This window comes from Oncorhynchus masou, chromosome 10 (genome assembly GCF_036934945.1).
Source record: "Oncorhynchus masou masou isolate Uvic2021 chromosome 10, UVic_Omas_1.1, whole genome shotgun sequence".
In the NCBI taxonomy this organism is placed as follows: domain Eukaryota; kingdom Metazoa; phylum Chordata; class Actinopteri; order Salmoniformes; family Salmonidae; genus Oncorhynchus; species Oncorhynchus masou.
Window position 1 is genome coordinate 8,799,526 of NC_088221.1, and position 72,089 is coordinate 8,871,614.

Below are 72,089 nucleotides of genomic sequence, written 5' to 3' on the forward strand. Positions count from 1 at the left end.
CGGTGTGTTTGGGATCATTGTCATGCTGAAAGACCCAGCCACGTTTCATCTTCAATGCCTTCCTGATGGAAGGAGGTTTTCACTCCTTCCATCACGATACATGGCCCCATTCATTCTTTCCTTTACACGGATCAGTCGTCCTGGTCCCTTTGCAGAAAAACAGCTCTAAAGCATGATGGTTCCACCCCCATGCTTCACAGTAGGTATGGATGCAACTCAACATTCTTTGTCCACAAAACACGATGAGTTGAGTTTTTACCAAAACGTTCTATTTTGGTTTCATCTGACCATATGACAATCTCCCAATATTCTTCTGGATCATCCAAATGCTCTCTAGCAAACTTCAGACGGGCCTGGACATGTACTGGCTTAAGCAGGGGGACACGTCTAGCACTGCAGGATTTGAGTCCCTGGCGGCGTAGTGTGTTACTGACGGTAGGCTTTGTTACTTTGGTCCCGCTCTCTGTAGGTCATTCACTAGGTCCCCCCGTGTGGTTCTGGGATTTTTACTCACCGTTCTTTTTGATCATTTTGGCCCCACGGGGTGAGATCTTGTGTGGAGCCCCAGATCGAGGGAGATTATCAGTGGACTTTTATGTCTTCCATTTCCTAATAATTGCTCCCACAGTTGATTTCTTCAAACCAAGCTGCTTACCTATTGCAGATTCAGTCTTCCCAGCCTGGTGCAGGTCTACAATTTTGTTTCTGGTGACCTTTGACAGCTCTTTGGTCTTGGCCATGGTGGAGTTTGGAGTGTGACTGTTGGAGGTTGTGGACAGGTGTCTTGTAACAAGTTCAAACAGGTGCCATTAATACAGATAACGAGTGGAGGACAGAGGAGCCTCTTAAAGAAGAAGTTACAGGTCTGTGAGAGCCAGAAATCTTGCTTGTTTGTAGGTGACCAAATACTTATTTTCCACCATAATTTGCAAATAAATCCATAACAAATCCTACAATGTGATTTTCTGGATTTTTTTTCAAATTTTGTCTGTCATAGTTGAAGTGTACCTATGATGAAAATTACAGGCCTCTCTCATCTTTTTAAGTGGGAGAACTTGCACAATTGGTGGCTGGCTAAATACTTTTTTGCCCCACTGTATATAAAGTATATTAAAACACCTAACTACCTCACACCTCAAAATGAACAGAGAGGAGTATGGCTCTGTATTATTAATCATGCTAATGCTGTAGAGGGAACCTGGGCCCTGGCTTCCATTGGTTTTACCCTGATTAAAACAGGAGGCCCATAACAATGCTTTATGGAAAACAATGACTGCGGGTTGCTGCAGTCCAAAGCAAAAAGAAGAATGCCTCCCTTGCTCCATCCATTCATCTCTCAATATGACTCATGCTGGTCCTCAAGGCATTTTACAGCTGAGTGGCAATAAGGAACAGATTCTTATTTCCAGGTCATTTCATAGTCACAGCCTGAAGGCGAAAGGGATGTCAGGAGCGAGAGAAGGAAATAAATAAAGAGTGGATAAAAGTTGTTTGTAAGTTTACGACCATCTTGCTAGACGCTTCTGATATGCCAACTATGAAGCTAAAGGCATAAAACACACCTTTTGTCTGTTTAAAGCTTTGACTTCCAGAAGTGCTCTGGTAGGTATGATACATCTCAACTATAAAGCTTTAGGACTAATTGAACATGCCAACAGAAAAATTAGCAAACACTGCTCAATGCTAAGCTACTAACACTGTGGACTGTTCCATGATGCAGAAAATTAGACTATGTTACCTGTTGCATGACTGGAGCTGACCATCTGCCTCGACCATATTGATGTGTTTCGTCTCTATTATTTACTCCTTCATATCTGACTAGACAAGATTGATATTCTCAAAAATCTACCCACAAAGGAAAAGACTTGAATCATATCTACGAAAAACACAGCAGGTATACAGGACTCTCCGTTAAACGAGAACATTAACATATAAGTGTATGTGTCGCCTTTAATAACAAGTAATACTTTTTTTCTCAAAAAGGTAGGGGTCAAGATTATTAACACCCCATATGTCAATACTTTTCAATTCCTTACAATGGCCCTGATAACGGCCCTGAGCGTTTTTCTCAAATGAGTTGGAGAACACATTGGGAGGGATTTTAGACCATTCCTCCATACAGAATCCTTCCAGATCCATGATATCCTTTGTCTGCGCTTATGGACTGCCCTCTTCAATTCAAACCACAGGTTTTCAGTGGGTTTCAAGTCCGGATACTGAGAGGGTCAATTATCAACTTCTTTGTGGATTTTGATTTGTGCTTGGAGTTATTGTTTTGCTGGAATAACCAGTTATTCTGAAACCAAGTTTCAGCTTCCTGGCAGAGGTAGGGTTGCAAAGGAAGGTTACAGTATATTACTGGACATTGTATACATTTATAAGTAAACTACGAGAATGTTGGTAACTTTCAATGAATTATATGGCATTTTATTAGAGGACATCTAGTGACCTTTTTAGGTACTTCAGAATTTCACTGGTGTCTGTAATTATCTCTGGCCCTCTGTGTGACCTTATCACATGTACAATATATATAATACCAGTCAAAAGTTTGGACACACCTACTCATTCAAGGGTTTTTCTTTATTTGTTTTACTATTTTTACTATTTTTACTATTTTCTACATTGTAGAATAAGACATCAAAAGTATGAAATAACACATATGGAATCATGTAGTAACCCGAAAATTGTTAAACAAATGTTATATTTGAGATTCTTCAAAGTAGCCACCCTTTTCCTTGACAGTCCATCATTACTCCATCAACGACAGTCCATCATTACTTTAAGAAATGAAGGTCAGTCAATCCGGGTTAATTTTTTTATTGAATTTATTTTGCCTTTATTTAACCAGGAAGGGCTCATTGAGATTTTAAATATATTTTTCAAGAGTTTCCTGGCCAAGATAGAGAGCACCAAGTCATTACACAATTACAATTATTCTTATTTATCTTGTTCTTTTGCACCCCAGTATCTCTACTTGCACATCATCATCTGCACATCTATCACTCCAGTATTTATTTTGCCTCTATGGCCTATTTATTGCTTTACCTCCCTACTCTCCTACATTTGCACACACTGTACATAGATTTGTTCTATTGTGTTATTGACTATACGTTTGTTTATGTGCAACTTTGTGTTGTTGTTTTTGTCGCACTCGTTTGCTTTATCTTGGCTAGGTCGCAGTTGTAAATGAGAACTTATTCTCAACTGGCCTACCTGGTTAAATAAAGGTTAAATAAAATAAATAAAAATAAACAGACAGACAACATGAAAAACTATACAAGTAATCTAGTAAAAACCATAGAAATCACAGGGAGCATAACGAAATACGTAAACAACCAATTAAAAACATTGTCCGGTCAAGGAATCAGCCTCAAAATCCTTCATCAATGATTTAAAAACATCAATCGGGACAAGTTCTTCCAGTTTAAAACTATTTTGTAAGGCTTCCAAGCTGATGGCACAGAGTACATAAAAGCCCTTTTACCAAATTCAGTTTGGACATTTGAAACAGTTAGCAGGATAAAGTCCTGCGAACAAAGACAATACCCACCACATTTGTGAAGAATAAAAATGCCCAAATAAAAGGGTAATAAACCAAATATGGCTTTGTAAATAAAATGATATCAGTGACTGAGCCTACGAGTGAGCCAACCCTGGTATATAAAGTGCAGTGGTGCGTAAGAGTTTTGCAGTTTAAAATAAATCTCAATGATCCATGGTAAAAGGTGTCAATTGATCTCAAACACTGAGCGGAAACGTTCATATATAAAATATCACCATAGTCTACAATAGGTATAAATGTACCTAATACTAGCCTCCTTTTGGCTTCAAAAGAAAAACGGGCCTTATTTTTCAAAAACAGACCTCAAGTGCAGTTGCAAGAACCATTAAGTTCAATGATGAAACTAGCTCTCATGAGGACCACCACAAGAAAGGAAGACCCAGAGTTACTTCTGCCTCTAGAGGATAAGTTCATTAGAGTCACCAGCTTTAGAAATCGCTGCCCAAATAAATGCTTCACAGAGTTCAGGTAACAGACACATCTCAACATCAACTGTTCAGAGGAGACGGCGTGAATCATGCCTTCATGGTCAAATTGCTGCAAAGAAACCACTACTAAAGGGTGTGCAAAGCTGTCATCAAGGCAAAGGGTGCTTTAGAGAATCTCAAATATGAAATAAGTTTTGATTTGTTGAACACTTTTTTTATGTGTTATTTCATAGTTTTGATGTCTTCTCTATTATTCTACAATGTAGAAAATAGTAAAAAATAAAGAAAAACCCTTGAATGAGTAGGTGTGTCCAAACTTTTTACTGGTACTGTAAATCGAAACACAATAATGTTGTAGTAAAGACCCCAGCCAACTAATATCTACACATTTAGGAAATTTGGGGAAAATTATTTGCCTAAGAAACGTTGCCATGATAGTCCGTTACCAAAAACCCACATATCTTTAAAAATATCTGAAAGTGACTAGGCAACAAGATAGATAATAATTGTACTGTACTGTACATATCTACTTCCCTGTACTATACTCTACTCTAAGATTTGGTCTTGTGGTCTTGTTTGGGGGCTGAACTCATTAAAATAATTGCCAATGTGTTGAACAATACTCAAATACGCAAAAGAAGGATATTGCATATTTCTACCTTAGTGTACCTATTCAGGATACATCACCATGAAGAGAATGACATTCATATCCATAATTATGAATTTCTGTATAATACAGATCAGGGACCCATGATGCAATTCCATTATCTTAATTCTGTTACCGGATGTAAATCCACTTTGCCTACTGTAGTTCAATAACCAAAATAAATGTTTTCTAACTTAAGATGTCATGTCATCGCCGACACCTCATTCTTTCTGCAGACATCTTTGAATCCTAATTCAGAGCAGATATATAACAGAGTTTTTGGAAAATGTGGTTGCATAAAAAACTGAGGGAGATTTTATCGTAATTCTGTTAGCAAATTTGCATCTGCACAGTTCTTCCAGTACATGTGTTTTTGTGACATTTTCTGTGTAAATTGTTCAAGATAGTCCTTGTACATAGTTGGTATGGTTTGTTAAACTTTGAAATCATTGGGTTGTTGTTTAGCATACATTTAAATGGAAAAATCTGAGTCAACGTTTAATTTTATTACCGTGGAATTGCCCTCTACTATAAAAATAATAATATTGAAGCCACCAACTGAGAGAATCAAACCAACCACTCTGTCTGTCTATGCCTCAAAGCACTTACAGCTTTCACCACTCCACATCTCTATTCGACCAGTGTGAGATAATACACAGAAAGAGAATGTTCACATCAGGGCACGTGTCAAAGGCTAAAGGCGGCAAAACAAAATTTATATTCGTTTCAGATAAGCAAGCTGCCTGTGACTGACAAAAAATATTTAAAGCAATTAACCTTGTGTCCTGGCTGTGATTTGTGGGCAACTTAACAAGGTGGCACACTGCTTTTAATTACTCTCCAAAGTCACAGTTGGCTCGAGATTAAAAGTTATTTTGGAGGTAAAGTGGCACAGTGACAGGGGCGTGACTCGCCCTTTCAGAGATAATTGACAACGGTAATCACCACAGCCAGGTTTTTTTCAGTGAGCTCGTCGAATAACCACTTACAGATACATTTTGACTACTCTCACCATCTGAGCTCTTATATAGGCCTTGCCTATACAGTACACTGAGTGTACAAAACATTAAGAACACCTGGTCTTTCAATGACAGACTGACCAGGTGAAAGCTATGATCCCTTATTGATGTCACTTGTTAAATCCACTTCAATCAGTGTAGATGAAGGGAAGGCAAGACAAAATATTTCAGCAACTCAATATTAGGAAGGTGTTCTTAAAGTTTTGTACACTCAGTGTATACTGTAGGTTCACTACAATCATCTCAAAGGCATTTAACCATATTGGACCAGTAGTAAGCAAGTTTGCCTACGAGATGGGAGAACTGCATTCGAAACCTGCATGCAGCATTACGCTTTTACCATTCACTACAATATTGTCATGTCAGCTTGATTAACTTTAGTTGAAATCCTAGCAGAGAAATATACTATGATACACAAAGCTAAAACATATTTAAATGTGTAAGTCTCCTGTAGAAGGATGTCGCTTTGAGTTATAAAAAAAAAATCAACGCAAGCACAAAGTTGGCCCTAAACTCAATAACACTCGATAACACGGAGGAAAATGGTGCAATGCATCTCTGAATGTATTGCTGCTGCACTTCCTGTCTCTCAATATTATGCAGTTATGAATTTTAAAGTAGCTGAGAGTGATATGATAATTCTATGATGCTGAGGTGAGCGAGGAAAAGCCAGGTGAAGTAGATTGATTAAAATAAGCCGGAGGCAACGGCACCCATTTTTTTTGACCCATGGCCATCATTTGCACTGAGGGTCTGTGTAGTGGTTCTTGTAATATTCCAGTTGCTTAATATTGCTTAGTTGCACTTAAGCTGTAAATCCAATTGAATTTCAGCAAAACTTGTTGGATTCAGTATCTTTCTAATTAGCAATGCATAATTTGATTGTTTTGTACTTTGATTCATGGGGAAGAAAGGTACAGATTAAGGCTATTGTAGGCCTATGTGCCACCCATTTAAAATTAAACATTACTATATACTGTTATCAACTAATATACAGTACATAGGGATGTATATATGCCTACATTTTAGTAAAGTAGGCCTAGGAAAAGGCACTAATAAAGACCTACTGATAACATTCACACAAATACATAAGCCTACACATGCATAGACAATTTATATTTTTTCAATTGAAGTTTATTATAGAGAGTTTATTATATCTATTATATCTTCTGGTTAAAAACAGTCGAGATTGACTAATGTACTATGTTAGTTTATAGGAGCAGAGTAAAGCAAGTCCCTCAACCGCTCAACACAAAACACAGTGATACAGCACAAAAAAAGCATTCTGAATGATTGATCAGTTTACAACGTAAGAGACAAGGATCAACATCTTTGCACAAGGCAAATTGACACGCAAAAAAGTCCAACAAATTCTAGTAAAGAATACAAACTTGGAAGATTATTTTTCCCATGCATGAGCTTGACAGAGTATATACAGTAAATGATTTAGCAAGAGAATACTAATGGAGAATACTAATGGAGAACTGTTTTGCTCCGGTGCTGTAAATCAAATATACTGAAAACACAACACACTCTAGGGGGAATATATGGTCATGACTTTGCAAATATGGCCTATGACTTTGTGTGTGTGTGTGTGTGTGTGTGTGTGTGTGTGTGTGTGTGTGTGTGTGTGTGTGTGTGTGTGTGTGTGTGTGTGTGTGTGTGTGTGTGTGTGTGTGTGTGTGTGTGTGTGTGTGTGTGTGTGTGTGTGTGTGTGTGTGTATTTTTACAGTTTTCTTGCTATTTAAGAGTTAGGCAAACATTAACCCCATTAACCATTTACAACATATAGCCAGGTAAAGAAACAATGGGACATAAACAGTGCTCTTCCATGCATTAATTTCAAGGTATGGAACTATACGACTGAACTACAGTATCACTGTAAAAACTTGCTGAAAAGTGGCATAAAATACTTTTCTAATTTGGTTAAGTGGCGTTTTGCATATTCTCCAACAAACGTCACACATAGCTGTGATTTGCCTGCTGTTCTCTCTCAAGTGGGGGACATTAGTCTGATTGAGTATCTGTCGTAATCTGAATGAGAACAACTGTTCATCTCTGATCTCCACTTGAGAGAATAGTGGTGCTTTTCGAACAATCTCAGAATTCATCAGCCCTAACAAACACTGAGGTTTTGTTCAAAGATTAGATTTCCTGTGAAGATGATCAGACAGCAATTAATGCAACATACTATTAGGCAACAATAATTGTGTATACTACTGTAATTTAATTTTTACTCATAAAATACCATTCTCTTAAAAGTGAAGCAGTACAATTAGACCTGCTAGATTAATCCAAAGTAAACATGCCCAATCTAAGACGACTCCAAAATAAATATTTTACCAGGACTACACCGAACTCATTGACAAAGTTAGTTTTGTCAAAGAAGCATGACGAATGTACAGATCATCACTTAAAATAGGTTCCAGGTCATTTCTCCCCCCATGTCCATCCAACATACTCGTCAGGAGTATGAGTCCAAGAATTTGCCAGAGAGTCAGAGGGGCGATTTGCTTAAGGGACGAGGCTGGAGGCAAAGGCAGTGACCTACGGTAAGAGAGGAAGAAGACAAAGGGGCATCATAAAACCGAGGTACCATGCAGGGGAAGAGCAGATTCACTGGCCTCCTCATCACAGCTACAGTATCTGTGGACTGGCCTCTGGTCTGGTGAGAGAGCTCTTCAACGTCAACACCCTGATGAACTGCACAGCTAGTCATAAATTCTACAGCGAGAGCACTGCACTGGCTTCCATCGAAGATGTAGCAGGTTTGGATGGATATTTGGATTTGTAATTCATAGTTAGCTGCTATGACTTTTAAGGCAATAGCAGATTGAGAGAATATTCTTAATCATCCTTTTCATTATTTGCTAAGTATATATTAAAATGTATAACAATCAGTTTGACTGTTAAAACAAGAAATGTATCATTATGTAAATACATTTGTATGAAATAGATGATAGATATAGTTTAGTATAAATGATGCTATCAGGGATATCATTATTAATACCTAGGGATGCAAAAGGGATGACAAGTTTGGTAATTTATAATTTCATATTTATTTTATGTATTCATATTTTTTTCATGAACTTTATATTTGTGTCCATGTTGTCCATGTGTTTCTTATACATAGACCATGTGGTTCAGGAGAAAAAAGGCTAAATAATGAAAACAATGTCTTAATTCTTTCCGATATATTTGCCTATTAACTTATGATTGGTTTATTATACTTAGAAATTAAATTAAATTAATTAAAGCTGGTGTCAATTTTATATTGTCACCCTTGTCTGTGTAGTAACTTACTGATAAGCAATATTATGTCTACTAACACCGATAATATACTGAAGAAAAATATAAACACAACATGTAAAGTGTTGGTCCCATTTTTTCAAGAGCTGAAATAAAAGATCCCTAGAAATTACCCATATGCCAACAAAAAAAATTCTCTCAAATGTTGTGCATACATCCATCAACCTGACAGGTGTGGCATATAAAGAAGCTGATTAAACAGCATGATCATTAAAGAGGTGCACTTTTTGCTGGGGACAGTAAAAAGCCACTCTAAAATGTGCAGTTTTGTCCCACAACACATTGCCACAGATGTCTCAAGTTTTGAGGGAGCATGCAATTGGCATGCTGACTGCAGGAATGTCCACCAAAGCTGTTGCCAGAGAATTTAATGGTCATTTCTTTACCATAAGACGCCTCCAACATTGTTTTATAGAATTTGGCAGTACGTCCAACTGGCCTCAAAACCGCAGACCATCAATGCCCAGGATCTCCTGCGGGATCATCTGAGACCAGCCATCCGCACAGCTGATGAAACTGGGTTTGCACAATCAAAGAATTTCTTCACAAACTGTCAGAAACTGTCTCATGGAAGCCCATCTGCGTGCTCGTAGTCCTCACCAGGGTCTTGACCTGATTGCAGTTCGGCGTTGTAACCGACTTCAGTGAGCAAATGCTCACATTCGATGGCCACTGGCATGCTGGAGAAGTGTGCTCTTCACGGATGAATCCCGGTTTCAACTATACTGGGCAGATGGCAGACAGCGTGTATGGTGTTGTGTGGGCGAGCGGTTTGCTGATGTCAAAGTTGTGAACAGAGTGCCCTATGGTGGTGGTGGTGGGGTTATGGTAAGGGCAGGCATAAGCAATGGACAACGAACACAATTAGATTTTATTGATGGCAATGTGAATGCACAGAGATGTTTCAGCATGAAAATGCATGGCCCCATGTTGCAAGGATCCGTACACAATTCCTGGAATCTGAAAATGTCCCAGTTCTTCCATGGCCTGCATACTCACCAAACATGTTCCAATTCCAATTCCAATTCCTGCCAATATCCAGCAACTTCGCACAGCCTTTGACGAGGAGTGGGACAACATTCCACGGGCCACAATCAACAGCTTGATCAACTCTACGCATTGGAGATGTTATCCGCTGCATGAGGCAAATGCTGGTCACACCAGATACGGACTGGTTTTCTGATCTCTACGTCTCTCCTTTTTTAAGGTATCTGTGACCAACAGATGCATATCTGTATTCACAGTCATGGGAAATCCATACATTAGGGCCTGATGAATTTATATCAATTGACTGATTTCCTTATATGAACTGTAACTAATTTTTTGATCAGTGTCGTAAGATACTCGTAAGAAAGCCCCATCCTGTTTCAAAAGGTCGTTATCAATAAAAAAGTCACAATAGCATTCAATTTGGCTGCTGGGGGGCAAGGAGACCACCAACTCCATTAAAACCATTGACAACGATGTGCCATTTTCAAGGAATGGTTAAATAAATCGCATAACTATTTGGTTTTAATATTATCACCTCTTGAAGAGAATAGTCAGAAGTACACATTCCCAATTGAAAAATAAAAAATAAAAATAGAATAATAATAATAAAATAAACTATTATATATTGCATAATGCATGTGATATGTGCACATATGAGTGAGCTTGGGGGAAGCTGCTAATACATTTATATTTTTTGCTGAATTAGCTGCACAAGTTTAGGATAAGGTTTCAAAAGAGGATGCAACTCTTAAAACCAATGTGCTACTGTACATCAATGTGTCTGTCTTGTGTTAACACAGTAAAAGCACAAGTGTTTGATACGACAGCATCTTGTTACTGGTAAAGTGGCTAGAAATGGTAGCATTGCACCCTCTACTTAAATCAGCAGGCTGGTTGCATTAGTTATTCTCTCACATTAGCCTAGTTCGTGAGAAACACTGTTGTAGACTGGCTGAGGAATTCTTCCTTCCCCAACTTACTGGGAGGCTGATAAATTACTGAAGCTACTGGCTAAATTGCAGTCAAGCTAATGGAACATTATGTACTCAAGCCCTTTCTAATGAAAAGAGGGAGCAGATGGTACAAATCCTGACAGGATAAATCATCCCACACAATTAAGACTAGATGAGACAATGAGGGTTTTATGAACACCCCATAGCAAATTTAGATGGAAGCCCAGACTAGAATTTTACCCAAGACCAGCAACCATCAACCAGGGACTGTTTTTACAGTTTTTCCCAAAATGGCACTTACTCCATGACACTGTTTATTTATTTTGACCATAGACTGGTACATAAGCTAACTACATTCTGAGTGGAATACAAACTCAAGGATGCTGTTTCAATACTAGCTGCTGAATACAACCACACCACTCTGAAAACAAATGCACAGTGAGACCTGTCACTTGTCAAGAGGCAGCAGACCAGCTCGGCACTGAAATCTATACCTTGCAATCAGTTGAAACACAGCTCTTCAGGCACCACTCAATGAGCTGTTAAACCTTCAAGTAGTGATCACTGGGCTAGTAGTGGAATGGAAGCCGAGATGGCACCACCAATTGTGGAGATTGCTGTCGCCTGAAAGGGCTGTGATGGGATTTAGGAATGGAGAAGCCTTAAGATAAACAGGTACAAGGTAACAAAAGAGAATACTAATTTCTAATGTGAATACAATGATGATTTAGCATGGCTGGTTTACAAGCTTACACAATATGGTTAGCTTGGATGCTACTGTAAGCATAGGCTACATTTGATTTCTTAGAATATTGGACATCCTGCAAACAAATCAATATTAATATTTCCACTCTGAATGGGTCGAATAGGTGGTTGAGAAGAGTAGAGAGCAGTTATGAGGAGATATGAGGTTAACAATTCTCCATCTACATTATCAAGTGCCAAATTGAAGTAAATCTGCCCATTTTCATTTAGATTACACAGCAAGTACCCCCATAGAGAACTACTGAACCTGTAATTTCATACTTTATGTTCACATTGGCTTCCGATTCCCTTCGCCATGCGGTAATATTTGCTGTTGGGATAAACTATTGCCTGGAAACCCTGTAACCAATTTAGAGCAAACAGTTTACACTTAAGTACATGCTGATTTGACTGCACGTAGCCGCACATGTTAATCCTATAGACATTGTTAACCTCTAAGGGATCGGTGTCCTTTAAAATGGTATAAAGTCTTTTTCCACATTTTGTTACAAAGCAAAAACAAGTTTTTAGAATTTTTTGCAAATGGATTAAACCCTAAAAAACTGAAATACCTTATTTACAGAAGTATTCAGACCCTTTGCTATGAGACTCGAAATTGAGCTCAGGTGCATCCTGCTTCCATTGATCATCATTGTTATGTTTCTACAACTTGATTGGAGTCCACCTGTGGTAAATTCAATTGATGGACATGATTTGGAAAGGCTCACACCTGCCTATATAAGGTCTCACAGTTGACAGTGCATGTCAGGACAAAAACCAAGCCATGAGGTCGAAGGAGCAAAGTACATAGAAATCCTTTATGAAAACTTGCTCCAGAGCACTCAGGACCTCAGACTGAGGCAAAGGTTTCAACAGGACAACAACCCTAAGCACACAGACAAGACAATGCAGGACTGGCTTTGGGACAAATCTCAATGTCCTGAAGTGGCCCAGCCAGATCCCAGACTTGAACGTCACAAAATGTGGAAAAAGTTTAGGGGTCTGAATCATTTCCAAATGCACTATATTTATTTCCACATGTAAAATCAATATAACATGACCAAAACAAAGAATGTTCTTTGTGTGAGTTCCCTTGAGATTATCTGTGGACGGTAATGGCACAGACCACCCCAAACAGAAGACGTGTGGGAAATCAATCATTTGAATGGTCATAACATTTCAAAATGGTTTGTTTCAACATGTGTCTTGTGGAGTCAATCAGAGGTTATGGCCCAGAGTGGTGTTTCCACTGTTAGGTAAACAAAGGTGAAGTCAGACAGACATATCTCAACAACTCCAGTTGGAATGCAATGGTGTACACCCCCTTTGTAACACAAACATGCACATGCGCACACATTGTGGCCACCAGCTGGCTTAACAAAATGTATCAACATCCATTCCAAATTGCAATCGGCAGCTGGCTTAACAAAATGTATCAACATCCATTCCAAATTGCAATCGGTAACATTTTAGATATTTTGGGTAGAGTATATACTGTAAGTGTTAACATACCTAGAAAAAGTATGGTTTGCTTCTTGGCGGCTTTGACCCGGGCACTCTCGTGTTTTGGTGTGCCCTCTGCTCCGTTGACCCCTCCTCCCATGGGCCTCATGGTTTTCTGAAGGACCAGGATCATGCCCCGACACATGACACCAACGCTGACCAGCACCACCATGTACACGATGAACGCCACAAAGATACTGGCCCTGTACACCCCCCACCTCTCCCTCAGGTTGGTGCAGAATGTCAGGTTCTGGACTGGCCCAACGTCTGGCTCTATGACGTGGCCCTCCATTCCCGTGGTGAACAGCAGCGGGATAGCCACGAACACAGACGTGACCCAGGCGAGAGCAATGAGGCCCCCTGTTCGCTCTCCTGCCAGGGCCTTAAAGCGGAATGGGTGGCAAATGGCCATGTAGCGTTCAAAGCTGAGTGTCGCCACGTTCAAGATAGTGGCATAACTGCAGGCTTCGAACAGGAAATTGTAGATCTTGCAGGAAGCGTCACCCGAGGTGGAGGTGAAGGGGAACCATGTGGCGCTGTAGACCTCCACGGGCATGCCTATGAGGAGGACCAGAAGGTCGGAGCACGCCAGGCTCACCAGGTGGTCCGTCACGTACTTCTGCATGTAGCCATTATGCTGCAGCACCTGCATCACCTGGATGGTGACTCCATTACCCACAATGCCTGTGAGCAGGATGAGGCTGTACAGGACGGTGAGGAAGATTTTAATGGCATAGTTGGGCTCCAGATCTTTCCAGTCTTTCTCCTTAGAAATCTCGGCCTCCCCCTCATTCATAGTAACGGATTTATCTGTTAAGAGTTTCGATTTCCAAATATATACTTTTTTTAAAAAGCTTTTCAGATCAGCAGGGCAGAGTCTTTGTAATGAATTCCAAGAGGAAATCCAATCCAAATAGCCAGGGAGAAATGTATTTTTCAGAGATAAAATAATAGATTTCAGACAACTTCGTCTAAAACTGTGATTGATTTAAAAGTAAATTATCCCAGGTTTGTTGCGACACAATACATTTCTCACCATGGACCAATTGGTTGCCCAGATAAACTATATCACAGAAGAATATTAGGATCATATTAGCCATACCAGAAAGTTTCTTCCTCGTTTCAGGTTTTCAGAGAAACACCCCTGTGAATAAGCTCTCAAAGTGGCAGGACTTGAGTTTTGTAGGCAGCCATAGGTCGTCCGTGCAGTTCTTCTTCCAGAATGTGGATTTACATGGCTTGGACCATGCTTCAAGCTGCACTCTGACAGCAGGCACTGATCTCCTCCCTCCTACTAGTTAAACATTAAACTTCAGAGCAGGGGAGATAGATCACAGCCTTGTTCTGTTACCACTACTCAAGTCTAGTATGGTTCTACTTCAAGGTAAAGGGTGATTGTGTGTAGGCGGGACCAAGAGTTTCTACACATCTCTTTAGTCATACAGAGTTGTTCCTTACCCGAACATTATCACCTCCCATTTGGGTGAATACGCCTTAGCCTATATGTAGAGGAGACTACGGGCCAGAACAACTCAACTAAGGTCATGTTATTATTCTTAGGCTTATTTACATACATTTAAACTATACTGAAAAAAATATATAAATGCAACATCCAACAACTTCAAAGATATTACTGAGTTACAGTCCATATGAGTAAATCAGTCAAATGAAATAAATTCATTAGGCTCTAATCTATGGATTTCACATGACTGGGGGAAAAAAATGGGCCTCAGGATCTCTTCAAGGTACACTACATGACCAAAAGTATGTGGCCACCTGCTTGTTGAACATCTCATTCCAAAATCATTGGAATTAATATTGAGGCCCCCCCCCCCCCTCTTTACTGATTTAACAGCCTCCACTCTTCTGGGAAGGCTTTCTCAACAGTTTTTACCCCCAAGCCATAAGAGTCCTGAACAGGTAATCAAATGGCTACCCGGACTATTTGCATTGTGTGCCCCCCCAACCCCTTTTTTTTACACTGCTGCTACTCTCTGTTTATCATATATGCATAGTCACATTAACTATACATTCATGTACATACTACCACAATCAGCCTGACTAACCGGTGTCTGTAGCCTCGCTACTGTATATAGCCTGTCTTTTTACTGTTGTTTTATTTCTTTACCTACTCTTCACCTAATACCTTTTTTTGCATTATTGGTTAGAGCCTGTAAGTAAGCATTTCACTGTATGAGCTACACCTGTTGTATTCAGCGCACGTGGATGGATTAGATTGGATTTCATCGGTTTTTTGTTAACAGTAATATTAAAATGCCTAAGTTCTTGATTAATACCATATAATTTTATTTTATTTATTTAGTTAGGGGAAATCAGAGACTAGGGTCTCATTATCAAAGGTGCCCAAGCTGAGCAATACAACTGTAAAATGATGAAATAAAATAAAACAAAAGTTACAACTTTCAACATTATTTTTTATTTAACTAGGCAAGTCAGTTAAGAACAAATTCTTATTTACAATGACGGCCTAGGAACAATGGGTTAACTGCCTTGTTCAGGGATTCGTTCTTGCAACCTTTCGGTTACTGGCCCAACACTCTAACCACTAGGCTACCTGCCACCCCAAATTACAACCACAATTTCTTAATTCAGTCAAAACATATGCACCTCTCATTCAACACATTTAATACTAGTCTCAAATTGCCCTGGCAGCAACAAGGAATCAAGATGCAAGGAGTTCTGCAGGCTATTCCAAGATGAGTCGTCTTCCTCATGAAGGGAATGATGACGCAATCATTGCGAGACAGAGGGAATGTTGGTCCTCAACTCGTGGCTCAGATACTTCTTTCAGGGTAAATGGGGTTAGCCCTGAGTTCTGAAGGATTCGTTGCCATATAAAAATGTCTAAAAGGTAAACCACTTTCGTGTCACCAGCTATCCCGAGTTAAAGTCAGTTGACCAAAGTTAGCTCGCTTTGACTCTTCTATCGTGTACAACACTCGTCCTGAGTTGAGCCTTGGGTCTTTTGTAGGCCGCCCTGTGTCCAATAACAGATACAGAACACCTCACACACAAAATTGAAAAGTGTGAACCAACACACACAACACAAAACTGTGGCTAACAAATCCTAAGCAACCTGCCATGTCGTGAGTACATGTTGTTTGAAGCACAGTAGACCAATACAACTACAGTAATTTAGCAGGTGTCAAAGCTGCTGGAAAACCTTCCTAGTGCATATGTGAATTTCAGGATGTGATGCTCATTTGAATTTCTTAGCTTTTCCATCTTTTGACCAGTCAACATTTTTTGTGATATTATTTAAATAGGTTTATATTTTAAGATCACAATAGTAAATGATATGGCAAAAATAAGTATGTTCATTTAGGGAGAAGGTGGGGATACCAGGACAAAAATCACTATTAAGACATCATTCTTACAAAAAAATAGCACTGGCATCATGCCTACATTGAAAAGACAATCATGGCAGAGACAAGAATGAAAATACATCTTCACATAGTTTTAATAGTGCAGCATAACATTGAAAAGGGACTTACGGAACAAAGACAAAAGAAAGCTTCACATTCACCCATTTATTATTATTATTCTTTTTTTACATTGTTTTTGTGCATGATACCAAGAATAAATAGAACATCGCTCAGAGATGCACAAAAACGATATAACATTCAAAATGGGTGAATCTTCACATCAAAAGAGCTTGTGATGACACAGTAAACTATGATAATCACACTTTTATAAATCAGCATACATCTTTTAAAAAGAGATCCATTAATAAAGGAAGGGACATTATCAAAACAAAATCTGATTGGACAAAGGAAAATTAAGTAAAAGTACCTGAGAAAAAAAAACAACTTTACACGATATATGCACATTCCATAAGCACCATTGATTGCTTTTTTGAAAACACACACATTTTAAAAACATGAGTTTTGAAAAAATTACAAACAATGCACTTATGTATCTGGCACCCTGCCCATCGATAAGAAACTCCATAAATGGATGATATAATCATTTGTTTCATATCTACATTTTAGCTTACCAATTATCATAGGATGTACAGTTCCAGAGTTCCTGTTTTTGCAAATATAAATAGACTACAGGAACCCCATGAATTAATAAACAACCAAATACATCTCACAGCTGATTTCCTTTGTGCATTAATCACAGCTGATAGTGACAAAAGCTATTGGCTAAGGTATACATTTTTTTTGACAATGTGAAAGTAAAAACTGAGTTAGACAAAGTTAAAGATGGCTCAAGGGGCTGAACTTTTTTTTTTTTTTTTTTTTTTTTTTTTTTTTTTAACAGTTTTACAGGGCAAGTAATTACTTCCTGCAATTATCACCAGTCAAAATGTGTCCTATCCATACCGAGCACTGGGAAAACACTCCATAAAGTTCTGTACACAGGTTGACAGTTGATGGAAAAATATTGATAACATGCTCCTTGTCATGGTGTACATCAAGGGTTACAGAGACAAAAAAAAACTAAAAATATATGCTTTTACTCATCAAATTAAATCAGCAGCAGAATAAGAGTGAGTGGGTGATTGATTTGCATTGTAGGTGGTGATCAAACAAAATGTGTCTAAAATACAATTGTTGGACATACAAACATTATCATGGCATAAATTTTACCATTAAACATAATTGTTGAAAGATAATCAAATTAGATAAAGTCTCCATTCATGGCTCCTAATGCCCACTGAGGAGTGGTAGAAATGATAAAACAGAACATTATTAGGTAATGGTCTCTATTAAGACTAAGGGAACTTAATTGGATGGTAAATAGTGCTTTTGTTAAACATACTGCAAAATCTATTTACTTGGTCTGTCTTAAATCCATGCCACCTTTTTTAGTGTCATAACGTGTTAAGATTTACAAAAACAAGTGGAGTAAAACATCTGAGAACATCTAAGCTATTATTTGTATAGAAGGGTCATTATGTGAAATAGAAACTAAAGTAATAATTTATTTGCATTTCATGGCGTAGTACAGTATTTACACCGGTTTGGAGATGGCATCTGATTTCAGTTGAAAAGGCAGCAGCATTATAACTTTTGTATTGCAGCTTAGTTTAGTTGAGGGGTTAGTCTTAGTTCACATTAGAACGCATACAAACGTCTTCATCACAGATTTCCTTCATGATCCAGCATTGCCTGGCTGCCAGGGGCCAGAGATAGAGGGATATAGAGTATGAGGGAGAAATCAAAGGCTGTAGTCAACAGCTGTGCTCAGCTCTCTTCTAATCTCAAACTTCAGATACTGCTTGTTCACAGTGATTCTGAGCAGGCACTGCACAAATGGACCTGTATTAAAAAAAGTGTCCTAGAGTAGCATTGCTGATGTAGTGCAGGTCATCTGTATCCATATAATCATAGTCATTATGATCTAAAAGGCTAAACAATTCCTATATCAATACTCCTACTCTGAGACCATTTATGAATATGGACAGATCTGTAAATCGGATTCGTAAATCACCTAAACAGCCTGATAATGAAGTACATGACCAACTTTTTCCACCCATACTATTTCTAGATTAACAGGTCTGATTGTGCTTGCTCCAAACCCACACCTGTGAACAAGCAGTGAGGCTATAGAAAACCAACAAGAGGATACATCTACATTAGCCAACCAACAAGAGGATACATCTATATTAGCCAATCAGAGCACTTTTCCCCTCACAACAAAAACAATACCTTTGCTTTTCTCCTTATGGTCTGACTGAAGCCTCTGTCTCATTATTTAAACCTGTACCATTTCAAGTGGCCACATGACAGTATGAGCCATTGATAAAAGGCTGGCACTTTCAGTACCATAAAGTCCTTCTTTTTACACAACGTAATCCGACATAACAAAACACACGAGTCGCGTCAACGTTGTACAAAGGAAAAAGAGTTCATCTTGTAGAGATGGATCGGTCATCTCCACACTGCAGAGAATATATAGGTTGAATGAGAGGCACTGGGGTAAGGTCTCTGTTTGGTCGTTTTGAGATTGTCACTTCACCTTCCGCGCGCTGCTCTGCGCTGTATTCACCATCTGGTGAGAGAAAGACACACATTTGAGGAGTATACCTAGTTTTCTCTATTGGAGACCAATATAAACAGACTCACCCATGCACCGCACATTTTTCTGTAATGGACTTTACTCTGTTATAAAATGGGCGAGATGAGAGACAGCCATTTCGTGTGTCCGTTATTGACTCAAATGATCACATTTTTCATCTTGCCGGTGGTTGGGCTGTTTGATGTCCCAAGAAGGGTACAAATGGATGTACTCCTACATTTTGATCATAATCATAAGTCATAATTTTTGCTATGGAAACCACTGAGAGCCTTCAGCTGGTTTCTTTGATAAAAACCTAGCTACATCATTATCAGCATAAATCCAGCAGAATACTAGGAGGGTACTTATCAGACAAATCCTGGATAAGCCTGGAACCTCAGAATAGGACAGGAATAATATCCTTGGGTAGCTCTAATACAGCATTCACCAATGGCACATCTATGAGACACCATGTCTTCATTTACAATGTATCGAAAACCAATAACAGGGAAAACAAATAATATATTTTTTTTCATGGTAAAATCCAGATTACTTGGAGTGGGTGGGCGATGGTCTAATCTAAAATATTTACATTATGAACATCCTCTACGTCATGTCCTACCTCTCTCACTCGACACTATGTATAAACATTTAATAAAGTAGGCCTAGATAAATGCATAACAGATGCTCAAAGACAAACAAGTTGTGATTATAAGAAGCGAGTTAATCCAGTGTTTTCCTGATGATGTGGCAAATAGCATTGGACAAAAATAGATCATGTTTGTGTCTCTTATGCAGCTATTCATCAATACTGTAAATTGACAATTCTCTGTATACTACTTGATTGGAAACACTAGTTTGTAAATAACAGTTCTAAATAAAAATAAAAAACATTCATTATTATTTCACAGGTAACCTTAGATTGTAACAGGACGTAAAAAAACAGGAAGTTGGATGTCTCCTTACCTTGTGATTGGCTGGTGCATCACAAGCAGAAGCTTTCATTGTCATGGGAGACGGTGTGTAAGGGAATAAGGCTTTCACACTGTTCACAGTCTTCTGGCAATCTGACGGAAGAGGATTATCATGATCATAATCACTATCTGAATGGGAACAACTAGCATTCAGTTTAAAATTGAGGGCCATCACAATAATGCAAATAAATTAACGTCATAAAGGCAAACCAATTGAAATACAACGATCTCCACAAGCCTAAAAGTAACTAACGCTATCCATTGTCCTTGATTCAATGTCAGGGAAGAGACTTTTTAACAAAGATTTGGATAATATAAGAGTGATTCTGTGTGTGTGCGTACATGCATGTGTGTGTTTACAATTATTGTGAAAGTAAAACCTTGCAAAGCATCGTCCAAGTTAACAGCATAATACAAAGAGTAGCAAGTGGTTTCCCTGTACCTTTGAATCCGGTGTTTCGAGCGGCATATAAAGGCAAACACTCTTCGTAGCGCCACCATAACAGGGTCCCAGTTGTTGTAGTGACATAACAGAGTGGCGATGAAGAAGGAGAGGAATACGGGAACTGCTCCAGCGAAAAACAGCCAGGAGAAACGCACCTGGGGACAGAAACATAGCAGTGATAGCTGCTTAAATAGCACATTTATAGATGGAAGGGCCAGTTACCTAACAATGGGTCAGAAACATTATCCAATACTTGCAATGAACTTACGCTTTTAAGAAAAGCTACAGGTATAGCAATCCCAACCATCTCAGGACTGATTCATAGAAGAGTAGTGCATTGTCTTGACATCAACTTTTTAAACTATTGCCACACAAAAATATATGCTAATTTGAAACTTAGCATATACAGACAAAGCTCTCTCATCACATTGCTAGGTGATACCCTGTCACAAAACAGAATTACGCTAAGTGGCATGTGACATAGCATCCATCACAACCCAGTCCCACTATTTGACCAATTAACCATTTTTACACAACACCTTTGGTAGACCAGTCATGCTAAAGAGTGTGACGGCAACATGTGTGTCCGACAATAATAGTGCCCCCTCTTACCTTCTGCATGCATATGTCTGCTATGATGGAGAGTGGGATAGTGAGGCTGAGGGCCAGTGTGCCTATTAGGGAGGAGGTGAGAAAGCAGCCCCTATGGAAAGAAGTAACAGACAACATTATAAAGAACACAAGCAATTCAATCAAATGCTAGCCTTAAGCAATAAATCAAATGTTTATCACTCGGGCACAACTCTGCATAACATCCTATAGCAGTCTTCAACCTTTTCTTGGCCAGGGACCCCTTCCCAGGCACACCGGCGAACCACATACATTAGCAAAATTAAAACATTCCCGCATCTTGTCTTATCAGGTGTAATGAGAAGAGGGGCGGCAGGGTAGCCTAGTGGTTAGAGCGTTGGACTAGTAACTGGAAGGTTGCAAGTTCAACCCCCGAGCTGACAAGGTACAAATCTGTCGTTCTGCCCCTGAACAGGCAGTTAACCCGCAGTTCCTAGGCCGTCATTGAAAATAGGAATTTGTTCTTAACTGACTTGCCTAGTTAAATTAAGGTAAAAAAAAATACAAATATGGTAGATAATTTTGACCTCCAGTCCCCACATTATAATCAAAACTCTAACAGCCTATTTGCAAGAAAGGTAACTCCAAACACATTTTCGCTAAGAGCAGCTGTTTAGCTGGTTAAACAAAGCCCATGTGAAATATTCCAGTGAGTGTAATAGGCTCCAATTGCTCTCTTGTAGGCCGCAGACCCCCGGTTGAATACCCCTGCCCTATAGACATGGGGCCGAATCTTAACTCGAGATCTGTCCGGGTAACTCGAATTTTCGTGAATATCTCCCATTGAAATCATGATTTACATGCAAGGCCAATTTATGCACATAAATATCAAGTTTGGATTAAAGAAACAGGTTTTTGAACAGTGTGTGTTTCCACACAGTGTGAATATCAGAGCAGACAAGGTGTAGTACACATAATATGTGGCTGTTCAATCCATCCATCAACCGACACGCACCATAGCCAGAGGAACTCGGAGAGCACGGTACCGATGAGGCCGTTGATGAGGATGTAGATCCACACTAGCTTGCTGGGCAGCTCAAAGGCCTCAAAGCCTGTGTAGTGAAGCACAAGGAACCCTGGCCACAGGAGGAGCAGGTTGAACAAACCCACAAACCCTAAGAGATACAGATAACAGAAAATAACAACTATATTACTACTTATATATTATTAACATTTAGCACTATTCACAGGTAAAAATGTTACAAGTTACATATTACTAACATTCAATAATATAATTAGGGCTGCCATAGGATTTTTTTTTAAGTATCTAGTTAATCACATGCTTTTCTGTGCGATTAACTCCATCACTCTTTTTTTTTAATTGTTCAAATTTGACCCTAATTAAAGATGTTTCAAAAAAATAAATAAACATCCCATTGAGTTGCATTCGGAAAGTATTCAGACCCCTTGACTTTTTCCATACTTTGTTTGACTATTTAATAAATGTTAGAATTTTTTTATTTATTTTTTATTTCACCTTTATTTAACCAGGTAGGCAAGTTGAGAACAAGTTCTCATTTACAACTGCGACCTGGCCAAGATAAAGCAAAGCAGCTCGACACATATAACAACAGAGTTACACACGGAGTAAAGCAAACATACAGGCAATAATACAGCAGAAAAATAAGTCTATATACAATGTGAGCAAATGAGTTGAGATAAGGGAGGTAAAAGGCAATAAATAGGCCATGGTGGCGAAGTAAATACAATATAGCAATTAAAACACTGGAATGGTAGATTTGACAGTAGATGAGTGTGCAAAGTAGAAATAGAAATACTGAGGTGCAAAGGAGCAAAATAAATACAGTGCCTTGCGAAAGTATTCGGCCCCCTTGAACTGTGCAAACTTTTGTCACATTTCAGGCTTCAAACATAAAGATATAAAACTGTATTTTTTTGTGAAGAATCAACAACAAGTGGGACACAATCATGAAGTGGAACGACATTTATTGGATATTTCAAACTTTTTTAACAAATCAAAAACTGAAAAATTGGGTGTGCAAAATTATTCAGCCCCCTTAAGTTAATACTTTGTAGCGCCACCTTTTGCTGCGATTACAGCTGTAAGTCGCTTGGGGTATGTCTCTATCAGTTTTGCACATCGAGAGACTGAAATTTTTTCCGCATTCCTCCTTGCAAAACAGCTCGAGCTCAGTGAGGTTGGATGGAGAGCATTTGTGAACAGCAGTTTTCAGTTCTTTCCACAGATTCTCGATTGGATTCTGGTCTGGACTTTGACTTGGCCATTCTAACACCTGGATATGTTTATTTTTGAACCATTCCATTGTAGATTTTGCTTTATGTTTTGGATCATTGTCTTGTTGGAAGACAAATCTCCGTCCCAGTCTCAGGTCTTTTGCAGACTCCATCAGGTTTTCTTCCAGAATGGTCCTGTATTTGGCTCCATCCATCTTCCCATCAATTTTAACCATCTTCCCTGTCCCTGCTGAAGAAAAGCAGGCCCAAACCATGATGCTGCCACCACCATGTTTGACAGTGGGTATGGTGTGTTCAGGGTGATGCGCTGTGTTGCTTTTAGGCCAAACATAACGTTTTGCATTGTTGCCAAAAAGTTCCATTTTGGTTTCATCTGACCAGAGCACCTTCTTCCACATGTTTGGTGTGTCTCCCAGGTGGCTTGTGGCAAACTTTAAACAACACTTTTTATGGATATCTTTAAGAAATGGCTTTCTTCTTGCCACTCTTCCATAAAGGACAGATTTGTGCAATATACGACTGATTGTTGTCCTATGGACAGAGTCTCCCACCTCAGCTGTAGATCTCTGCAGTTCATCCAGAGTGATCATGGGCCTCTTGGCTGCATCTCTGATCAGTCTTCTCCTTGTATGAGCTGAAAGTTTAGAGGGACGGCCAGGTCTTGGTAGATTTGCAGTGGTCTGATACTCCTTCCATTTCAATATTATCGCTTGCACAGTGCTCCTTGGGATGTTTAAAGCTTGGGAAATCTTTTTGTATCCAAATCCGGCTTTAAACTTCTTCACAACAGTATCTCGGACCTGCCTGGTGTGTTCCTTGTTCTTCATGATGCTCTCTGTGCTTTTAAACGGACCTCTGAGACTATCACAGTGCAGGTGCATTTATACGGAGACTTGATAACACACAGGTGGATTGTATTTATCATCATTAGTCATTTAGGTCAACATTGGATCATTCAGAGATCCTCACTGAACTTCTGGAGAGAGTTTGCTGCACTGAAAGTAAAGGGGCTGAATAATTTTGCACGACCAATTTTTCAGTTTTTGATTTGTTAAAAAAGTTTGAAATATCCAATAAATGTCGTTCCACTTCATGATTGTGTCCCACTTGTTGTTGATTCTTCACAAAAAAATACAGTTTTATATCTTTATGTTTGAAGCCTGAAATGTGGCAAAAGGTCGCAAAGTTCAAGGGGGCCGAATACTTTCGCAAGGCACTGTAAATGCAGTAGGGGAAGAGGTAGTTGTTTGGGTTATTTATAGATGGGCTATGTACAGGTGCAGTGCTCTGACAGCTGGTGCTTAAAGCTAGTGAGGGAGATAAGTGTTTACAGTTTCAGAGATTTTTGTAGTTCGTTCCAGTCATTGGCAGCAGAAAACTGGAAGGAGAGGCGGCCAAAGCAGGAATTGGCTTTGGGGGTGACAAGTGAGATATACCTGCTGGAACGTGTGCTACGGGTGGGTGCAGCTATGGTGACCAGCGAGCAGAGATAAGGGGGGACTTTACCTAGCAGGGTCTTGTAGATGACCTGAAGCCAGTGGGTTTGGCGACGAGTATGAAGCGAGGGCCAGCCAACGAGAGTGTACAGGTCGCAGTAGTGGGTAGTATATGGAGCTTTGGTGACAAAACAGATGCCACCGTGATAGACCGCATCCAATTTGTTGAGTAGGGTGTTGGAGGCTATTTTGTAAATGACATCGCCAAAGTCGAGGATCGGTAAGATGGTCAGTTTGGCAGCATGAGTGAAGGATGCTTTGTTGGGAAATAGGAAGCCAATCAGAGTGGATCAGAGACTCACCAGCAGCAAGAGTGACATCATTGATAAATACAGAGAAGAGAGTCGGCCCAAGAATTGAACCCTGTGGCACCCCCATAGAGACTGCCAGAGGCCCGGACAACAGGCCCTCAGATTTGACACACTGAACTCTGTTGGAGAAGTAGTTGGTGAACCAGGCGAGGCAATCATTTGAGAAACCAAGGGTGTTGAGTCTGCCGATGAGGATGTGGTGATTGACAGAGTCGAAAGCCTAGGCCAGGTCAATGAATACGGCTGCACAGTATTGTTTCTTATTGATGGCGGTTAATGTATCGTTTAGAACGTTGAGCGTGGCTGAAGTGCACCCATGACCAGCTCTGAAACCAGATTGCTTAGCGGAGAAGGTATGGTGGGATTCGAAATGGTCGATGATCTGTTTGTCAACTTGGCTTTCGAAGACCTTAGAAAGGCATGGTAGGATAGGTATAGGTCTGTAGCAGTTTGGGCCAAGAGTGTCCCCCCCTTTGAAGAGGGGGATGACCGCAGCTGCTTTCCAATCTTTGGGAATCTCAGACGTCACGAGAGGTTCAACAGGCTAAGCTTGATGCCCTCAATCTCACACAAATTATCAGGGGTTGAAACAATTTTGGGGGTTGCAACCATTTCGGCAGATCATTTTTTAGAAAGAAAGGGTCCAGATTGTCTAGCCCGGCTGATTTGTGGGGGTCCAGATTTTTCCGCTCTTTCAGAACATCAGCTGACTGGATTTGGGAGAAGGAGAAGTGGGGAAGGCTTGGGCAAGTTGCTGTGGGGGGGGGGGGGCAGGGCTGTTGACCGGGGTAGGGGTGGCCAGGTGGAAAGCATGGCCAGCCGTAGAAATATGCTTATCGAAACTCTCAATAATAGTGGATTTATCGGTGGTGACAGAGTTTCCTATCATCAGTGCAGTGGGCAGCTGGGAAGAGGTGCTCTTATTCTCCATGGAGTTTACAACGTTCCAGAACGTTTTTGAGTTTGTGTTGCAGGAAGCAAAATTCTGCTTGAAAAAGCTAGCCTTGGCTTTTCTTACTGCCTGTGTATATTGGTTTCTAACGTCCCTAAAAAGTTGCATTTAACGGGGGCAGTTCGATGCTAATGCAGAACGCCACAGGATGTTTTTGTGTTGGTTAAGGGCAGTCAGGTCTGGAGAGAACCAAGGGCTATATCTGTTCCTGGTTCTAAATTTCTTGATGAGGTCAATATCCTTCCAGGATATCCGGGCATGGTCGATTAGAAAGGCCTTCTCGCTGAAGTGTTTCAGGGAGCGTTTGATAGTGATGAGTGGAGGTCATTTGACCACTGACCCATTACGGATGCAGGCAGTGATCGCTGAGATCTTGGTTGAAAACAGCAGAGGTTTATTTAGAGGGCAAGTTGGTTAGGATTATATCTATGAGGGTGCCCGTGTTTACGGCTTTGGGGTTGTACCTGGTAGGTTAGGTGATAATTTGTGTGAGATTGAGAGCATCACAGTTTAGGTCACCTAGCAGCATGACACAATACCCCTTAATGACAAAGCGAAAACAGTTTATTGAAATTTTTGCAAATTTATACAAAATTAAAACATACCTTTTTTAAATAAGTAAATTAGACCATTTGCCATTAGACTCAAAATTGAGCTCAGGTGCATCCTGTTTCCATTGATCATCCTTGATGTTTCTACAACTTGATTGGAGTCCACAAGTGGTACATTCAATTGATTGGATACGATTTGGAAAGGCACACAACTGTCTTTAAAAAGGTCCCACAGTTGACAGTGCCTGTCACAGCATAAATCAAGCCATGAGGTTGAAGGAATTGTCCATAGAACAAGAGAGGATAGTGTCAAAGCACAGAACTGGGGAAGGGTACCAAAAATTCTGCAGAATTGAAGGACAGAGCTCCAGAGTTCCTCTGCTGAGATGGGAGAACCTTCCAGAAGGACAGACAACCATCTTTGCAGCACTCCACCAATCAGGCCTTTATGGCCAGACGGTAGCCACTCCTCAGTAAAAGGCACGACAGGCCACTTGATGTTTGCCAAAACACACCCAAAGGACTTTCAGACCATGAGAAACATGATTTTCTGGTCTGATGAAACCAAGATGAAACTCTTTGGCCTGAATGCCATGTCTGGAGGAAACCTGGCACCATCCCCAAGGTGAAGCATGAGTGGCAGCACCATGCTGTGGGATTGTTTTTCAGCGGCAGGGACAGTCAGGATAGTGGGTAAGATGAACGGAGCAAAGTACCGAGAGATACTTGATGAAAACCTGTTCCAGGGCGCTCAGAACCTCAAAACTGGGGCGAATGTTCACCTTCCAACAGGACAACAACCCTAAGCACACAGTGAAGACAACACAGGAGTGGCTTCGGGACAAGTCTCTGAAGGTCCTTGAGTGGCCCAGCCAGAGCTCAGACTTGAAACCAATCCAACATCTCTGGAGAGACCTGAAAATAGCTGTGCAGCGACTCTCCCCATCCAACCTGACAGAGAATGAGAGAACCTGCAGAGAAGAATGGGAGAAACTCCCCAAACACAAGCTTGTAACGTCATACCCAAGAAGACTTGAGGCTGTAATCGCTGCCAAAGGTGCTTCAACAAAGTACTGAGTAAAGATTCTGAATACTTTTGAAATGTGAAATCAGTTCTTTATTTTTAATACATTTGCAAAAAAAAATTAAAACTGTTTTTTCTTTGTCATTATGGGGTATTGTGTGGAGATTGATAAAAAAAAAAAAAACGTTTTTTTTTTTCATCCATTCTACAATAAGGCTCCAATGTAACAGAATGTGGAAAAAGCATTAGGAACACCTGTTCTTTCCATGACAGGGTGACTCCAGGTGAAAGCTATGATCTCTTATTGATGTCACCTGTTAAATCCACAAAAATCAGTGTAGATGAAGGGGAGGAGACAGGTTAAAGAATGATTTTTAAGCTTTCAGACATGGATTGTGTACGTGTGCCATTCAGAGGGTGAATGGGCATGACAAAATATCGGTTTGTGTGTGTCAAGAACTGCAACACTGCTGGGTTATTCATGCTCAACAGTTTCCTGTGTGTATCAAGAATGGTCCACAACCCAAAGAACAACCAGTCAACTTGACACAACTGTGGGAAGCATTGGAGTCAACATGGGCCAGCATCCCTATGGAATGCTTTCGACACCTTGTAGTCCATGCCCCGACGAATTGAGGCTATTCTGAGGGCAAGTGGGTGCAACTCAATATTAGAAAGGTGTTCCTAATGTTTTGTACACTGTGTCTTTTGATTATAGGGGAAGAAAACACCAAATAAACTCTATTCTAAGACAATAACAACAGATCAGGTCTAAGTTCTTGTAAAATATCATACAACTATTAATAGATCTAGCCTACTTATCCATGTTCTTCAACATGCACTAGTTGCAAGATGATACTACTAGAACTGGGATAATTGGCTTAAATCATTTGACATGAGAACAAGAACAAAAAATGTAGCTAAATGGAATAGATATTCTGATTAAAATCATTGTGGGAAATTTAGAGTTGAAACAAGAGGAATTCAAAAGTTTTGCTGTTATCTAAAGAAATGCCTGGGAATGTGCTGATGGATGAACTTTCTGTACGTTTTCGTTCAAGATTGTTGCTCAAAGCTGCACGCATAGTGGATGTTTAAGCATCACAAGAGAAACTGACAGCTATACAGCAGCTGTTAGTTGCAGAGACCGAGCGCACACAGCAGAGACGGAAGAGGAAGAGAGATATTCCACTCATCACATGTCTGGTTACATTACAGCACGTGAACTAAGCAAACCAGACCCAGCTGCTAATCCAGTGGTGTCTTTCCTTACGTTGCCATGTGCATAATAGCAAAGTTAACCAGTATATTGGGATTGAGAACAGTGAGGAGGAGGAAGAGCAGCACAGGCCAAGAAACAGCTCGACTTAGCCTGTCTAAGAAAATGTAGGAAAACCAAACTTAATTAGGTAGCCTAACTTAATCAATAGCCTAACTGGTAAATATGCCTTGCTTAATGATCATCCATATATCTCTACAAAAATAAGACAGATCTTGCACCTGTTGCCTGTTTGAGTGGTTGTTTAATAGCCTACTGATTCCAAGAGCACCAGGCCTCATGCGACGGTAAAATGTATGATAAAGCAATTTCACAGATTTGGCTGTTTATGCTCTTTGCTATGCTGTAATAAAGGCTTTCATTAGAACAAACTGGTAATACTTATTTATTTAGTGTTATTTACACTGTTCTAAATAGGCAATCTAACATCACCTGTTTGTCACACAATAAAAGCACGCAGCTCTCGCTCTTATACCCTCCTTTTTCTTGATCTCCTTCTTATTGTTATTATTACAATTATTATTATGATCATCATTATAATAATAAGTAATGTTGTTGTCATTAGTAGGTTTTGTATAGTAACCTTGTATAACCACCATCGAGCTGTAGGCGTGTCCTGTTCAGTCTTAGTACCGTAACTTACTTATTTATATATTTCAATACATAGGCTACTGTATCAACCAAATCATCAAATTAAATCGTATTGGTCACATACACATGGTTAGCAGATGTTAATGCGAGTGTAGTGAAATGTTGTGCATCTAGTTCCAACAGTGTTGTAATATCTAACAATTTCCCAACAACTACCTAATACACACAAATCTAAAAGGGGTGTATGTACATGTAAATATATGGATGAGCAATGGCCGAGCGGCATAGGCAAGGTGCAGTAGATTGTATAAAATACAGTATATACATATGATATGAGTAATGTAAGATATGTAAACATTATTAAAGTGGCATTTATTAAAGTGGCCAGTGATTGGGTCTCAATGTAGGCAGCAACCTCTTTGTGTTAGTGATTACTGTTTAGCAGACTGATGGCCTTGAGATCGCTGTTTTTCAGACTTTCGGTCCCAGCTTTGATGCACCTGTACTGACCTCGCCTTCTTGATGGTAGTGGTGTGAACAAGCAGTGGCTCGGGTGGTTGTTGTCCTTGATGATCTTTTTGGCCTTCCTGTGACATCGGGTGGTGTAGGTGTCTTGGAGGGCAGGTAGTTTGACCCCGGTGATGCGTTGTGCAGACCGCACCACCCTCTGGAGAGCTGTTGTGCCTTCTTCACCACACTGTCTGTGTGGGTGGACCATTTCAGTGGAGCATTATGGACAAACTGAAATGGTCCACCCACACAGACAGTGTGGTGAAGAAGGCGCAACAGCTCTCCAGAGGGTGGTGCGGTCTGCACAACGCATCACTGGGGGCAAACTACCTGCCCTCCATGCCGAGAAACTTAAAATCTTTCCAACTTCTCCACTGCTGTCCTTCGATGTGGATAGGCGGGTGCTCCCTCTGCTATTTCCTGAAGTCCATGATCATCTCCTTTGTTTTGTTGACGTTGTTTTGTTGACATTGAGTGAGAGACTGACACACTTCCTGACACCACACTCTGAGTGCCCTCACCTCCTCTCTGTAGGCTGTCTCGTCATTGTTGGTAATTAAGCCCACTACTGTTGTGTCGTCTGCAAACTTGATGACTGAGTTGGAGGAGGGCATGGCCACGCAGTCGTGGGTGAACAGGGAGTACAGGAGAGAGCTGAGCACGCACCCTTGTGGGGCCCCAGTGTTGAGGATCAGCGAAGTGGAAATGTTGTTTCCTACCTTCAACACCTGGGGCGGCTCGTCAGAAAGTCTAGGACCCAATTGCACAGGGAGGGGTTGAGACCAAGGGCCTCCAGATCGATGAGCTTGGAGGGTACTATGATGAATGTTGAATGCTGAGCTGTTGTCAATGAACAGCATTCTTACGTAGGTATTCCTCTTGTCCAGATGGGATAGGGCAGTGTGCAGTGTGATGGCGATTGCATCGTCTGTGGACTTGTTGGGGCGGTACGCAAACTGAAGTGGGTCTAGGGAGGCCAGTAAGGTGGAGGTGATATGATCCTTGACTAGTCTCTCAAAGCACTTCATGATGACAGAAGTGAGTGCTACAGGTGTAGTTAGTTCAGTTATCTTTGCCTTCCTGGGTACAGGAACAAGGGTGGCCATCTTGAAGCATGTGGGAGCAGCAGACTGGGATAAGGAGTAATTGAATATGTCTGTAAACACACCAGCCAGCTGGTCTGCACATGCTCTGAGGATGCGGGCAAGGGCTGCTATCTGGGCCAGAAGCCTTGCGAGGTTTAAAATGTTTACATGTTTTACTCACATCGGCCACGGAGGGTGGGAGCAGTCCTTGTTTGTGAGCCACAACGGTGGCACTGTATTATCCTCAGAGTAGGGCAAAGAAGGTGTTTAGTTTGTCTGGAAGCATGACGTTGGTGTCCGTGACGTGGCTGGTTTTCTTTGTGTAGTCCGTTATTTCCTGTAGAGCCTGCCATTTCCTGCAGACCCTGAATTACGACTCCACTTTGTTCCTACACCGGTATTTTGCTTGTCTGATTGCCTTGCGTAGGGAATAACTACACTGTTTATATTCAGCCATATTTCCAGACCTCTTTCCATGGTTAAATGCGGTGGTTTGCGCTTTCAGTTTTGCGCGAATGCCGCCATCCATCCACGGTTTCTGGTTAGGGTAGGTTAAATAGTCACAGTGGGTACAACATTCCCAATGCACTCAAAGTCAGCGTATAGATCGATGTTGTTATCTGAGGCTGACTGGAACATATCCCAGTCCGCATGATCAAAACAAACTTGAAGCGTGGATTCCGCTTGGTCAGACCAGCATTGAATGGTTCTAGTCACTGGTACAGCCTGTTTGAGTTTCTGCCTATGAGCAAGATGGCGTCGTGGTCAGATTTGCCAAAGGGAGGGTGGGGGAGGGCTGTGTATGCATCGTGGAAGTTAGAGTAGCAGCGATCGAGTGTATTAGACACGCGCGTAGTGCAATCAATAAACTGATCAAATTTAGGTAGCTTTGTTCTCAATTTTGCTTTGTTAAAATCCCCAGCTACAATAAATGCAACCTCAGGATATATGGTTTCCAGTTTAAATAGAGTCCAGTGAAGTTCCTTGGTGTCTGCTTGAGGAGAAATGTAGACCACTGTAACGTAACTGACGATAATTCCCTTGGAAAATAATATGGCATTTGATTGTAAGGAATTCTAGGTCAGGTGAGCAGAAGGACTTGAGTTCCTGTGTTGTTATGATTACACCATGAGTTGTTAATCATGAGGCATTTACCCCCGCCCTTCCTATTCCCAGAGAAGAGTTTCTCTCTGTCGGCACGATGCATGGAGAAGCCCAGTGGCTGAACCGATTCCGACAACATATTCCGAGAGAGCCATGTTTCTGTGAAACAGAGGATGTTACAATCTCTGATGTCTCCCTGGAAGGCAACCCTTGCTCAAATATCATCCACCTTGTTGTCAAGAGACTGGAATATTGGCGAGTAGTATACTCAGGAGAGGTGAGCAATGTGCACGTCTATGGAGCCTGACCAGGAGGCATCTCTGTCTACGGCACCGTTGTTTTGGGGTCGGCTTCTGGGATTAGGTCCATTGTCCTGGGTGGTGGTCCAAACAGAGGATCCACTTCGGGAAAGTCGTATTCATGGTCGTAATGTTGGTAAGTTGACGTCGGTCTTATATCCAATAGTTCTTACCGGCTATATGTAAAAACACTTGTTACCCCAGGAAATCTTAAGAAATAATACATAAAAAAACTAAATACTGCATAGTTTCCTAAGGACTCGAAGCGAGGTGACCATCTCTGTCGGCGCCATCTTGCTCACTCATTCATTCATGCAATCACACAGGATACGAGATTCATGATTTGAAATGTAATCAAGAATTTTAGTTTTAAAATTAAATAACAAAAAGGGAGCTTTGAATAATTAGTCTAAACAAAAAATAAACCACAATTCATGAATGCATGCAACTGTTTTTAGTCTGCTGTAATAAGGCTTTTTTTTTCATCATCATTAGAACAGACTCCGGTACACTAATTTATTTAGTGTTGTTTACACTGTTCCAAAATGTCAGAATAATATTGTAATCGAACAGCAACTGTTTGGCACACATAATACTCAAACAACGCTTGCTCCTGTACCCTCCTTTTTATTAACTACCAGTAGTTTCCACAACTAAGTCAGACGTCTTCCACAGATGACTTCCCCTTACCCCCCTGAGCAACCAGTAAACATTCTCCCATTGAGTTTATTTTTCATGTCCTTCACATCCATTTTGCTTTCACGTTACTGTGTTCGGAGTTTGTTATAACCAATTTATTGATGTGATATGATAAGCTATAGGTCAGGTCCTATTAATCACATAAATGTGATGCTTGCATGCTTCATGGAGAGAGAGCAAGGGTTGAGGGTTTAGGGAAAATGGCGCCGATAGATAGGGAAGCCGTGTTTCTAGCCCCAAGGCAACTTTGCCACATTTTGATTTTTAATGTGTTATTTCTTACATTATTAGACCAGAATTGTTTTGTGTTATTACATACAGCCAGATATCAAAGAGGCGATAACTCACCAGCATTACGACCAGGTATACGACTTTCCCGAATCAGATCCTTTGTCTGCACCCCCCAGGGCAATTGAACTGATTCCAGAGGCTGATCCAAAACTCTGCCGGCAGAGAAGAGGTATTCGGAGTGGACTTCTAGTCCAACTCAGGAGGCATGCACACCACCAACCGCTTCAGAGTATATTGATCGCGAATGTTGAGTCTCTGGATAATAAAGTTGACGAGCTCAGGGCGAAGATTTCCTTCCAGAAAGACATCAAGGATTGTAAAATACTCAGTTTCACAAACACATGACTCCCTTGGGGTATACTGTCTGAGTCCGTACAGCCAGTTTGGTTCTCAGTTCAGTGCGACAGACAGGTATAAATATCTCTCTGGGAAAAAGGGTGGGGGTGTATGTTTCATGATTAACTTCTCATGGTGTGATTGTGATAACATACAGGAACCCTAGAATACATCACAATCAAATGCTGTATTACTTCCCAAGATAATTATCTTTGGTTATATTCACAGCCAAGTATATTCCCCCTGAAGCAGATAACACAACGTCCCTCAAAATAACTTTACCTGACTTTATGCAAACTGGAAACCACATATCCTGAGGCCGCATTTATTGTAGCTGGAGATTTTAACAAAGCAAATGGGGAAATGCTACCGCAGTTCTATCAATACATTGACTGTAGTACTCGCGCTGCTAAAACACGATCACTGCTACTCCAACTTCCGAGATGCCTAAGGCCCTCCCCAGCCCTCCCTGTGGCAAATCTGATCACAACTCCATTTTGCTACTCCCTTCTATAGGCAATAACTCAAACAGGAAGTACCAGTGCTAAGGACTAGTTAACACTGGTCAGATCAATCAGAATCCAAGCTTCAAGATTGTTTTGATCACGCGGACTGATATATGTTCCGGGTAGCCTCCGAGAATAACATCGACGAATACACTAACACGTTGCCTGAGTTTATCAGGAAGTGTATAGGAGATGTTGTACCCACTGTGAATATTAAAACCTAAACTAACCAGAAACCATGGATAGATGGCAGTATTCGCGCAAAACTGAAAGCGCGAACCACCGCATTTAACCATGGCAAAGTGACTGGGAATATGGCCGAATACAAACAGTGTAGTTATTCCCTCTGTAAGGCACTCAAAGCGAAGCGCGAACCACCGCATTTAACCATGGCAAAGTGACTGGGAATATGGCCGAATACAAACAGTGTAGTTATTCCCTCTGTAAGGCACTCAAAGCGTACCCTCTGAAAGGTAAAAAAAACATCAGTATAGTGACAAAGTGGAGTTCAACGGCTCAGACACGAACTACAAAGGAAACCAGCCACGTCACAGACACCGACATCTTGCTCCCGGACAAGCTAAACACCTTCTCCCACTTTGAGGAGAACACAGTGCCCCCAACGCTGCCTGCTATCAAGGACTGTGGGCTCTCCTCCGATGTGAGTAAGACATCTAAGTGCGTTAACCCTCGCAAGGCTACCGGCCCAGATGGCAGCCCTAGCCGCATTCTCAGAGCATGCGCAGACCAGCTGGCTGGAGTGTTTACGGACATACTTGATCTCAACCTATAATGTCCCCACATGCTTCCAGGTGGCCACCATTGGTCCTGCACCCACAAAAGACCAAATTTAACTTGAAATAATTTACTATAGCACTCACTTCTGTCATCATGAAGTACTCTGAAAAACTAGCCACGGATCATATCACCTCTACCTTATCTGACACTCTAGAACCACTTCAATTTGCTTACCATCCCAAAAGATCCACAGACGATGCATAAAGCCAGTCACACTGCATATTGCCCTATCCCATCTGGACAAGAGGAATACCTATGTAAGAATGCTGTTCATTGACCATAGGTCAGCATTCAAATCCATACTACTGTCGTGACTTTACTTTGATTAATCTGATGACTGTCATTTATTTAATCCACTAACTATGTTTAATTGTTACCCAATTTAAATGAATCATGTAACAACTAACTCATTTGGGATTTGGGGCACCACAGAAGAGGTTGTTTAAAGAGTTACCATCTCCCGAATTAAACTTTTCCTATTACAATCGATAAACAGACATCTTATTAATCATTACCTCTTATCATAATTCTGAACAGTCGTAACCTCATTCATCTGTAAAAACCTCAGCCTTACTCATGAATCAGTAGTACACAAATTGGTTGAATTATTTATTTACTAGCTAACTAAATAATAACACAGAATAAACATGCACCTTTTACATGAGACAAAGGTCCATATGACGGCTTGATACAAAAAGATGAAGGGGAGCGGGGTAGAAAAAGGCACACTTATCGTGGATAAATTCTAGAACCATTCTCACATTAATAATATCATTTGCAAATGGACCGCCGCCCATTTGGAATAAGAAATCATGAATGTTTTTGAATTTACGTGCGAGAATCTGTTAGATCGGAACCAGCCCTCTTTATGAAGATTATTGGCATTTCAGCGGCAAGCTGTATGGCACTGATTACCAGAAAGGGGTCTCCCCTTTCCCGTCTTCTACGGTTGTTCACTCTGGAAGATAGCCAGCCATGTCGACAGTTCCCATTGTTGATGAGCATAGTAGGATAGTTTCACTTAGATTCACTTTTCTTGATATGACTTAGGACATCTAATCAGCTGTACCAGCGATTGTCTGAGGTGAGCTTCTTGCCTCTTCCGCCTCATGTTGATAGTCAGGATTTAAACCACTTTAGACGTGGGCTGCAGCTCCCAGTCTTTCCTGGTCTAAAGGAAGGTGAGTTTGAATCTCAACACGAGGTGAAGAAGTAAAGTTCCAATCATTTCAAACACGTAACTCTCCCCTCACGTTTCCTGGTTTTAACGTTAATTTCGTTACCAAGGCTTTTTACGGACTCTGGCCGATGGGGACAGCTCCGTCCGTCTGACACACTCTCCGACCTCACTCAGGGCATGGCTACTTACTTACAGTTAAAGTCGGAGGTTAACATACACTTATGTTGGAGTCATTAAAACGTGTTTTTCAACGACTCCACAAAATTCATGTCAACAAACTATAGTTTATAGTCAGTTAGGACATTTACAAGTCTGGTTCGTCCTTGGGAGCAATTTTCAAATGCCTGAAGGTACCACATTCATCTGTACAAACAATAGTACACAAGTATAAACACCATGAGACCACGCAGCCATCATACCACTCAGGAAGGAGACGCATTCTGTCTCCTAGAGATGAACGTACTTTGGTGTGAAAAGTGCAAATCAATCCCAGAACAACAGCAAAAGTACCTTGTGAAGATGCTGGAGGAAACAGGTACAAAAGTATCTATATCCACAGTAAAACAAGTCCAATATTGACATAACCTGAAAGGCAGCTCAAAAACCGCCATAAAAAAAGCCAGACTATGGTTTGCAACTGCACATGGGGACAAAACTCGTACTTTTCGGAGAAATGTCCTCTGGTCTGATGAAAAAAAATATAACTGTTTGGCCATACTGACCATCAATACGTTTGTAGGAAAAAGGGGGAGGCTTGCAAGCCGAAGAGCACCATCCCAACCGTGAAGCACGGGGGTGGCAGCATCATGTTGTGGGGGTGCTTTGCTGCAGGAGGGACTGGTGCACTTCACAAAATAGATGGCATCATGAGGACGGAAAACTATGTGGATATATTGAAGCAACATCAATACATCAGTCAGGAAGTTAAAGCTGGACGCAAATGGGTCTTCCAAATGGACAATGACCCCAAGCATACTTCCAAAGTTGTGGCAAAATGGCTTAAGGACAACAAAGTCAAGGTATTGGAGAGGCCATCACAAAGCCCTGAACTTAATCCTACAAAACTGAAAAAGTGTGTGAGCAAGGATGCCGACAAACCTGACTCAGTTATACCAGCTCTGTCAGGAGGAAACGCTACCAAATACTAATTGAGTGTATGTAAGCTTCTGACCCACTAGGAATGTGATAATAAAATCTGAAATAAGTCAGTCATTGTCTACTATTAATCAGATATTTCACATTCTTTTTTTTCTTTCTTCTTTAAAAAAATAATTTGAACCCGTTTTCTCCTCAATTTCATGGTATCCAATTGTTAGTAGTTACTATCTTGTCTCATTGCTACATTTCACATTCTTAAAATAGTGATCCTAACTGACCTCAGACAGGGAATTTTTACTAGGAATAAATGTCAGGAACTGTGAAAAACGGAGTTTAAATGTATTTGGCTAAGGTGTATGCAAACTTCTGACTTCAACTTTATGTACAGTTTATAGGAGATATATTCTCTCATACCTCCTAAAATCACATTCCTATCTTAACAAAATACTTTAATTTTTCATATTATATGCACAACGTATTGGTTGGAAATAAGTTAAAGTATTTCATTCATACAGTTTTTAATCACAAAATAAAAAGCAATATTACATTCATTTTCCATAGCTCCCCACTGACCATTCCCCACAATGTTATAAATATTGTTCCAGTATTCACATTTGACCGTGTTAGAGTTTAAGAGGGAAAACTGTCTGTGAAACAAATATATTCCTTTGGTTGATACTGAAGGGGGAGAAAGAGCCCACCTCCTCCTGTGATTTACAACAGAGTGTGAACTGTCAAAAAGGCCCAGTTCCCTCTTCCTATTTTCTGTGAGTGAGAAAAGGTCTGGTTATTGTCAATTGTGATCCTCACAGGACAGTCATGCCAGTACCCTCCAAGCTCATCATTAAGCTTGAGGCCTGGGTCTGAACTCCGCCCTGTGCAACTGGGTTCTGTACTTCCTGACGGGCCACCCCCAGGTGGTGAAGGTAGGAAACAACACCTCCACTTCGCTGATCCTCAACACTGGGGTCCCACAAGGTGCGTCCTCAGCCCCCTACTGTACTCTCTGTGCACCCATGGCTGAGTGGCCACGCATACCTCCAACTCAATCATCAAGTTCGCAGACAACAACAGTGGTAGGCCTGATTACCAACAATGATGAGACAGCCTACAGGGAGGCGGTGAGGGTCCTGGGTGTGTGGTGCCAGGAAAATAACCTTACTCATCTTCAACAAAGCAAAGGAGCTGTTCGTGGACTTCAGGAAACCACCCTATCAAAATCGGCGGGACAGCAGTGGAGAAGGTGGAAGTTCCTCGGCGCATTAAGTACTGCAATGCATCTCCTCCACATGGACTGCACCAGTTTTGCCAGTTCTTGCTGTGAGATTTTACCCCACTCTTCCACCAAGGCACCTGTAAGTTCTCTGACATTTCTGGGGGGGGGGGGCCCTAGACCTCACCGTCCGATCCAACAGGTCCCAGACGTGCTCAATGGGATTGAGATCCCGCTGGCCATGGCAGAACACTGACATTCAAGTCTTGCAGGAAATCATGCAAAGAACGAGCAGTATGGCTAGTGGCATTGTCTGTCAGGATGTTCCTGCAGGAAGGGTACCACATGAGGGAGAAGGATGTCTTCCCTGTAACGCACAGCGTTGAGATTGCCTGCAATGACAACAAGCTCAGTCCGATGATGCTGTGAGAGACCGCCCCAGACCATGACAGACCCTCCACCTCCAAATCGATCCCGCTCCAGAGTACAGGCCTCGGTGTAATGCTCATTCCTTCGACGATAAACGTGAAAGCTGTCAAGGCAAAAGGTGGCTACTATATAAATATATTTAGATTTGTTTAACACTTTTTTGTTTACTACATATTCCATGTGTGTTCTTTCATAGTTGTGACGTCTTCACTATTATTCTACAATGTAGAAAATAGTAAAAATAAAGAAAAACCCTTGAATGAGTAGGTGTGTCCAAACTTCAGATTGGTACTGTACATATAGAAGCAGAGATATTTACTCCAATTTGGAGGTTAGCTGACTCTATAAATTATATTGATAATATTCCATTGCGTGTTGCTTTGGATGACATTGTTAATCATCATGGGCAAACCCGAATATAATTCCTTCAGGACACTAAAATGTGTATCATTAATGGAAGGATATGCCCCTGAAGCGATAACTTTACATCCATATCTGGCAAAGGAAAAGCTGTGGTGGAGTATATACACTGCTCAAAAAAATAAAGGGAACACTTAAACAACACAATGTAACTCCAAGTCAATCACACTTCTGTGAAATCAAACTGTCCACTTAGGAAGCAACACTGATTGACAATAAATTTCACATGCTGTTGTGCAAATGGAATAGACAATAGGTGGAAATTATAGGCAATTAGCAAGACACCCCCAATAAAGGAGTGGTTCTGCAGGTGGTGACCACAGACCACTTCTCAGTTCCTATGCTTCCTGGCTGATGTTTTGGCCAATTTTGAATGCTGGCGGTGCTTTCACTCTAGTGGTAGCATGAGATGGAGTCTACAACCCACACAAGTGGCTCAGGTAGTGCAGCTCACCAGGATGGCACATCAATGCAAGCTGTGGCAAGAAGGTTTGCTGTGTCTGTCAGCGTAGTGTCCAGAGCATGGAGGCGCTACCAGGAGACAGGCCAGTACATCAGGAGACGTGGAGGAGGCCGTAGGAGGGCAACAATCCAGCAGCAGGCCCGCTACCTCCGACTTTGTGCAAGGAGGAGCACTGCCAGAGCCCTGCAAAATGACCTCCAGCAGGCCACAAATGTGCATGTGTCTGCTCAAACGGTCAGAAACAGACTCCATGAGGGTGGTATGAGTTCCCGACGTCCACAGGTGGGGGTTGGGCTTACAGCCCAACATCATGCAGGACGTTTAGCATTTGCCAGAGAACACCAAGATTGGCAAATTCGCCACTGGCGCCCTGTGCTCTTCACAGATGAAAGCAGGTTCACACTTAGCACGTGTGACAGAGTCTGGAGACGCCGTGGAGAACATTCTACTGCTTGCAACATCCTCCAGCATGACCGGTTTGGCGGTGGGTCAGTCATGGTGTGGGGTGGCATTTCTTTGGGGGGCCGCACAGCCCTCCATGTGCTCGCCAGAGGTAGCCTGACTGCCATTAGGTACCGAGATGAGATCCTCAGACCCCTTGTGAGACCATATACTGGTGGGGTTGGCCCTGGGTTCCTCCTAATGCAAGACAATGCTAGACCTCGTGTGGCTGGAGTGTGTCAGCAGTTCCTGCAAGAGGAAGGCATTGATGCTATGGACTGGCCCGCCCATTCCCCAGACCTGAATCCAATTGAGCACATCTGGGACATCATGTCTCGCTCCATCCACCAACGCCACGTTGCACCACAGACTGTCCAGGAGTTGGCAGATGCTTTAGTCCAGGTCTGGGAGGAGATCCCTCAGGAGACCATCCGCCACCTCATCAGGAGCATGCCCAGGTGTTGTAGGGAGGTCATACAGGCACGTGGAGGCCACACACTACTGAGCCTCATTTTGACTTGTTTTAAGGACATTGCATCAAAGTTGGATATGCCTGTAGTGTGGTTTTCCACTTTAATTTTGAGTGACTACAAATCCAGACCTCCATGGGTTGATGAATTTGATTTCCATTGATCATTTTTGTGTGATTTTGTTGTCAGAACATTCAACTACACATTCAACTATGTAAAGATCATTCTCATTTATTATTATTATTTTGTGTTGGCCACAAACTTTATCAACCAGGTATTACTGTGCATTATTTGGGGCAACAGATACATATCCCTACATTTAAGAAAATAAATGTGCCAAATTACTATGTTCTGAAATGTAGAGCTCTGGTGGAACTCATCAAAACTCTGCAAAGATGCCAAGAAACAACATTTGATTTAGATGTGTGGTATGAAACATTTTGTGATATTATATATTCTGAAATGAGGAAAATGATGCGAATAAAGAATACACCCCCAAGTCCAGGAAAGTTTACAAGCCTTATTGGAATGATGAGTTACAGTACCTACGGTCTGTAATGCTCAAGGCTGAGTACTTATTTTTTACAGTGTGAAGATAGGAATACAACAGAACAGCATAAGAAGGAATTCAAGAAAAAACAGCATGTGTTTGATAAAAGACTGTTCCTATTGAAATGGAGATATCAGCGAGGGCAGTTATTGCAGATTCATCGATCCCCATTCTTGTGGAAGAACAAAATGGTTTCGTCAATCCAGAGTATGTATAGATCATATATTCTCGGTCTGTACAATAATCAGAAATAGATTACATGAAGCTAAACTTTTGCATTCTTACTTGATTTCCCAATAGCTTATGATTTTGTAAATAGGGATATTTTAGCCTAGAGTTTGTTAAAGGTAGGGGTTGATGGGAAATTTTATCACGCAATCCAGTCTCTTTACAAAGTACCAATTGCTTGTGTGCATGTAAATTAATATCATACAGATTGGTTTCCCACACCTTCGGGTGTAAAACAAGGAAACACCTTATCACCGACTTTTTTGGCTATGTTTAAACAGTACATACGATAAGTATTCAGACTTCTTTCACATTTTTGTTACGTTACAGCTTTATTATAAAATGGATAAAAAATATATTTATAAAAAAACCTCAATCTACGCACTACCACATACTGACAAAGCAAAAATAGTTTCGAAATTTTTGCCAATTTATAAGAATAAAAAAAATGAAATATTACATTTACATAAGTATTCAGACCCTTTACTCAGTACTTTGTTGAAGCACCTTTGGCAGTGACTACAGCCTCGAGTCTTCTTGGGTATGACGCTACAAGCTTGGCACACATTTATTTGGAGAGTTTCTCCCATTCTTCTCCGCAGATCCTCTCAATCTCTGTCAGGTAGGATGGGGAGCGTCGCTACACAGCTATTTTCAGGTATCTCCAAAGATGTTCGATCGGGTTCAAGTCCAGACATTTTCTTTTGGTACCCTTCCCCAGATTTGTGCCTCGACACAATCGGGGGTTGGAGCTCTACGGACAATTCCTTCGACCTCATGGCTTGGTTTTTCCTGTTACATGCACTATCAACTGTGGGACCTTTTATAGGCAGTTGTTTGCCTTTCCAAATCATGTCCAATTAATTGAATTTACCACAGGTGGAATATCCAATCAAGTTGTAGAGACATCTCAAGGATGATCAATGGAAACAGGACGCATCTGAGCTCAATTTCGAGTCTCAAAGCAAAGGGTCTGAATACTTAGGTATTTCTGTTTTTAATACATTTGGTAGAATTTCCAAAAACTTGTTTTTGCATTGTCATTATGGGGTATTGTGTGTAGATTGCTGAGGATTTTTATTCCTTTAATCCGTTTTAGAATAAGGCTGTAACATCATGGGGTCTGAATACTTTCCGAAGGCACTGTATATACCTATAATCAATTCAGGATCATTACATAGAGTACATAGGAAATAAAAGAGCATCTGAAAATCAGCAGCAGACCAAGCTGCCACAGTTGACTCTAGTAAGAAAGGTCATAGATATAACTATGATCTACATACCAAAGAACATGGGGATGTCCAGCTTGTCTTCCCGGTCCACCTTCCTCTTGATCATGACGATGTAGACTGCGTACAGAGCAGCCCCAGCCAATGACCACAGAGAGCCTGAACACAACACGACTTCATCATCACATTATCTTACGCTAATACATCCCTGTATCATGAGTTACAACTCTCATGGTTACACTCCAAAGGGTTTTCCTGCTAGCAATGCAAGCAAATGTGACATTGTGGCATGGCTTGCACTTTCAGATTAGATTTAATGGTTTAATAATACATTGTTTTATATAGCATATTAATATGACATAAGGACACGTTAAAGTAGTACATCAAGTACAGCACAAGACATGACAAATACAACCAATATGAAGTGAGATAGGAGGGTAAACAGGAGGCAGGAATAAGGAATATGGTGGGGAAAAAAGCCTAACAAAAACAAAACATTTTGAGGAAAGAAGTTTATCATCTGCAGCACTTTTATCTCCCTGGTTACCTATAGTGCCTTTTCCGTCAGGGCTGTCCATGCTGGAGAAACTGACAAGAACCACTCCTCCCATGCTACAGGGAAAGAGACCAGAGAAACAGTGTAACTACAGAGTAGCAACCCAGAGTAACTACAATAATTCAGCTGATGTCAAGGCTTACCTCAGAGCCACAGCTAAGAGCTTGGACAGAGTAAAGCGGTCGCTGCTATTACTGGGAAATATGGCCGCCAGGATGAGGGTGAAGAGACCTGGTGAGGAGGACAATATCAGCGAGACTGTTCACAACACGTCCTGTACTGAGTTCAACCTGTTCAAGGTGAAATTTTTAAATACTTATGCTGTGATTTTCCAACATTGGAACATTTATTTGCAACAATATTATTAAAAAGGTCCATAATGACTGTATTATAAAAAATAAAAAATCATCAGTGTTTTTTCTATTCATTTTAAGATCCTAAATGTACATTTCGCTGAGTAAAATCACATTTAGTATTTGCACTCACCTGAAGTGGAGGACAGAATGTTCACTATGGCAACCTGCGTGTCCGACAGGGCCTCTTGGTAGGAGAGGTTTGCTAGGAACCACTGTGAAGGAGAGAAGTAGGAGAGAGAGAAGTGTCAGCATGACACCTCTGATTTGTACCAAAGATGGTAGTTTACTTACTATTACTCATCGTGTGTGGTCTACCCTCAATTCTGGGTCATTGCTCATGTGGGAAATGAGTTGTGATACAAAGATTTGTTTACAATCCCAAAGTTAGTAAGACAAACGAGTTGAAGATTCTTACATGCATAATGTGTTAATTTATACTCATTTATACTATTCATGAAGGGAGAAGTCCAAAGCCATGACTTGTTGAGCGTACAGAAAACACACTCTGCAGCAAAATTAGTAGTATCACCAGCAATAACTCAATGATAATAACAGAAGGGTTTTGGTTAATTTACCTAGCAAATTGACAGTAATGTCAGTAATGAGAGACATCATCAAAAAGCTCCAAAATGCAGGTACTCCAAAGACTCATTTTAGATATAAATTTGTCCCCCCTCCAACTTAATACGGAAGTTCCAAACTAGTATACAGAATGTCTGAGAGTCTAACAAGTCATATGTCTACACACACTGACAAAAAAAGTTCCCCTCAAACAGATAAAAAAATTAAGTTATTTGAATTAACTTACCACAAAGCAGAAGAAGAAGCTGATCTTGGCCACGTCGGTGACGGTGAGCTTTCCCACTGTGCGGAGCATGGACTCGTGCTCCTTGGCGGCGGGGTAGGACATGCGCGATAGCTTGGCCTCCAGGGCCTGTGTGGACGGGAGCTGGCGCACCTCCATGATGTTGCTGAAGCGCACCCGTTGCTTTTTAGAGGCTGAGAGGTTGGAGGGAAAGGACAGGGGGTAAAGTGGTAGATGGGTCACAGCATGACCAATAGAATGAACCAGACAATGAAAACTTTAAGTAGAAATAAAGCATGCGTTAGATGTCATTGTTTTAGGAACCACAACCATGAAATATTTTTGCACAGTCATTCTCTGAAAAGCATCTCATACCCTATACTGTGCTTTAGGCACAATAGCCTGGGATTGAATAAGGCAGCTTTCGAATTAAAACCACAATTACCACTTTCCTCAAAATGTGACCCATCACGTAAACTCAGTCAAAACAGAGATGCTAGTTCTAGATCCAAACAAAGAGATCTTGCTATTGGATCTGACAATCAATCTCGGTGGTTGTATAGTCGTCTTAAATAAAACTGAAGGACCTCTGCGTTACTCTTGACCCTGATCTCTCCCTTTTTCATCTTCGTAGCACTGCGTAAAAGCTAATCCATGCTTTTGTCACTTCAAGATTAGACTACGTCAATGCTCTACTCATGGCTACCTGGATAAGGCACTAAATAAACCTGTTAGTGCTAAAAATGGCTGCTAGAATGTTAACTAGAAACCAAAAAGCAAGCCATGACCAGACTTTCAAAGCATTTCATGGCTACAGACGTGAGTGCTACAGACGTGTAGTCATTTAGGCTGGTTACCTTAGTGTTCTTGGGCACAGACACTATGGTGGTCTGCTTGAAACATTTTGGTATTACAGAGAGAGGTTGAAAATGTCAGTGAAGACACTTGCCAGTTGGTCAGCACATGCTCGGAGTACACATCCTGGTAATCCGTCTGGCCCTGCGGCCTTGTGAATGTTGACCTGTTTAAAGGTCTTACTTAGATTGGCTGCAGAGAGCATGATAACACAGTCGTCCAGAACAGACGAAGTCCTCAATGCACTTATTGATAAAGCCAGTGATTGATGTGGTGTACTCCTCAATGCCATCGGAAGAATCACAGAACATATTCCAATCTGTACTAGCAAAACAGTCCTGTAGCTTAGTATCTGCTTCATCTGACTACTTTTTTATAGACCGAGTCACTGGTGCTTCCTGCTTTAATTGTTGCTTGTAAGCAGGAATCAGGAGGATAGAATTATGGTCAGATTTGCCAAATGGAGGGCAAAGGAGAGCTTTGTACATGTCTCTGTGTGTGGAGTAAAGGTGGTCTAGAATTGTTTACCTCTGGTTGCACATTTAACATGCTGATAGAAATGAGGTGAAACGGATTTAAGTTTTCCTGCATTAAAGTCCATGACCACTAAGAGCTCCGCCTCTGGATAAGCTTTTTCCTGTTTGCTTATGGTGGTATACAGCTCATTGAGTGTGGTTTTAGTGCCAGCATCGGTCTGTAGTGGTATGTAGACAACTACGAAAAATACAGATGAAAACACTCTAGGTAGAAAGTGTGGTTCGTTCTATTTATTGTCCAGCGATTGAACGTTGGCTAGCAGGACAAAAGGCAAAGGCAGATTAGCCACTCCCCGGCTGATCCTCACAAGGCACCCTGATCTTTGTACGCAAAATCTCAATTTCTTCCTCCAGCGAATGGAGGGGTTCTGGGCCTGGTCGGGTGTCTGTAGTATATCCTTCCCGTCTGACTCATTGAAGAAAAACTGTCTAATCTGAAGTAAGTAATGGTTCTGATGACCAGAAGCTCTTTTAGGTCATAAGAGATGGTAGCAGCAACATTATGTACAAAACAAGTTACGAACAACATGAAAAAACTAACAAAATAGCATGGTTGGTTGGTTAAGAACCGATAAGACTGCAGCCATCCCCTCCAGGGCCATCATAAACATTTCTAGTAGGTCCTATGATTGAGTGCAGTATGGCCCAGGGGTGCGAAGGTGAACGGCAAGGCACTAAAGTGACGAACCACCCTTGCTGTCTTTGCCTGGCCGGCTCCCCTCGGATTCTCTGACCCTATTACAAGAGTCACTGGCTTGCTCGTGCTCTCCCATACTTCCTGTCCTCAGGCTTGTGCGGTGGGGGAGATCTTTGTGGGCTATAGTCGGCCTTGTCTCAGGGTAGTAAGTTAGTGTGTTGATCCCTTTGGTGGTGTGGGGGGCTGTGCTTTGGCAAGTGGTGGGGTTATATCCTGCCGGGAAACCCTGTCCGGGCTTAACTTTGGATGGGGCCAGTGTCCTCCGACCACCCCTGTCTCAGTCCCCAGTACCTATGTTTTAATACTGTCATATCTGGTGTAATTCTCCCGGAGATCCTGAGCCCTAGGACCATTTCTCAGGACAACCTGGCCAGACGACTCCTGGCTGTCCCCAGTCCACCTGGTTGTGCTGCTGATCCAGTTTCTGCTGTTCTACCTGTGGCTATGGAACCCTGACCAGGTCGTGCTACCTTGTCCTAGACCTGCTGTTACGACCCTCCTCTGCTGGTCATTATGTACGTTTGAACATCTTGAAGAACAATCTGGCCTTAATGGCCATGTACTCTTATAATCTCCACCTCAGCACACCCAGAAGAGGACTGACCACCCCTCAGAGCCTGGTTCCTCTCTCGGTTTCATCCTTGGTTCCTGCCTTTCTAGGGAGTTTTTCCTAGCCACTGTGCTTCTACATCTTCATTGCTTGCTCTTTGGGGGTTTTAGGCTCAGTTCATGTATAAGCACTTGGCGACAACTGCTGATGTAAAAAGGTCTTCATAAATAAATGTGATTTGATTGATTGATTGACTTGAATGTGTGAGACCCCTAGAGGTCTTTGCGGGACTGATTTCTTCTTCCTGCAGCTTTTCATACATCACCTGCCCGCTCCCGATGGCTTTTTGTCTGACTCCCACTCCCACCCACACCCACAAAAACAGGTTTCACAGTCCTGCAAATGTTATTTTAGGTGTATCTGACTCAGCTCGCTTGGCAGCTTTGGTCCCAGCAATTTTGGGCCTTATATGCGCAAACATAACTTAAGAAACACAATAATTACCAGAGATTATCGCTCAGCCCATTGTATTAGGCTATCGGTATTAGGCCTAATGGGCTATATCAACCAATAGGCTAAACATAGTACGAAAGAGAGCCAAAGTTGGAGAACGGACATTTGCACTTTCTCTTGAGCTACATTTTGCACATAGCCTACCTTTTAGGAGTGGGATGATTTAGCCTAATCAAGTTTATGAAGTACATGGAAAGATAACCGTCCCGTGCTTCACCACCCATACATAGCCTAGTGCCGATAGGTCTACTCTATTGAATTGAGACCACATGAGCACCTGATCTCGCATGTCCAACTAGGAGAGTGAAGGTAAGCTATTGAACTTGAAGCAGTAAGAATGATGAAAGCGGACACTGACTTTCTCTTGAGCTACGTTTTGTAAATAGCCTACCTGTAGGAGCGGGAATGATTTGCAGGCAGATACAAATAAATGGTAATAGGCTATTTATTGAAAAGGAAAAGGTGCAAAGAATGATGATCCAAATAGGCCTACCACTGTTGCGATAGATTGGCTTACTTAACTTGAAGCAGCAAATGATGAGAGTTTGTGAATAGTGTGACATAGATGTGCTTAAAATAGATAGGTTAACGCATACAAAACGGAAAGACGACAGTTTCCAAATAATCTGCAGGTCTATAAATATGTTAATCCTAAAATTGTCAGTCTGACCACCCGGTCCCGCCTGCAGCATGAAAAATGATGACCGCGCCACAATGATCTCTGTCAGGGCAGCCCTCTAGCGACATACTGTAATCAGCCAATATCGATCAGCAAAGACAGAAATATGAAATCCTGTAATTGTGTCATAGAAAACTAAGCTCCAGTGTCACTCAATGGTCAGACAGAGTTCTTATGAGACAACCTTTCCTTTCACATTGTTTATCGACTCACTCTCCTGAGTCAAATCTGGGAGGGCCATTACATCGAACAGCTCAACAGCCCCCTCTGTTGGTCAACACCGCAAAGTGTATTTTCCATTCTACAACTTCATTATTTGCTAAGGTCTTTACATGTTTCTTCCTAGGAAAACCTATAATTTTTTATGCTTTCTTGAAATGTTATGAAATAAATCAAATACCAAGACAGTTCACAGGATTCCTATTCTCCAAAGTGATAAAAAAAATATATTATTGAAGGGTTTCTTTCAACAACACTCATTATTTCTATCTGGTAAATGTAAGTGCCTTCAGAAAGTGTTTAACCCCAGTACCCTTTCCACATTGGCTTGACGACTTCTAAAGCTTGAATTTAAAATGATTAAATTGAGATTAGTCATATACAATCTACACACAATATCCAATTATGTCAAAGTGGGTTTTTGTTTTGACAAATTTTTACAAAATAATTAAAATGAAAAGATGAAATGTCTTGAGTCAATAAGTATTCAAGCCTAAATAAGTTCAGGAGTAAAAATGTGCTTTAAGGTCCCTCAGTCGCGTAGTGACCAGGGAGGTTTTCCAATTCCTCGCAAAGAAGAGCACCGATTGGTAGACGGGTAAAAAAATATATTAAAAAAGTAACAGACAGTGAATATCCCTTTCAGCATGGTGAAGTTATTAATTGGGCTTTGGATGGTGTATCAATAGACCCAGTCACTAAAGATACAGGTGTCATTCCTAACTCAGTTGCCTGAGAGGAAGGAAACTGCTCAGGGATTTTACGATGTGCCAAAAGTAATTGTAAAACAGTTACACCGCTTAATGGCTATGATAGGACAAAACTGAGGGTGGATCATGAACATTGTAGTTACTCCACAATACTAACCTAAAAGATAGACTGAAAATAAAGAAGTCTACACAGAATAAAAATATTCCAAAAACATACATCCTGTTTGCAACAAGGCAGTAAAGTAATACTGCAAAGAATGTGGCAAAAAAAGTTACTTTTTATCCCGAATACAAACCATTGAAAGACGGATCCAGAATTCTAAATAATGTCACGGGTCTGTGTCGGATCTGATTGTCACGGGTATCGGGTATGTGGAATTTTAACTGACTTGTCCAGAAGGGCCCGTACAGATCCGAACAAGACTGCTGCAGTAGACAGAGATGCTCTTGCTTTTCAAGAGAGTGAAGTGTGGCGCGTGTAGCTTGTTGTTCTTGTTGGCTATTCATAAAGCAGCAATAGGCTACAGTCACAGACAGGTACTACATAATTATATTTGATTATAAATAACCTATGGCAGCTATTAGTCTAGTATAGTGCTAATCGGCTTGGTTGGTTGCTGTCTTGTCTCTTCCTCCCTCCTCCCTGTGTCACTCACTCCCACACCTGCTTGAGTGGCACCTCTCTCCCTCCTCTCGTGCTTTATCAGCTCCTATTCATAAAGTAGATTAAAAAAATAACTTTTCTGCTCCTTCCCTCACTTGGATCAGGTCTGGATCTGACAAGGTACGGGTCTAGTTGTCACCTCTAGTCCAAAGCTCTTAGAGAGACTTACCAAAAAAGACTTACACCTATAATTGCTGCCAAATGTGTTTCTAACATGTATTGACTCTGGGGGCTGAATACTAATCAAGTTATGAGTGTTACTTTTATTTTTCCCCACTTTGACATTTTGTGTATATCGTTGACAAAAAAAAAGACAATTAAATCCATTTTAATCCAGCTTTGTAACAAAAGCAAAAGGGGTTGAATGCTTTCCGAATGCACTGTATCAGTTTGAAAGCTTCATTGACCAGCAGAAAAAGGCAATACATTGCATTATTTATAGATCAGACTGTTGGTTAGTCTTCTAAAGATGTTATTTCTCTATTTTAAAAAAGTTGTAATACTCACTGGAATCTCCAATGGCACAGTTTGTCTGTTCAGTCGGAAGACCCTGAAACTTCACTGGAACATACAAGGGTTCACTCTGAAGAAAGAAATATAGAGTTCAACTAATGCACTCAACTAAAAGCATTACTTATCATCCCATTTATTTTCATTACAGTATATTCAGCCAGCCAACAGTAAAATCAAATTGAGAGTAAGAGAGAATACAAAAAGCAAATCAATTATACTTACTAGGGTATGGTCATTCAAACTGGTGTCATTGATACAGGGGGTAAAGTAGGCCTCGGCATCAGCAAACTGTGGAGAGAGGCGCTATAGGTTAGACTGGGCTGTTTTATCATAGCATATCAACATAGTATCAACGACCACTACTAAGATACTGCACTAAGCAACAATTCATCTTTAGATGGAAACAACAATGTATTGTTGCCCCCCCTGAGACATCAGTGCAAGACGTACAAAGGCTGCGTGTCGTCCCCGGAGACTGCCCGTGCACTGCTGCCTCCATGGCCGCCACAGCAGGAACCCCAACAGATAGAGCACAAACATGGAGGTCTTGGTGAACGTGCTGAAGAAGGGCTTGTTATACTCCTGCCGCTTGAATATGTACTGGGGGGGGAATAGAGAAAATACTCATGACTTACTGTATGAATGGCTGGAACTTAAAACCGATCCAGTGCAGATTTTTCTTTTTAAATAAATAGGGAGAGGTCACTTTGAAACTAATGAGATGTGACTAATCCAAGTACTCAAAACTGCCACCTAGTCCCTACTTGTGTAGTTCTGCAAAGGCTGGACAGATATTATTAGCAACATAGTGAAACCATGACCCCACTGGAAGGCAAGGTGAAGCTACTACCATATTCTTATTCATTCATTTTAAATCTATCGGGTAGGGGTTAGGGGTCAAGCATTGTCTTATAATTGAGCACTAGTCTTAAGCTTTAGCATATTAGCCCAAATAAGGGTTGCCTAACCCAGGCCATCCAGTTCTGCAGAGTTGCTGGTTTTCATGTCTCCCTGTGCACCCTCTGTCTGGAGAGTGCCCCTGACAATCAGTTCCAAGCTAAAATACAAATACAAGAATAAGTAGGCCTGTGGCCTGCGGAAACAGGGGACTACAGGAAGTGCTAGTGTCTTACTGAGGTGAGCTCAGAGGAGACCACCCAGATGATGTCCACCAGCAGGAGGATGACCACCCCCAGGGCCATGCGTCTCCGCTGGGCCACTGTGCTGCCCTGAGACCCCATGCGGTTCATGAGGAACACCCACACCATCTGGACACTGCTTGACAAACACACAAACTCGTTATTGCACAAACACATTTAAAAAAAACTTTTCACAAACTGTAATACCAAAAACCAAAATGTCAGATGTTTTCAGATGTGACACAGATATAGTACCTGGAAATCCTAATACAGGATTCTTCAGCGTTTTGGACGTTCTGACTCTCCTCAGTCAGGCAGGAATCTGAAACTGTGTCAAAGTAGATAATGAGAAAAATTGTGCAACAGTCCTCCTATCTGCTGTGCACAGAGCTCATCACCTGCAATGTCTTATCAATTAATATTGTTACGTAACGCTGAAAGTTGCTGTTGGGGTGAAAATCCATATGGACATCTGGAAACCAGAAAGATGACATAGGCTAGGCCTAATTGTTTGGTGAAAACAGTTCCTAGGACACACACATGTGGCTTTTGTTCAGAGCAACATCAACCAAAGCTACTGTCTTTTTTTGTGACATTACAAACTCAATTTAACACATTTTCACATATATTCAATTGCTCTTTTGAACTGGTTTCCCCACAAATACATACATGGTCCTAAGTGAGGAACGCCCAGACCCCACTCTATCCCTGTCAGGCGGCGTATCACATTTAGAACCTTCGTACACTTTCTCACCAGTCTCTCGATGCGTTCTGCCCAGGTTGGCCTAGTGTCAAAGTACACCTCTAGGAACCCGATCGTCTCCACCCTCAGGCGTACATTCAGTCTGATAAAGAACACTGTCTGGGTTATCTATAGAAAACCTGATTCTCCACTTCAACGATTGCTTCCTGTACCTTCCTGACAGCGTATGGTACATGTATTCCCTTCTAACCATAAGGCCCCATCATCTTCAAATGAAGACCTTTCGACACCTAACGTGAGCTAGCAAGAGCAACAATTTCTTCCTCTGCTCACCACGACTCACAAGCTTGTTAGCTACATGCAAATTAGACATTTGCTAGCTAGCTAGTTTACAATATAGCTAACAATGTCTTTTTTGTTGCAATATAGGACCTGTAGTACTGTAGAAACATACAGAGGACATTGTTAGCTAGCTAATGTTAGCTACCTCGAAGTTTAACGTTACAGCTAACTTAGCAGGCTAAATTGGCTAGCTAGCCGGCAACATCAACAACAAACCATTCGTATTTACCTAGCTACCGTTAGATGGCAAGTAGGCTTCGTTCTTTTTGGCGTGGTCGTTACTTCTTCGCCTTTACAGAGAAATACAACTGCTGGATCATCAGTAATAAACGTACAGTATGCGATGATAACACAAATATCTAAACTGGTTTGGATGTAAACATGAACGCTCCTTCTCTTCTTCTATGGTATATTATTGGAGATCACAGAATGTCATGTGCATCCCGCCATCTACGATGCGGGATGGAAACAGGATTCCCCTTCTGTTAATAAAAAAATAAAATAAAAACAGATCGGATACCTACACAGGCTCAAGGGGCACCTGGGAGTGCAGTTTTTCCGGTCTTCAAATGTAAAATCCTTAAATCCCCAAAAAGTTTCTGCTGCAGCCACAATAATATCCAGTTTTTAGACTTTGAGACTTGTGATATACAGTTTATAACTGTGGCGAAATTCTTCTTGTGGCTTTCCGGCAGACTAGACGCTGTGTTGCATATTGCTGTCATTCGCAGGTCAGAGTGCGAATTGCACATTTCGGTCACATTTCAGTCCTCTACTCTCTTCACTGCCTCACCATAGGAAACGTACCCTCTCAAACTCTGGTAATCTCAACCTGTCTCTCTCTCACAGGGCACTTTGGATCCCCTGCTTCATGGGCACGCTGACACACGTGCTTTCTCATTCCAACTGTAATGTTCCTCTAACTATGCCCTCCTGCACATTTCTCACATCGTGGGAACCTAATACACCGTAGCCAGTTCGGAACATAGGACCTGACAGAATAGCAAATATAGCCTAACCTGACTTTATCGGGTAAAAACACTCTGTCAAAGCTCAACAATAGAGACGGTATTCTCAGTTGCGCCTACATTGCGGTCTACATCTCACCAAACGGCAGGTGTCACAAACACTAGGAATATTCCTTTTCATTTGATCCACCTCTACACTCAACGCTATGGTCTGGGACCCAGCAGAATCGCACTACTACACCCTGTCTCTCGATTCTTCATAACATTAATGGCTCCCATTAACGCTCCTAATTCTTCTTCTTGTTCTATGCTATATGGCAGTCCCCAAGCATACGTTAGAGGTGCATGTTGCCAACCTGTGTGGGCTGTGTGTCCGACTACCGTTCTGGAGTGTGGAATTAGTTCATTACACTTTGTGACACAAAAAGGGTAGGGGAATGAATATTTTTTTATCCCTACCAACTAACCCTACATCCATTAAAACCTCACCACTATTCCACTACTTTGGCCCTTCTGATCCTAGGACACTATCATTCAATACAATTTGTAATTAAAGGTAGATTAGGCAGATTTACGTTGCCACGAGCAGCACCGCAGATATTGAGATGAGCAAGATGCAAGACTTCGCTCTCATTAGCTAGGTTTCCATCCAATTTGAAACAGAATATGTGAATATTCAAAAATCGGCATTAAACAACATGCCCATTTTCCACCAGAGATGTTTTTCCATCCAGCTGACTTTTTGCGGTTAACGGATAAAACGCTGTGAGTGATGACGTAGTGCATTAAATTCCCATGTACCGAATGAAAAATACAAGTTAAATGGGTTTCCATCACATTTTAAAATCTACTGATGGTTTTGTCACAAAAACGGTTGCGTTATATAGCAAATGTGCCCACTCTGGTCTTGGCACATGCGCTTTAAACAACAGCTCGCATGTACAGTGCAGGTAGGCTACCTACATTATGAGATTATTAAGGATAAGAGCGATATTATTTGTATTTGTCAAACTGCAGCCAAGCATCGATCATCATGTCACCAGAATAAGACCCTCAATATTTATTGGAAAGGAGCATCAAACTCATCACCTTGCACATTTATCTCCCTATGAAGGTCATCATAATTGGTTTAATCTGTAGCTTAAAGGAAAACTTCACACAAAAACTATATTTTGGTATTTATTTAATTAGACCATTGTTGACATAGTCTTGCAGTATTATATGATGCAAAATGCATCATACAAGGATGATTTCTGTATGTTCAAAGTTACGTATCTTGAAAACTTGATTGCTGGCAAGCAAAACATTTTGGGACTATGTCAACAATTGACTAATGAAACAACTACTAAATTATAGTTTTGGGTTGAGTATAAAGGCATGCTTTCCAAAGTCATATCACCATTTCTTGCATTATACATTTTACCGACACAAAAAGATTCCACCATATCAAATGAACAAATTTTCTGTCGGCATTTAATGTTTACATCAGCCCGATCCTTACTTTTTTCATGTGTTAGGTAATTCATCCGCATGAAATGGTTGGATGGAAACATGGTAACAGTAACACACAGGTTCGCTTCATGCTGTTCACAGTGTGGTAGCCAGGGCACCAAAACAGCAGAGAAGCTGAGCCTTGCGCTTCAACGATCTTAGTGGTTGCAGAAATTTACCCACTATGCTGTTTACTTCCTGCAGCTACATCATTCTTCTTCTTCTTTGAAGTTTAACGGCAGTTGGCATAAAAATATGTTGCATTACCGCAACGAACTAGAGAATAATATAAATGTATTATACTTTGTGATACCAAATGTTGAAAGGGAAAAATAAAACAACAACCAAAGAGGATGGGACACCATCACTCAACACACCCTGTAACTCTTTTGAAGTCTTCTGAACTCATCCCATCCTGGCCCATCCTCCTCTACTTTCTTCACTGCCTCAGCATGTGACACCTTCTGCACTCTCACCTTCTGCACTCTCTGACTAGCCACCTGTGATAGAAAAATTACACATTTACCTAATTTGTTTGAAATGAATAGTTAGCGATTAATACTTACCAAGTAGGGGGATATTTCTGTCCTGTTAGTGTCTGTGTTTTTATGGTCTCCACTCTAGTTCCCTGCAGCTTATCTGGGCGTATGGTCACTAGAGATGGCTTGAGCTGACAAATGAGTTAAAGACTGCATTACATAGACAAGATGTGGTGGGTGTGATAGAGATAGCCAGGAGGAGATTAGAGAAATTCCTCATTGTCTCTAAATCATCCTTGCATCTGGGAAACTAAGCCAGGGTGGGGTTTAGACGACAAACCATGTGCAGATAATGACAGGATGAACCCAGAGTGGCTAATGATGCTCCTTGGTCTGCATAAGGGGGGTTGAACCAACCATGACTGAACATGGTTAGTGTCAGCTATATATAGTATTCTGCATTTGTGTAAAGGTTAGGTTACTCGGTCCAACACTCAAGGGTGGGGGGTCAACCAGCCTCATTATTGCAATAATTAATCAATATTAAATATAGATGATTGTTTGAAGAAATTACACATTTTCTCAGTACTGAATTCCCACAACACACCTCAACCTGCGTCTCCCTCACCGGACACTTCCAATCCCCAACATCATAGGCACTCCTAAAGTTGACACACACAACTTTATCCACCAAAACTACATATTCCTCTATCCCATGGCCTCCTGAACACTTCCCACATCTTGGAATCTCCCTCCTACAAACTGCTGAGACATGACCATAAACGTTGCACCAGAAGCAGCGCAGGGGATTTGGCACAAAAGCTCTAACATGACACTTGATATATCCTAACATGATTTTGTTGGGTAAAGACTCTGCCTCAAAACTCAAAAGGACTGACAGTGACTATGTTTCACCACGCTCACCACTGGGTCTGCGTTTGCACCAAACGGCGAGCATCAAATACACCAGGAATATTCTTAACTTTTGGTGACTTTAAAATTCACATGGAAATGCCAACAGACCCACTCCAAAAGGCTTTTTTAACTTCAATTGCCCCACCTCCACACTTAACGCTACCCTAGAAAGCACGTAATTCAATGGTGCCCTGTTCCTAAGAGCATAGCAAGAAACAGCAAAGCATGAAACAGATCTTGACCCAAGTTGCATGACACAGAGCGCCCGCTCCCTCTGGTCAGAAGAAACACAAACAAATATCACATGTCCACTACAGGTTAACTTCACTCCTCTCTTCTATCTTATGCTGTCTTCCTCCCATCCCTAACTTTTCTCTGTATTTAAAAGAGATACCTGCCAATAGTGTCTTGATCTGTTCCACTGCTCCTGCCATCTCTGTAACACCACTGTCCATATCAGGCAATTTGCCTCTGCCTTGCTCAGGGTTGCATGTTTAGTAAACTCCTGTACTCCCTGTTCACCCACGACTGCATGGCCGCGCACGATTAGGTTTGCAGATGACACGATGGTGGTAGGCCTGATCACTGACGATGATGAGACAGCCTATATCGAGGAGGTCAGAAACCTGGCAGTGTGGTGCCAGGACAACAACCTCTCCATCAACATCAGCAAAACAAAGGAGCTGATTATGGACTACAGGAAACGGATGGCCAATCACACCCCCATTCACACCGATGAGGCTGTAGTGGAGTGGGTCGAGAGCTTCAAGTTCTTTCGGTGTCGACATCACTAAGGAACTATCATGGTCCAAACACACCAACACAGCCGTGAAAAGGGCACAACAACGCCTCTTCCCTTTCAGGAGGCTGAAAAGATTTGGCATATGGGACCTCAGAAACTCAAAAAGACACACACTACATATGCTCACACACACACAAATTCATATTGATGCCACACACACAATCAATCAATCAAATGTATTTTTAATGCCCTTTTTACATCAGCCAATGTCACAAAGTGATAAACAGAAACCCAGCCTAAAACCCCAAACACCAAGCATAAATTGCATATTGCAGCATAAATACTTGAGGCTGAGACAGGAGGGGTCGGAAGACACTGTGGCCCCATCCGACGATACCCCCGGACAGGGCCAAATAGGCAGGATATAACCCCACCCACTTGCCAAAGCACAGCCCCCACACCACTAGAGGGATATCTTCAAACCACCAACTTACTACCATGAGACAAGCTGAGTACGGGACGAAACCAAGAGAGGCGCCAAACCCGGACAGGAAGATCACATCAGTGACTCAACCCACTCAAGTGAGGCACCCCTCCTAGGGATGGAATGGAAGAGCACCAGTAAGCCAGTGACTCAGCCCCTGTAATAGGATTAGAGGCAGAGAATCCCAGTGGAGAAAGGGGAACCGGCCAGGCAAAGTTTGTTGCTCCTGTGCCTTTCCGGTCACCCTCACACCCCTGGGCCAGACTACACTCAATCTTAGGACTTACTGAAGAGATGAGTCTTCAGTAAAGACTTAAAGGTTGAGACCGAGTCTGCATCTTTCACATGGATAGACAGACCATTCCACAGAGATCAGGGTCCAGAGTAACGCCGAGGTCCTTCACAGTTTTATTTGAGACGACTGTCAGATCCAACAGTTCTCCTTGTTTCTTGGGACCTAGATCTAGCATCTCGGTTTTGTCCGAATTTAAAAGTAAAACATTTGCCACCATCCACTTCCTTATGTCTGAAACACAGGCTTCCTGGGAGGGAACTTTTGGGGCTTCACCATGTTTCATCAAAATGTACAGCTGTGTATCGTCCACATAGCATTGAAAGTTAACATTATGTTTCCGAAACATCACCAAGAGGTAAAATATATATTGAAAACAATAGTGGTCCTAAAACAGAACCTTGAGGAACACCGAAACTTACAGTTGATTTGTTAGAGGACAAACCATCCACAGAGACAAACTAATATATTTTCAACAAATAAGATCTAAACCAGTCCAGAACTTGTCCATGTAGACCAATTTGGGATTCCAATCTCTCCAAAAGAATGTGGTGATGGGTTGTGTCAAAAGGTCTAGGAGCACGAGGACAGATGCGGAGCCTTGGTCTGACACCATTAAAAGGTAATTTACCACCTTCACGAGGGCAGTCTCAGTGCTCTAATGGGGTCTAAAACCAAACTGAAGCATTTCGTATACATTGTTTGTCTTCAGGAAGGCAGTGAGCTTTTTCAGAAATGTTTGTGAGGAATGGGAGATTCGATATAGTTTTTTATATTTTTGGGGTCAAGGTTTGGCTTTTTCAAGAGAGGCTATTTTATTTATTACTGTCACACTTAGTGAGTTCGGTACACAACCGGTGGATAGGGAGCCGTTTATTATGTTCAACATAGAAGGGCCAAGCACAGGAAGCAGATCTTTCAGTAGTTTAGTTGGAATAGGGTCCAGTATGCAGCTTGAAGGTTTAGGCCATGACTATTTTCATGAATGTGTCAAGAGATATAGGATTAAAAAACTTGAGTGTCTCCCTTGATCCTAGGTCCTGGCAGTGTTGTGCAGACTCAGGACAACTGAGCTTTGCAGAAATACGCAGGTTAAAGAGAAGTCCGTAATTTGCATTCTAATGATCATGATCTTTTTGTCAAAATTGAAAGCCATCCTCTCTTGGGGAATGCTTGTTAGTTAGCTTTGCGACAGTATCAAAAATACATTTTGGATTGTTCTCTTTCTCTTCAATTAAGGTGGAAAAATAGGATGATTGAGCAGCAGTGAGGCCTTTTCGATATTGCACTGTACTGTCTTTTCATGCTAGTCGGGAAGACTTCCAGTTTGGTAAAGCGCCATTTCCATTCCTTTCGCCTGTCCGAGACTTTATTGCATGGCTTTTGATGATCCTTGGTTGGGTTTAAGCAGATTATTTGTTGTGATTGCAAACGTAATAAATTGGTGGTCCGATAGTCCAGGATTATGAGGAAAAACATTAAGATCTGCAGTATTTATTCCATGGGACAAAACTAGGTACAGAGTATGACTATGGCAGTGGGTAGGTTTGGAGACAAGTTGGACAAAACCCACTGAGTCAATGATGGCTCCGAAAGCCTTTTGGAGTGGGTCTGTTGGCATTTCCATGTGAATTTTAAAGTCACCAAAAATGTGAATATTATCTGCCATGACTACAAGGTCAGATAGGAATTCAGGGAACTCAGTGAGGATCACTGTATACGGCCCAGGAGGCATGTAAACAGTAGCTATAGAAAGGGATTGAGTAGGCTGCATAGATTCCGACTGTGTGCAATAGTAAGAATACCACTTCATGCAGCTCACCCTGCACTATCAGCTCCAATGTAAATAATATGAGTAAGTCTACCTCTGATAAGCTTCCCAGTAAAGCATAAAAAACAATCAAGCAACCCAGAAATGTTATGAACTTGAGTGAAGACCCAAAAGCGGTTTTAACAGAAAACAGAGTTCTTTAATGAAAATACAGGAATGGCATAAATCCTTTTCCAACGATGTCAGCGGAACAAAAAGAACGTTAGTATAGTGCAGGATGCTCCTGCCAGGCAGACTCCGACAGGACAGGACAAGGTGGAAGCAAACGAGACGACAGCTTGCTTCTGGCATCAAAAAACACAAACAAGAATCAGACACTGAAAGTAGCAGGAACAGAGAGAGAAATAGAGACCTAATCAGAGGGGGAAGAGAGAACAGGTGGGGAAGAGTGAAAGAGCTAGTTAGGGCAGATGTAGAACAGCTGAGGAATGAGAGACAGAGAAGGTAACCTAAAAAGACCAGCAGAGAGAGAGAATGAAGAGAAAGGACAGGAACAGACATAACAAGACATGACAGTACCCCCCCACTCACCGAGCGCCTCCTGGCGCACTCGAGGAGGAAACCTGGCGGCAACGGAGGAAATCATCGATCAGCGAACGGTCCAGCACGTCCCGAGAGTGAACCCAACTCCTCTCCTCAGGACCGTACCCCTCCCAATCAACTAGGTACTGATGACCACGGCCCGAGGGCGCATGTCCAAAATCTTACGAACCCTGTAGATGGGTGCGCCCTCGACAAGGATGGGGGGGGAGGGACGAGCGGGGGCGCGAAGAACGGGCTTAACACAGGAGACATGGAAGACCGGGTGAACGCGACGAAGATAGCGCGGGAGAAGAAGTCGCACTGCGACAGGATTAATGACCTGGGAAATACGGAACGGACCAATGAACCGCGGGGCCAACTTGCGAGAAGCTGTCTTAAGGGGAAGGTTCTGAGTGGAGAGCCATACTCTCTGACCGCAACAATATCTAGGACTCTTGGTCCTACGCTTATTAGCGGCCCTCACAGTCTGCGCCCTATTACGGCAAAGTGCCGACCTGACCCCCTTCCAGGTGCGCTCGCAACGCTGGACAAAAGCCTGAGCGGAGGGGACGCAGGACTCGGCGAGCTGAGATGAGAACAGCGGAGGCTGGTACCCGAGGCTACACTGAAAAGGGGATAGACCGGTAGCAGACGAGGGAAGCGAGTTGTGGGCGTACTCTGCCCAGGGGAGCTGTTCTGACAAAGACACAGGGTTACGAAAAGAAAGACTGCGTAAAATGCGACCAACAGTCTGATTGGCCCGTTCGGCTTGACCGTTAGACTGGGGATGAAAGCCGGACGAGAGACTGACGGAAGCCCCAATCAAACGGCAAAACTCCCTCCAAAATTGAGACGTGAACTGCGGACCTCTGTCGGAAACGACGTCAGACGGAAGGCCATGAATTCGGAAAACATTCTCGATAATGATCTGAGCCGTCTCCTTAGCAGAAGGGAGCTTATCGAGAGGAATGAAATGAGCCGCCTTAGAGAATCTATCGACAACCGTAAGAATAACTGTCTTCCCCGCTGATGAAGGCAGTCCGGTGATAAAATCTAAAGCGATGTGAGACCACGGTCGAGAGGGAATGGGAAGCGGTCTGAGACGGCCGGCAGGAGGAGAGTTCCCAGATTTAGTCTGCGCGCAGACCGAACAAGCGGCGACAAATCGACGCGCGTCACGTTCCCGAGTGGGCCACCAGAAACGCTGGCGAATGGAAGCGAGCGTACCCCGAACGCCGGGGTGGCCGGCTAACTTGGCAGAGTGGGCCCACTGAAGAACGGCCGGACGAGTAGGAACGGGAACGAACAGAAGGTTCCTAGGACAAGCTCGCGGCGACGGAGTGTGAGCGAGTGCTTGCTTTACCTGCCTCTCAATTCCCCAGACAGTCAACCCGACAACACGCCCCTCAGGGAGAATCCCATCGGGGTCGGTGGAGACCTCAGAAGAACTGAAGAGACGAGATAAAGCATCAGGTTTGGTGTTTTTGAGCCCGGACGATAAGAAATAACAAACTCGAAACGAGCGAAAAACAGAGCCCAACGAGCCTGACGCGCATTAAGTCGTTTGGCTGAACGGATGTACTCAAGGTTCCTATGGTCAGTCCAAACGACAAAAGGAACGGTCGCCCCCTCCAACCACTGTCGCCATTCGCCTAGGGCTAAGCGGATGGCGAGCAGTTCGCGATTACCAACATCATAGTTACGTTCTGACGGCGATAAGCGATGAGAGAAAAACGCGCAAGGATGGACCTTGCCGTCAGAGAGAGAGCGCTGAGAAAGAATGGCTCCCACGCCCACCTCTGACGCGTCAACCTCAACAACAAACTGTCTAGAGATGTCAGGTGTAACAAGAATAGGTGCGGATGTAAAACGATTCTTAAGAAGATCAAAAGCTCCCTGGGCGGAAACGGACCACTTAAAGCACGTCTTAACAGAAGTAAGGGCTGTGAGAGGAGCTGCCACCTGACCGAAATTACGGATGAAACGACGGTAGAAATTAGCGAAGCCCAGAAAGCGCTGCAGCTCGACGCGTGACTTAGGAACGGGCCAATCAATGACAGCCTGGACCTTAGCGGGATCCATCTTAATGCCCTCAGCGGAAATAACGGAACCGAGAAAAGGGACAGAGGCGGCATGAAAAGTGCACTTCTCAGCCTTCACATAAAGACAGTTCTCCAAAAGGCGCTGGAGGACGCGTCGCACGTGCTGAACATGAATCGAGAGAGACGGTGAAAAAATCAGGATATCGTCCATGTAAACGAAAACAAAAATGTTCAGCATGTCTCTCAGGACGTCGTTAACTAGTGCCTGAAAGACAGCTGGAGCGTTAACGAGGCCGAAAGGAAGAACCCGGTATTCAAAGTGCCCTAACGGAGTGTTAAACGCCGTCTTCCACTCGTCCCCCTCCCTGATGCGCACGAGATGGTAGGCGTTACGAAGGTCCAATTTGGTGAAAAACCTGGCTCCCTGCAGGATCTCGAAGGCTGAAGACATAAGAGGAAGCGGATAACGATTCTTAACAGTTATGTCATTCAGCCCTCGATAATCCACGCATGGGCGCAGGGACCCGTCCTTCTTCTGAACAAAAAAAAACCCCGCTCCGGCGGGGGAGGAGGAGGAGACTATGGTACCGGCGTCGAGCGAAACCGACAAATAATCCTCGAGAGCCTTACGTTCGGGAGCCGACAGAGAGTATAATCTACCCCGGGGGGAGTAGTTCCCGGAAGGAGATCAATACTACAGTCATACGACCGGTGTGGAGGGAGAGAAGTGGCCTTGGAACGACTGAACACCGTGCGCAGATCGTGATACTCCTCCGGCACCCCTGTCAAATCGCCAGGCTCCTCCTGTGAAGAAGAGACAGAGGAAACAGGAGGGATAGCAGACATTAAACAGGTTACATGACAAGAAACATTCCAGGATAGGATAGTATTACTAGACCAATTAATAGAAGGGTTATGGCGCACTAGCCAGGGATGACCCAAAACAACAGGTGTAAAAGGTGAACGAAAAATTAAAAAAGAAATGGTTTCGCTATGATTACCAGAGACAGTGAGGGTTAAAGGCAGCGTCTCACGCTGAATCTTGGGGAGAGAACTACCATCTAAAGCGAACAAGGCCCTGGGCTCCCTAACTGTCTGAGAGGAATGTCATGTTCCCGAGCCCAGGTCTCGTCCATAAAACAGCCCTCCGCCCCAGAGTCTATCAAGGCACTGCAGGAAGCAGATGAACCGGGCCAGCGGAGATGGACCGGAAAGGTAGTGCGTGATCCAGAAGGAGAGGCCTGAGTAGTTGCGCTCACCAGTAGCCCTCCTCTTACTGATGAGCTCTGGCTTTTACTGGACATGAGGTGACAAAATGACCAGCGGAGCCGCAGTAGAGACAGAGGCGATTGGTGATTCTCCGTTCCCTCTCCTTGGCCGAGATGCGAATACCCCCAGCTGCATAGGCTCAGCATCCGAGCCGGCGGAGGAGGGTGGCAGTGATGCGGCAGGTGGCAGTGATGTGGAGAGGGGAGCAACGGAGAACGTGAGCTCCTTTCCACGAGCTCGGCGACGAAGATCAAACCGTCGCTCTATGCGAATAGCGAGAGCTATTAAGGAGTCCAGACTGGAAGGAACCTCCCGGGAGAGGATCTCATCCTTAACCTCGACGTGGAGACCCTCCAGAAAACGAGCGAGCAAAGCCGGCTCGTTCCAGTCACTAGAGGCAGCGAGAGTGCGAAACTCAATAGAATAATCCGTTATGGATCTATTCCCCTGACATAGGGAAGACAGGGCCCTGGAAGCCTCCTCGCCAAAAACAGAACGGTCAAAAACCCGTATCATCTCCTCCTTAAAGTCCTGATACTGGTTAATACACTCAGCCCTCGCCTCCCAGACTGCCGTGCCCCACTCACGCGCCCGTCCGGTAAGGAGAGAAATGACGTAGGCGATGCGGGCTGCGCTCCTGGAGTAAGTGTTGGGCTGGAGAGAGAACACCACATCACACTGAGTGAGGAATGAGCGGCACTCAGTGGGCTCCCCAGAGTAACACGGCGGGTTGTTGATCCTGGGCTCCGGCGACTCGGAAACCCTGGAAGTGGGCGGTGGATCGAGGTGGAGTTGGTGAACCCGTCTTGTGAGGTCGGAGACTTGGACGGCCAGGGTCTCAACGGCATGTTGAGCAGCAGACAATTCCTCCTCGTGTCTGCCTAGCATCGCTCCCTGGATCTCGACGGCGGAGTGAAAAGGGTCCGGAGCCGCTGGGTCCATTCTTGGTCTGATTCTTCTGTTATGAACTTGAGTGAAGACCCAAAAGCGGTTTTAACAGAAAACAGAGTTCTTTAATGAAAATACAGGAATGGCATAAATCCTTTTCCAACGATGTCAGCGGAACAAAAAGAACGTTAGTATAGTGCAGGATGCTCCTGCCAGGCAGACTCCGACAGGACAGGACAAGGTGGAAGCAAACGAGACGACAGCTTGCTTCTGGCATCAAAAAACACAAACAAGAATCAGACACTGAAAGTAGCAGGAACAGAGAGAGAAATAGAGACCTAATCAGAGGGGGAAGAGAGAACAGGTGGGGAAGAGTGAAAGAGCTAGTTAGGGCAGATGTAGAACAGCTGAGGAATGAGAGACAGAGAAGGTAACCTAAAAAGACCAGCAGAGAGAGAGAATGAAGAGAAAGGACAGGAACAGACATAACAAGACATGACAAGAAAAGTGCAAAGAATAGCCCATATTAACATACAGTATGTAGCCTAAGAAACAAGGTCCTTGAAGTCAATAACTTGCTTGTAACAGATGACATTCATATTCTGACTATCTCTGAAACTCACTTAGATAATATCTTTGATGATACAGTGGTAGCAATACATGGTTATAACATCTACCGAAAAGACAGAAATGCCAACGGAAGTGGTGTTGCGGTCTATATTCAGAACCACATTCCTGTAAAGATTAGAGACAATCTAACGTTAAATACTGTTGAAGTAATATGGCTACAGGTTCATCTGCCTCACCTAAAGCCCATGCTTGTGGGAAGCTGCTATACACCACCAAGTGCTAACAGTCAGTATCTGGATAATATGTGTGAAATGCTTGATAATGTATGTGATATCAACAGAGAAGTACATATTCTGGGTTATTTAGATATTGACTGGCTATCATCAAGCTGCCCATTCAGGAAAAAACTTCAAACTGTAACCAGTGCCTGCAACCTGGAGCAGGTTGGCAGTCAACCTACCAGGGTAGTTACAAACAGCACAGGAATTAAATAATCAACATGTATTGATCACATCTTTACTAATGCTGCAGATATTTGCTTTAAAGCAGTATCCAAATTCAGAGACTGTAGTGATCACAATATAATAGCCATATCTAGGAAAACCAAAGTTCCAAAGGCTGGGCCTAAAATATTGTTTAAAAGGTCATGCAATATGTTTTGTAGTGATTCATATGTTGATGATGTAAAGAATATTTCCTGGTCTGTGGTGTGTAATGAGGAGCATCCAGACACTGCACTTGACACACTTATGAAACTACTTATTCAAATCAAATCAAATGTTATTTTATTAGTCACATACACATGGTTAGCAGATGTTTAATGTGAGTGTAGCGAAATGCGTGTGCTTCTATTTCTGACCATGCAGAAATATCTAACAATTAATCTAACAACTTCACAACAACTACCTTATACACACAAGTGTAAAGGAATATGTACATAAAAATATATGGATGAGGAATGGCCGAACGGCATAGGCAAGATGCAGTAGATGGTATTGAGTACAGTATACTGTATACATATGAGATGAGTAATGTAGGGTATGTAAACATTATATAAGTAGCACTGTTTAAAGTGGCTTGTTATACATTTATTACCTCCAATTTTTAATGATTAAAGTTGCTAGAGATTTGAGTCATTATGTTGGCAGCAGCCACTCAATTTTAGTGATGGCTGTTTAACAGTCTGATAGCCTTGAGATAGAAGCTGTTTTTCAGTCTCTCGGTCCCAGCTTTGATGCACCTGTACTGACCTCGCCTTCTGGATGATAACTGGGTGAACAGGCAGTGGCTCGGGTGGTTGTTGTCCTTGATGATCTTTTTGGCCTTCCTGTGACATCGGATGGTGTAGGTGTCCTGGAGGGCAGGTAGTTTGCCCCCCGGCGATGCGTTGTGCAAACCTCACTACCCTCTGGAGAGCCCTACGGTTGTGAGCTGAGCAGTTGCCATACCAGGCGGTGATACGGCCAGACAGGATGCTCTCGATTGTGCATCTGTAAAAGTTTGTGAGTGTTTTTGGTAACAAGCCAAATCTCTTCAGCCTCCTGAGGTGGAAGAGGTGCTGCTGCTCCTTCTTCACCACGCTGTCTGTGTTGGTGGAGCATTTCAGTTTGTCCATGATGTGTACGCCGAGAAACTTAAAACTTTCCACCTTCTCCACTACTGTATCATCAATGTGGATAGGGGGCTACTCCCTCTGCTGTTTCCTGAAGTCCACTAGCATCTACTTTGAGTGTGAGGTTATTTTCCTGAGGGCCCTCACCTTCTCCCTGTAGGCCGTCTTGTCATTGTTGGTAATTAAGCCTACCACTGCAGGGTTATTCCAGTTACTAATAAGCACGCACCCATTAAGAAAATGACTGCGAAACTGTTAAATCCCCTTGGATTGATGAGGAATTGAAAAATTGTATTGTTGAGAGTGATGAGATAAAAAGTTTGGAAATTAAGTCTGGCAGCCGAACTGATTGGCAAAACATACTGCAAATTAATAAATCGTGACTGAGCTAAATAAAAATTAAAATAAACTACGCCATGAAACAAAGATAAATTATATAAAGAATGATAGTGGGGTGGCAGGGTAGCCTAGTGGTTAGAGCGTTGGACTAGTAACCGGAAGGTTGCAAGTTCAAACCCCCGAGCTGACAAGGTACAAATCTGTCGTTCTGCCCCTCAACTGGCAGTTAACCCACTGTTCCTAGGCCGTCATTGTAAATAAGAATTTGTTCTTAACTGACTTGCCTAGTAAAATAAAGATAAAAAATAGTAAAAAGCTTTGGGGCACTTTAAATGACATTTTGGGGGGGGGGGGGGAAAGCCAACTTGGCTCCTTCATTCATTGAATCAGATGGCTCATGCACACAAAGCCAACTGATATCGCAAACTACTTAATTGACTTCTTCATTGGCAAGATAAGCAAACTTAGGGATGACATGCCAGCAGAAAACGCTGACACTACACATCCAAGTATATCGGACCAAATTATGAAAGACAGGAATTGTACTTTTGTATTCAGTGTGGAAGAGGTGAACAAATTATTGTTGTCTATCAACAATGACAAGCCACCAGGGTCTGACAATCTGGATGGAAGATTACTGAGGATAGTAGCAGACAATATTGCCACTCCTATCTGCTACATATTCAATTTAAGCCTACCAGAGAGCGTGTGCCCTCAGGCCAGGAGGGAAGCTAAATTCAATCCGCTACCGAAGAATAGTAAAGCCTTCTTCACTGGCTCAAATAGCCGACCAATCAGCCTGTTACCAGTCCTTAGTAAACTTCTGGAAAAAATTGTGTTTGACCAGATACAATGTTTTTTTACAGTAAACAAATTGACAGCAGAATTTCAGCATGCTTCCAGGGAAGGACACTCAACAAGCACAGCACTTACACAAATGACTACTGATTGGCTGAGAGAAATTGATGATAAAATGATTGTGGGGCTGTCTTGTTAGACTTCAGTGCAGCTTTTGACATTATTGATCATAGTCTGTTGCTGGAAAAACGTATATGTTATGGCTTTATACCCCCTGCTAGAATGTGGATAAAGAGTTACTTGTCTAGCAGCACACAGAGGATGGTTTTTAAGGGAAGCCTATCCAATATAATATAATTCTAATATAATTAGAATCAGGAATTCCCCAGGGTAGCTGTTAAGGCCCCTTGCTTTTTAATTTTTTTACTAACGACATGCCACTGACTTTGAGTAAAGCCAGAGTTTCCATGTATGCGGATGACTCAACACTATATATATGTCAGCTACTACAGCGACTGAAATGACTGCAACACTCAACAAAGAGCTGCAGTTAATTTCAGAGTGGGTGGCAAGCCCTAAATATTTCTAAAACTAAAAGCATTGTATTTGGAACAAAACACTCAACTAAATCTTGTAATAAATAATGTGGAAATTGAGCAAGTTGAGATGACTAAACTGCTTGGAGTAACACTTGATTGTTAACTGTCATGGTCAAAACATATTGATGCAGTAATATCTAAGATGGGGAGAAGTCTGTCTATAATAAAGCGATGTTCTACCTTCTTAACAACAATAATAACAAGGCAAGTCCTACAGGCTCTAGTTTTATCACACTTTGACTACTGTTCAGTTGTGTGGTCAGGTCCTACAAAAAAGTACTCAGGAAAATTGCAATTGGCTCAGAACAGGGCAGCACAGCTGGCCCTTGGATGTACACAGAGAGCAAACATTAGTAATATGCATGTCAATCTCTCCTAGCTGAAAGTGGAGGAGAGATTGACTTCATCACTACTTTTATTTATGAGAGGTATTGACATGTTGAATACACCAAGCTGTCTGTCTGAACTACTGGCACACAGCTCGGACACCCATGCATTCCCCACAATACATGCCACAATACATGCATTACACATTTTTTTTAACCTTTAGTTAACTAGGCAAGTCAGTTAAGAACCAATTCTTATTTTCAATGACGGCCTAGGAACTGTGGGTTAACTGCCTGTTCAGGGGCAGAACGACATATTTGTACCTTGTCAGCTCAGGGGTTTGAACTTGCAACGATTACTAGTCCAACACTCTAACCACTAGGCTATCCTGCCGCCCCACATCATGCAAGATGGAGCCGACAGAGATGGTCGCCTCGCTTCGCGTTCTTAGGAAACTATGTAGTAGTTCTTATTTTTTTATGTATTTTTTCTTACATTGTTACCCCAGGAAATCTTAAGTATTATTACATTTAGCCGGGAAGAACTATTGGATATAAAAGCAACGTCAACTTTCGACCAGGAACCAACATTTCGACCAGGAATACGTCTTTCAGAGAGCGGATCCTCTGTTCGGGTCACCACCCAGGACAATTGATCTGATCCCAGTAGATGACCCAAAACAACTACGCCACAGAAGGGGCAGACGGAGCGGTCTTCTGGTCAGGCTCCGTAGACGGGTACATCGCTCACCGCTCCTGAATATACTACTTGCCAATATCCAGTCTCTTGACAACAAGGTAGACGAAATTTGAGCGAGGGTTGCCTTCCAGAGAGACATCAGAGACTGTAACATTCTCTGTTTCACGGAAACATGGCTCACTCGGGATATGTTTTCAGAGTCGGTACAGCCACCCGGTTTCTTCACGCATCGAGCCGACAGAAACAAACATCTCTCTGGTAAGAGGAAGGGCAGAACACAAGTTCACCTGACCTTGAATTACTTACAATCAAATGCTGACCACATTATCCACCAAGAGAATTCTCTTCGATTTTAATCATAGCCGTGTATATCCCTCCCCCACAAGCTGATACCTCAACGGCCCTGAAAGAACTTCACTGGACTCTATATAAACTGGATACCATATTTCCTGAGTTAGCATTTATTGTAGCTGTGGATTTTAACAAAGCTATTCTGCAAACAAGGCTCCCTAAATTTTATGGCAGCATTCTGGATCATTGCTACTCTAACTTCTGCAACGAATACAAAGCCCTCCCCCGCCCTCCTGTCGGCAAATCTGGCCACGACTCCAGTTTGTTGCTCCCAGTTTATAGACAGAAACTAAAACTGGAAACGCCCGTGCTCAGGTTTGTTCAACGCTGGTCCGACCAATCGGATTCCACGCTTCAAGATTGCATCGATCACATGGACTGGGATACAGTGCCTTGCGAAAGTATTCGGCCCCCTTAAACTTTGCGACCTTTTGCCACATTTCAGGGTTCAAACATAAAGATATAAAACTGTATTTTTTTGTGAAGAATCAACAACAAGTGGGACACAATCATGAAGTGGAACGACATTTATTGGCTATTTCAAACTTTTTTAACAAATCAAAAACTGAAAAATTGGGCGTGCAAAATTATTCAGCCCCCTTAAGTTAATACTTTGTAGTGCCACCTTTTGCTGCGATTACAGCTGTAAGTCGCTTGGGGTATGTCTCTATCAGTTTTGCACATCAAGAGACTGACATTTTTTCCCATTCCTCCTTGCAAAACAGCTCGAGCTCAGTGAGGTTGGATGGAGAGCATTTGTGAACAGCAGTTTTCAGTTCTTTCCACAGATTCTCGATTGGATTCAGGTCTGGATTTTGACTTGGCCATTCTAACACCTGGATATGTTTATTTTTGAACCATTCCATTGTAGATTTTGCTTTATGTTTTGGATCATTGTCTTGTTGGAAGACAAATCTCCGTCCCAGTCTCAGGTCTTTTGCAGACTCCATCAGGTTTTCTTCCAGAATGGTCCTGTATTTGGCTCCATCCATCTTCCCATCAATTTTAACCATCTTCCCTGTCCCTGCTGAAGAAAAGCAGGGCCAAACCATGATGCTGCCACCACCATGTTTGACAGTGGGTATGGTGTGTTCAGGGTGATGAGCTGTGTTGCTTTTATGCCAAACATAACGTTTTGCATTGTTGCCAAAAAGTTCAATTTTGGTTTCATCTGACCAAAGCACCTTCTTCCACATGTTTGGTGTGTCTCCCAGGTGGCTTGTGGCAAACTTTAAATGACACTTTTTATGGATATCTTTAAGAAATGGCTTTCTTCTTGCCACTCTTCCATAAAGGCCAGATTTGTGCAATATACGACTGATTGTTGTCCTATGGACAGAGTCTCCCACCTCAGCTGTAGATCTCTGCAGTTCATCCAGAGTGATCATGGGCCTCTTGGCTGCATCTCTGATCAGTCTTCTCCTTGTATGAGCTGAAAGTTTAGAGGGACGGCCAGGTCTTGGTAGATTTGCAGTGGTCTGATACTCCTTCCATTTCAATATTATCGCTTGCACAGTGCTCCTTGGGATGTTTAAAGCTTGGGAAATATTTTTGTATCCAAATCCGGCTTCTTTAAACTTCTTCACAACAGTATCTCGGACCTGCCTGGTGTGTTCCTTGTTCTTCACGATGCGCTCTGCGCTTTTAACAGACCTCTGAGACTATCAGGTGCATTTATACGGAGACTTGATTACACACAGGTGGATTGTATTTATCGTCATTAGTCATTTAGGTCAACATTGGATCATTCAGAGATCCTCACTGAACTTCTGGAGAGAGTTTGCTGCACTGAAAGGGGCTGAATAATTTTGCACGCCCATTTTTTTAGTTTTTGATTTATTAAAAGATTTTGAAATATCCAATAAATGTCGTTCCACTTCATGATTGTGTCCCACTTGTTGTTGATTCTTCACAAAAAAATACAGTTTTATATCTTTATGTTTGAAGCCTGAAATGTGGCAAAAGGTCGCAAAGTTCAAGGGGGGCGAATACTTTCGCAAGGCACTGTATGTTCCGGATAGCCTCAGACAGCAA

General features: G+C 42.2%; 2 protein-coding genes across 5 annotated transcripts; both read right to left on the reverse strand.

Annotated features, from left to right (window-relative positions):
• Positions 1-7,300: 7,300 nt before the first annotated feature.
• Positions 7,301-14,393, reverse strand: LOC135546915 (G-protein coupled receptor 39-like). The gene is made up of 2 exons (XM_064975473.1): positions 13,164-14,393; positions 7,301-8,202 (listed from the first exon to the last, which is right to left on the reverse strand). The coding sequence occupies exons 1-2, from the start codon at positions 13,948-13,950 to the stop codon at positions 8,153-8,155; spliced, it is 837 nt and encodes a 278-aa protein (XP_064831545.1). The 5' UTR covers positions 13,951-14,393; the 3' UTR covers positions 7,301-8,152.
• A 2,218-nt stretch (positions 14,394-16,611) lies between these two features.
• On the reverse strand, positions 16,612-53,996 carry LOC135547096 (solute carrier family 35 member F5-like). 4 transcript variants are annotated; one of them, XM_064975763.1, is made up of 16 exons: positions 53,358-53,996; positions 52,048-52,120; positions 51,787-51,928; positions 51,104-51,253; positions 50,876-50,941; positions 50,648-50,723; positions 44,721-44,911; positions 44,043-44,124; positions 43,700-43,787; positions 43,548-43,612; positions 43,055-43,159; positions 22,186-22,345; positions 21,213-21,303; positions 20,598-20,755; positions 20,148-20,248; positions 16,612-19,175 (listed from the first exon to the last, which is right to left on the reverse strand). In XM_064975763.1, exons 3-15 carry the CDS (start codon positions 51,919-51,921, stop codon positions 20,167-20,169), a joined length of 1,449 nt encoding a protein of 482 aa, XP_064831835.1. In that variant the 5' UTR covers positions 51,922-51,928; positions 52,048-52,120; positions 53,358-53,996; the 3' UTR covers positions 16,612-19,175; positions 20,148-20,166. The 4 variants fall into 4 exon arrangements, with proteins under 4 accessions (XP_064831835.1, XP_064831837.1, XP_064831834.1 ...); XM_064975765.1 differs by having other exon boundaries at positions 53,362-53,464; XM_064975762.1 differs by lacking the exon at positions 53,358-53,996 and adding an exon at positions 53,067-53,292.
• Between the last annotated feature and the right edge of the window lie 18,093 nt (positions 53,997-72,089).

Excerpts from the sequence above, each read along its gene's own strand:
- LOC135546915 (XM_064975473.1), bottom strand. The coding sequence starts at position 13,950 with ATGAATGAGGGGGAGGCCGAGATTTCTAAGGAGAAAGACTGGAAAGAT. Across the intron at positions 8,203-13,163 it reads GCAAACCATACTTTTTCTAG|GTCACTGCCTTTGCCTCCAG; the intron begins GTATGTTAACAC and ends CTCTTACCGTAG.
- LOC135547096 (XM_064975763.1), bottom strand. The coding sequence starts at position 51,921 with ATGGTGTGGGTGTTCCTCATGAACCGCATGGGGTCTCAGGGCAGCACA. Across the intron at positions 43,788-44,042 it reads CATTCTGTCCTCCACTTCAG|GTCTCTTCACCCTCATCCTG; the intron begins GTGAGTGCAAAT and ends CCTCCTCACCAG. Across the intron at positions 43,160-43,547 it reads TGACGGAAAAGGCACTATAG|GCTCTCTGTGGTCATTGGCT; the intron begins GTAACCAGGGAG and ends TGTTGTGTTCAG.